The sequence below is a fragment of the Gorilla gorilla genome, chromosome 10 (genome assembly GCF_029281585.2).
Source record: "Gorilla gorilla gorilla isolate KB3781 chromosome 10, NHGRI_mGorGor1-v2.1_pri, whole genome shotgun sequence".
Classification (NCBI taxonomy): domain Eukaryota; kingdom Metazoa; phylum Chordata; class Mammalia; order Primates; family Hominidae; genus Gorilla; species Gorilla gorilla.
In genome coordinates, this window is record NC_073234.2 from 42,561,189 (window position 1) to 42,633,277 (window position 72,089).

Below are 72,089 nucleotides of genomic sequence, written 5' to 3' on the forward strand. Positions count from 1 at the left end.
ATGGTGTTACTATTTATCCGGTTGCCCAAAATGAAAATTCAGAAGTCACTATTTTGTCTACAGAAAACAGTACAGTTCTGTGTGGCCGATTTTCTAGCAACTGAGGGAAACTTTGGTATATAGTGTTTGCTAGCCTCTAAGATGGCCGTCAATGATTCTGCCACCTGATGTTCACCCTTTTGTGAATCCTCTTCCCTTAAGCATAGATTTCACTTAGTGATTCACTTGCAACAAATGGAATGTGACAGAAGTAATGTGATACCACTTCCAGATTAAGTTTTAAAAAGACTGGCCTCCATCTCGGGTGTGTGCACTCTCTCGTACATGCGCGTTCTCTTTCTCTCACCAAGTGTACTGAGAGAAGCAAGCTTCCATATCATGAGGTCATTCAGAAAACCCATAGAGAGGCTCGCATCCCAAGAAACCAAAGGTTTCGGTTGCAGATGGCATGTGAGGAACCACACCCTGCCAACAACCATGTGAGTGAGGTTGAACGTGAATTCTTCAGCCCAGTTATGGTTTGAGATGACTACAGTCCCAGCTGACAGCTTGACAGCTACCTTATTAGAGACTTTGACCCAGCTAAGCTGTTTGCCATTTTAACTTGCTAAGTTTGGGATAATTTATTATGCAGCAAAAGATAACCAACATGCATTTGAAAAAACTTGCTTTTGGCGCTGCCGATCTATAACAACTTTATGATTTTGTAGAGATTGCAAAACAGACATGCATATATAGACTATTGGGTAAATATTGAGCTAATTAATGACACAGTTGATTTGTATGTTTTTCTATTAAAAAACAACTTACAGCAAAAATTTGTTTTCAGTGTGAATTGTCTTTTACTTTTGAAAACTTTAACTGTTGTACAATTATAAAAATATGAAGTTAAATATCCATAATTCAAGACCTCAAGATCTTGGTCAAATAACCTGAAAAAGTTTATTCAACCAACCCATACTGACCCAGCCTCATCTTTACATATTCCGGTGAAAATCTTGGGCAGAGAGAATTCTTTTGAGCTACCAAGGATGTGTGGTAATACCATAAGAATACACTAATATATTCCATGTCCTGCGTAAAATTTTTTATTTTTAAAACAAAGCTACGATTATGAGTTTTTAATTTTTTTTTTAAATGAATGTAAGTAAAACCTAGTTAGACTCTCAATTGCCCTTTCTCTTTTTACCTCCTTAACTAACTTATCTACTGTTTCTTTTCCCCTGCTTTTCTGTCTCCAAATAATGGTCATTTATTTCTCATTAATATTATACCTAATCACAAAGAATGTAGGAATCAAAGGCAAGTGTCATATAGTAAAAAAATAGTAACATGGGCAATAACTAAAGTCAATTATGCAACTTACAGTTCATTTCTTCTCTGAGAAAAATAATGTACTATAATAGTTTTAAACAGAAAACTCTTAAGAAGAACAAATGTAGGCATCCCAGAGCATTGAAATAGAAAAACATGGCTTTCAAAAGAGACAACAGCTGAAACAATCACATGGTTGAATTATGTATAAGAATATAACAATTTTAAAAATCTCCACAAATTAGAAACTCAAAAAACTTACTACCAAAGTTTTAACATGAATATGTAGAAATAACTTAATTAAGAATGGAGCATAATATATAATTTGAGTCTAATAGGAAAAAAGTTTAAAATTTTTTAATAATAAGTTATTCAGAAATCTTTGTGACAGCATTGAAATTTTACTTTAACTGATAAATATTTTAGAAATAAAATTACTGTAAGAATGAGTCCTATTTCTTTAAGTTTTAATGCTGAAATTAAAACTGTGATTATTAAAGTGAAAGAATCTTAACTAAAGTTACTTGATTTTTAAAAAACAGGTAGAAAGGTATAGAAATAAATGAATATATTAATTCTGCACTGCTGGAGACAAATCCGTCAAGCAAAATGAAAAAAATATTTCCCTTATACAACTAGGTGATTCAACAGAAAATTATAGCAGTTATTACTCTTTATCTTTCATTTTTGGCGAGCCCAGGACTCTTTATGACTGTGGCACATAATGGGAAACTGATTGACCACAGTAGATTTTTTTTTTTTTTTAACACCATCAGCACACTTTCACTTTGTAAGTAATCTACCAGTTACCATGCTACTGACACTTTAGATCTCTGGATGCATACAGTCTTCACATTAATGAGAAACATACCTTTTACTTATTACTATTCCCTGACACATGCATACACATAAATATATAGACATATAGAGTCCTACACAAAAATACTACCAAACCTGTAGATATTTTTGCTTTATATCTTTGAGAATTTCCAATTAGCTATTCTACCTTGTTTTATTTACCTTGTAAATCAATTTTGTCTGTTTATGATAGTCAGTAGTTTTCTTATATCTCTTTTATGTAGACAATTATAGAATAATGATGCCAATGATTACATGAAGTATGTTTTCTTATAAAAAGCAAAAGACAGAGCATGGGAAATATGACTACTATGCAAATTATATAAAATAAAGAATTCATTAGCTGTATCTCAAATACACTCTGGCAACATTATGAAAAACCAGCACTAATTCTTTTTTTGTTGAGATATAATTTACACATAAAAAATTTTTCCTTTTAAAGTGAACAATTCAGTGGTTTTCAGTATACTCACAAAATTGTACAACCATTACCATCATCTAATTTCAAAACATTTTTATCATCCACAAAATAACCCCTATGCCTATAAGCTGTCATTTCCCATTTCTCCCTTCCTTCAGCCTTTGGTAGCCACTTGTCTACTTTCTGTCTCTTTTACCTATATGACCATTTCACTTCAATAGAATCATATAATATATAACCTTTGCGTGTCTGTATTCTTTCACTTAGCACAATATTTCAAGGTTACTGCATGTTGTAGCATGTTATAGAAATTTATTCATTTTTATGGCCAAATACTGTTTCATTGTATGGATATATGTTGTTTTATCCATTCGTAATTTGATAAACATTTAGAATGTTTCTACTTTTTGACTATTGTGAATAATGTTACTATGCACATTCATGTACAAGTTTTTGTGGGACATATCCTTTTAATTTTTTTGAATATATATCTAGGGGTAAAATTGCTGGGTCACATGGTAATTCTGTGTTTACATTTTTGAGAAACTACCAAATTGTTTTCCACAGTTTCTGTACCATTTTGCGTTTGTACTAGCAATGTAGGAGGATCCCAATCTCTCCACATCCTTGAAAATCCTTGTTATTTTCTGTTTTTCTTTTAAATTATAATCATCCTAACAGATGTGAAGGAATATCTTATTGTGATTTTATTTTACATTTCCCTAACTATCAATAATGTTTAACATCTTTTTCTGTGCTCATTGGCAATTTGTATATCTTCAAATTTTTTAATTGGATTATTTGGGCTTTCTAAAATTATTAAAATGTAAGAATACTTTATATATTTTGGATAAAAGCCCCTTATCAGATATATTATTTGAAAACATTTATCTCATTGTGTGGGTTATCGTTTCACTTTCCTGATAGTGCCCTTTCAAGCATAAAAGTTTTAAATTTCAATAGAAAGTTTTAATTTTTCTTTTACTGATTATGCTTTTGACGTGATATGTAAGACAAAGATTCGTGCCTATGTTTCCTTTAAGAGCTGTATAATTTAAACTCTCAGTTTTATTTATTTGAGTTAATTTTTGTACATGGTATAAGGTAGGGGTCTAGCTTTATTCCTGCAGATGTGAACATTCAATTTGCCCAACACTATTTATTACAGAGACCTTTCCTCATTGTGTATTCTTGACGCCCTTGTAAAAGATTATTCAGCTATATATGCATGGGTTTTATTTCTGAACTCTCTATTCTGTTCAATTGGTCTAGTGTCTATTTTCATGCTAATACCACACTATTTTTATTATTATAACTTTGTAATATTGTTTAAAATCAGGAAGTATGATACCTTCAGCTTCTTTCTTCTTCCACAAGATGCTTTGGCTATTAGAGATGAATTTAAAGAATTTTTTTTTCGTGTTAGAGATGCCATTGTGATTTTAATAGGGATTGCATTGAATCTATAGATCACTTTGGGTAGTATGAACATTTTAACAATATTAATTATGTCAATCCATGAACACAGGATATCTTTCCATTCTTCGTGTCTTCAATTTTTTTTCATTAATGCAGTATCGTTTTCTAGCATACAGATTTTTTACACTTTTAGATTAACTTCATTCCTAAGTATTTTATTGTTGTTAATGCTATTGTAAATGGAATTGTTTTCTTGATTTCTTTTTCAGATAGTTCATTATTAGTGTAGAGAAACAAAATTGATTTTTGTATGTTGATTTTGTATCCTTCAACTTTAATGAATTTCTTTATTCTAACAGTTTTATGGTAGAGTCTTTAGGGTTTTCTACATGTAACATCATGTTGTCTGCAAACAGGAACAATTCTGCTTCTTTCTTTCTAATTCTGGTGCCTATTATTTATTTTTATGCCTAATTGCCCTGGCCAAGATTTTCAGTACTATGTTTAAGAGAAGCGTTGAGAGTAAACATCCTTGTCTTGTCCTAATCTTAGAAGAAAAGCTTTCAGCTTTTCACCATTTGGTATGGTGTTAGCTTTGGGCTTGTAATATAAGGCCTTTATTATGTTGAGGTACATTTCTTTTATAGTCACATTGTTGAGAGGTTTTATCATGAAATGATGTTGGATTTTGTCAACTTTTTGCATTAATCGAGATGATCATATGATTTTTATCATTCTTTCTGTTGCTGCAGTGTATGACATTTATTGATTTGTGTACATTGAACCATCTTTGCAGCCTAAGGATATATCCTACTGAATCATCATGTATAATACTTTTAATGTGCTGTTGAATTTGGTTTGCTAGCATTTTTTTGAGAATTTTTGTATCTAAGTTCATCAGGGATATTGGCTTGTAATTTTCTTTTCTCAGAGTGTTCTTATCTGGCTTTGGTGTCAGGGTGAAGACGGCTTCACAAAATAAATTTGGAAGCAAGTGTTCTCACTTTTTCAATTTTTTTGAAACACTTGAGAAGGATTGGTGTTAATTCATTAAATAATTGAAGGAAGTCACCAATAAAGGCATCTGCACCTGGGCTTTTCTTTGCTGGGAAGTTTTTGATTACTGATTCAATCTTCTTGCTGAATATTTTTCTGTTCAGATTTTTATTTCTTCATAATTCAGTCTTGGTAGATTGTACTTATATTAGAACAATAGACTTTATATCTAAAATAATCACAAGAGACAATGAAGGTTATTATTTAATGATAAAGGGGTCAATAAATCAAGAAGATAGAACAATTATAAATATTTATATACCACACATGAATATCTAAGCATATAGAGCAAATACTAACAGAACTGAAAGGAGAAATAAACATCAATAATGGTGGAACTTTATCGCTCCACTCTCAATAATGGAGATACAGACAGAAAATCTGTAAGGAAACAGTGGGTTCAAACAAAACTATAGACCATATAGACCTAATAGGCATACACAGAACATACTACCCAGCAGCAGAATACACATTCTTCTCAAGTGCAAATGGAACATTCTCCAGGACAGATCATATGTTAGGCCACAAAAAAAATCTTAACAAATTTGAGAAGACTGAAATCATATCAAGTATTTTTCCAATCATAAAGGTATGAAAGTAGAAATTTATAACAGTAGGAACATTGAGAAATTCACAAGTACATGGAAATTAAATAACACACTTCTGCACAACCAATGATTAAAAGAAGAAATATAAAGAGAAATTTAAAAATTTCTTAGAAACAAACAAAAATAGACACACCACATACCAAACTTATGGGAAATTGTAATCAGTGTCTTTCTGAAGTCGTTTATTCTGGCATCAGATTTGCACAAGCAATGACCTTGGCAAACTTGTCACTGAATTTCTTGGCTGCTTCATGATCAGCAGATGCTTTATCACCATAAAAGCTTAAAAATTTAATGCTGTGACTTTTCTTAATGTTCTGCAACTAGCCTGTCGAATATTTACAATACCCTTCAATTTTCAGTTCATTGTGATAGATCTTAGTTTCCTCATCAACATACTATTGAGTGTCATGTGTTCACTGAAATGCTGATAGATCCACCCCTTCAGTACGTAAACGAAATCTTCATTTTTAGCTTTATGCAGTGTTTTCCTATTTTTCTTCTGTTCATCCCTTTCAGCGTAGAATTTTGACAGTTTATCCTTCTGTTTCTTCAGGTCATATATGGTGGTCATTGTGACACCATACTTCTATAAGGCATTTCACATTTACACCACTGCCCAGTTTCACCAATAGCCTGATTTTCTGTGCTATATACAAAAATGCTTTCTCGCTCTCTTTAAAAAAAAAAAATTTCTGGATGTTACTAGTCAAGTTTATATAAATCAGTCAATAGGGACTTATTATTGTAACATTAAGATCAATACATACACTGATTTGGACTTTTCCTTTTTCGTTATTTTATTTTACTGTAGACTCAAGGAGTACATGTGCAAGTTTATTGGACAGATATATTGCATAATGGTGAGGTTTGGGCTTCTAGTGAAGCCATCACCCAAATAGTAAACATTGTATCTGATAGGTAATTTTTAACCCTCATCTCCCTCGCACCCTCCACACATTTGGAATCTTCAGCAGCTATTTTCATGTTTATGTCCATGTGTATCCATTGTGTAGCTCTTACTTATAAGTGAGAACAAGCAATATTTGATTGTTTTCTGTGAGTAATGTCACTTAGGATACTGCCCTCCAGCTCCATCCATGTGGCTGCAAAGGACATAATCTCGTTCTTTTTTATGGCTGTGTAGTGTTCCATGATAAATGCACACAGCATGAAATACAGGCCATAACAGTTGATTGGATTAAAAATGCGGTAGGTATGTCTACCATGGAATCAACCTAAGTGTCAATCAACATATACCAATATGTATGCACACATATACCATGGAATGAAATCCGTAACAGTTGTTTGTATTAAAAACGTGGTATATTCATATGTACCATGGAATCAACCTAAGTGTCAACTGTTGATTGACACTTAGGTTGATTCCATGACTTTGCTATTGTGAATAATTCTGCCTTAAACATACCAGTGCACCCCGTCTCTACTAAAAATACAAAAAATTAGCCGGGTGTGGTGGTGGGCACCTGTAGTCCCAGCTACTCAGGAGGCTGACTCAGGAGAATGGTGTGAACCCAGGAGGCGGAGCTTGCAGTGAGCCGAGATCACGCCACTGCACTCCAACCTGGGCGACAGAGCGAACATACCAGTGCAGGTGTCTTCTTGATAGAATGATTTCTTTTCCTTTGGGTAGGTACCCAGTAGTGGAATTGCCACGTTGAATGGTAGTTCTATTTTTCGTTCTTTGAGAAATCTTCATACTGTTTTCCACAGGGTTTGAACCAATTTAATATTTCCACCAACAGTGTGGAAGCATTCCCTTTTTTCCCTTGGCAACATCTGTTATTTTTTGACTCTAGTAATAGCCTTTCTGACTGGTGTGAGATGGTATTTAATTGTGGTTTTAATTTGCATTTCTCTGATAATTAGTGATGTTGAACATTTTTTCATGTTTGTTGGCTGCTTCTATGTCTTCTTTTAAGGAGTGTCTGTGTCCTTTGCCCACATTTTAATGAGGTTCTTTGTTTTTTTCTTGTTGATTTGTTTAAGTTCTTTATAGATTCTGGATATTAGACCTTTGTCAGATGCATAGTTTGAAAATACTTTCTCTCTTTCTATAGGTTTGTCTTTTTGCTCTGTTGATTATTTCTTTTGCTATGCAGAAACTCTTTAGTTTAATTAAATGGTGCTGGGAAAACTAGCTAGCCATATGCAGAAGAATGAAACTGGACTCATGTTTCACCATATACAAAAATTAACTCAAAATGGACTACAGACTTAAAATGTAAGACATGAAACTATTAAAGTCCTAGAAGAAAACCTAGGACAAACTTTTGGACATTGGCCTATGCAAATAATTTATGACTAAGACCTCAAAAGAAAATGCAACAAAAACAAACATAGACAAATGGGACTTTCTCTTTTTCTTATTATTGTTACCCATATGGGTATCGACAGGCCTTTTTGACATTTTCAGCATTATCTTTTCACCACAGAGCAGAGAATAAGCAAAACAACAACAACAAAAACACAGTGATTAATGTATGTAGGTTTTAGCTCCACTCGGGCCATTATGAGGAACCTACTGTTGGTACTTCTAACCGACACTCCTGCCATCGTATTACCCTTTGTGGGTGTGCTTGCATGAGGAAATCTGAGCAAGCCTGTAAAAGACATATTACAATGGAAGAGGGCTGGGAGCGTCCCTTGGGGATGCTAAATAAACTGTGTTATGTGCCTGCATTTTGACTGTGATCCATCACAGGAGATGAGGTGTGGATACTTCCACTTGTGGCATCATGTTGCTACTGAAAAAGTTTTGGATTTTAGTACATTTGGATTTTGGATTTTTGCCTTAGAGATGCCCAGTCTGTACTTTTACTTCTTCCTTTCCACTATGGAAGACTTCCTTTCCTTTTTCTTGATTAATTACCCTGGCTAAAACTTCCAGTAAAATACTAAATGGAAGTGGTGAGAGTGGATATCTTTGCCTTGTTTTTAATCCTAGGCGAAAGTATTCAGTATTTCACCATTAACTATGACATTTTGCTATAGGTTTATACAATTTCTTTATCAGGTTGAGAAAATTTCCTTCTATTTCTAGTGTGTTGAGTGTTTTTTATTATAAATTGGAGTTGAATTTTGTCAAATGCTTTTTAAGGTATATATTATGATTATAACAATCTACTAATTGGTATATTACATTGATTGATTTTCATATATTGAACCAAACTTGCATTCCTGGGATAAATCCTACTTAGTCATATTGGATAATCCTTTTCGTGTGTTGGTAGATTCGTTTTCTATTATTTTGTTGAGAGTTTGCGTCTATATTCATAAAGAATGTTGTCTGCAGTTTGCTTTTCTTGTGATGTCTTTGTTTTTGATATCAGTTTAATACGGGCCTTGTGAAAGGAGTTGGAAAGTGTTCTTTCCTCTTACATTTTTTAGAAGATTTTGAGAAATATTGCTGTTAATTCTCCTTTAAACATTAGGTAGAATTCACTGGTGAAGCCTTCTGATTCTGGGCTTTTCTTTGTGGGAATTTTTTTTATTGTGGATTTAATGTCTTATTTGTTATAGGTCTATTCATATTTTTAATTTCTTCTTGAGTCATTTTTAGTAGCTTGTACCATTCCAGGAATTTGTCCATTTCACCTAGGTTATCCAATTCATTGATATACAATTATTGATTGTATTCTCCTATAATCCTTTTTAAAAAATTTAATAATGTCAGTAGTAATGCTCCCTCTTTCATACCTGATTTTAATAAACTGAGTACTCTCCTTTTTTTCTTGGTCAGTCTAGCTAAAGGGTTTTCAGTTTTGATGTGCTTTTTCTTAGGAACTCAGATGAGCTGCGGAGAAGTGAGCTGCTAGAGTAGCCAGTTAAGACATTAAGCAAAATAAATGTAATATTAATAGTTAAGCCTTTAATCACTTACTGCAATAGTATTGATCAAGACACTAAACCAGAGAAAGCACTGATTCCTGACCCCCTTACCCAGCCCCAGTTTATTTCCTCCCACTGAATGGCACTGGTCAGTTGTCAGATGGATCTGCACAGATGTCGAGATGATCTCAATATTGAGAGAACCCGGAACAAAAGCTTCTTTCAGTTTTATGGACCCAGGAGCCAGGTGAAAGCAAGGGAAAAGGACTTGGAGTGGAAAAGTATTGAGTATTCAGTCAGAGTGAAAAAAGGTATCTTTAGTGTTTCCTTCCTCCTTTCCCCAATAAGGAATCTCTGCAGAGGTACCCAAAGAAGGCCTCTGCTATGGCTCCAAATAAAGAGACCTCTGAATGGGGGCCTAGTCCAGGAATGCTGACATATGTAAGAGCATGACAGGTCAGGGAGGTCTTAGTTCTTGACTGTAACTCTCATCAGAGATGGCAATGCACCAACTGTGCACAAAATCTGGGGAGGCAAGGGGGCAGCTTTCTCCCTTTAGGCCTGCCAGTAAAAGCCTTTCCCTATGGTGTCTGCCTTGAAAAATGATACAAGGGTTTTTGGTTATTACCGTGACTTCTCACTTTCAAAGAACTAACTCGTTTTCTCGATCTTCTCTATTATCTTTCTATTCTTTATTTCATTTATTTCTGCTCTTATCTTTTTCTGCTTGCTTTGAGTTTACTTTGCTTTTCTTTTTCCATTTTCTTAAGGTGGAAGGTTATGTTGGTTTTTTTTACATGTGCATGTTTATTACATTGATCTATTGCTTAATGCTGGAATTTGAGTTTCTAGTAAACACATCCCCCAAGTAGTGAACATGGTACTCAACAGGTAGTTCTCCAACCCTTGTCCCCCTTCCTCCCTTCCCGCTGGTGGATAAAGAAATTATATTTATCCACTTGTTGATTGATGGGCATTTGGGCTGTTTCCATACTTTTGCAATTGGGAATTGTGCTGCTATAAACTTGCATGCGCCAGTATCTTTTTTATATAATGATTTCTTTTCCTCTTGGAAAATAGTGGGATTGCTGGATCAGATGCAGTTCTACTTTTAGTTCTTTAAGGAATCTTTACACTTTTCCATAGTGGTTGTACTAGTTTACATTCCCACCAGCGGTGTAAAAGTGTTCCTTTTCACCACATCCCTGACAACATCTATTAATTTTTGATTTTTTTTTATTATGGCCATTCTTGCAGGAGTACAGTGATATTGCATTATAGTTTTGATTTGCATTTCCCTGATCATTAATGATGTTGAGCATTGTTTCATATGTTTGTTGGACATTTGTATTTCTTTTGAGAATTGTCTGTTCATGTTCTTAGCCCACTTTTTGATGGGATTGTTCGTTTTTTTCTTGCTAATTTGTTTGAGTTCCTTGTAGATTCTGGATGTAAGTCGTTTGTCAGATGTATAGATTGTGAAGATTTCCTCCCACTCTGTGGGTTGTCTGTTTACTCTGCTGATTGTTTCTTTTGCTGTGCGAAGCCTTTAAGTTTAATTAAGTCCCATCTATTTATCTTTGTTTTTGTTGCATTTGCTTTTGAGTTCTTGGTCATGAAGTCTTTGCCTAAGCCAATGTCTAGAAGGGTTTTTCTGATGTTATCTTCTAGAATTTTTATGGATTCAGGTCTTAGATTTAAGTCTTCAATCCATCTTGAGTTGATTTTTGTGTAAGGTGAGAGATGAGGATCCAGTTTAATTCTTCTACATGTGGCTTGCCAATTATCCAAGCACCATTTGTTAAATAGAGTGTCCTTTTCCTACTTTATGTTTTTGTTTGCTTTGTTGAAGATCAGTTGGCTGTAAGTATTTGGCTTCATTTCTGGGTTCTCTATTCTGTTCCATTGGTCTATGTGCCTATTTTTATGCCAGTACAATGCTGTTTTGGTGACTATGGCCGTACAGTATAGCTTGAAATCAGACAATGTGATGCCTCCAGATTTGTTCTCTTTGCTTAGTCTTACTTTGGCTATAAGGGCTCTTTTTTGTTCCGTATGAATTTTAGGATTTTTTTTCTAGTTTAGTGAAGAATGATGGTGGTATTTTGATAAGAATGGCGTTGAATTTGTAGATTTCTCTTGGCAGTAAGGCCATTTTCACAATGTTGATTCTACCCATCCATGAGCATGGGATCTGTTTCCATTTGTTTGTGTCATCCATGATTTCTCTCAGCAGTGTTTTGTAGTTTTCCTTGTAGAGGTCTTTCACATCCTTGGTTGAGTATATTCCTAAGTATTTTATTTTTTTTTTTTTTTTGCAGCTATTGTAAAAGGATTTGAGTTCTTGATTTGATTCTCTGCTTGGTCGCTGTTGGTGTATAGCAGAGCTACTGATTTGTGTACATTAATTTTGTATCCTGAAACTTTGCTGAATTCATTTATCAGTTCTAGGAGCTTTTTGGAGGAGTTTTTAGGGTTTTCTAGTTGTACAATTATATCATCAGCAAACAATGATGGTTTGACTTCTTCTTTACCGATTTGAATGTCCTTTATTTCTTTCTCTTGTCACATTGCTATGCCTAGAATTTCCAGTACTGTGTTGAAGACGAGTGGTAAGAGTGGGAAGCCTTGCCTTGTTCCAGTTCTCAAGGAGAATGCTTTCAATTCTTTTCCTTTCTGTATTATGTTGGCTGTTGGTTTGTCATGGATGGCTTTTATTTCATTAAGGTATGTCCCTTCTATATTAATCAGGTTTCTCTGGAAGGACAGAACTAATACGATATATGTATATATGAAAGGGAGTTTATTAAGGAGAATTGACTCACACAATCACTAGGTGAAGTCCCACGATAGGCCATCTGCAAGATGAGGAGCAAGGAAGCTAGTGGTGGATCAGTCCGAGTCCCAAAACGTCAAAAGTAGAGAAGTTGACAGTTCAGCCTTCAGTCTGTGGCCACAGGCCCGAGAGTCCCTGGCCAGCCACTGGTGTAAGTCCATGAGTCCAAAAGCCGAAGAACTTGGAGTCTTATGTTTGAGGGCAGGGAGCATCCAGCATGGGAGAAAGATGAAGACTGGAAGACTCAGCAAGTCTAGTCCTTCCACATCCTTCTGCCTGCCTTATTCTAGCTGTGCTGGCAGCTGATTAGATGGTGCCCACCCAGGATGTGGGTAGACATGTCTCTCCCAGTCCGCTGACTCAAATGTTAATCTCTTTGGCAACACTCTCACAGACACACCCAGGAACAATACTTTGCATCCTTCAATCCCATCAAGTTGACATTCAGTATTAACCATCACACCTTCTATGCCAATTTTGCTGAGCGTTTTAATCGTAAAGGGATCCTGGATTTTGTCAAATGCTTTTTCTGTGTCTATTGAGATGATCATGTGATTTTTTGTTTTTAATTCTGTTTATGTAGTGTATCACGTTTATTGACTTGCATATGTTAATAGATTGTTAGTTTGGGGGTTTATATTTTAAAAATATATGTTTATAGCTATAAATTTCCTTCTTTTTATTATACTTTAAGTTCTTACATCACTGGTCATCGGATAAATGCAAATCAAAACTACAATGAGATACCATCTCACACCAGTTAGAATGGCGATCATTAAAAAGTCAGGAAACAACAGTTGCTGGAGAGGATGTGGAGAAATAGGAACACTTTTACACTGTTGGTGGGACTGTAAACTAGTTCAACCATTGTGGAAGACACTGTGGCAATTCCTCAAGGATCTAGAACTATAAATTTCCTTCTAAACACTGCTTTGTTTGCATTCCATACACTTTAGTATCTTGTGTCTGTACTAGTTTTTAATCTCAGTGTACATTCTAATTTCCCTTGTGGTGTCTTCTCTGATCAATTGGTTGTTTAGGATTACGTTGTTTCACTTTTGCTTATTAATGAATTTGCTTACTTTCCTTCTACTATTAATTTCTAATTTCATTCCATTGTGGTCATAAAACATACTTTGTTTAATTTCAGTTATTTTAAAGTTATTGAGATTGGTTTTGTGGACTAATATGTAGTCTGTCCTGGAGAATGCCTCATGTTGATTTGTAGGACAGGGCTCTGGGTAACCTTGGCTGGCCCAGCTCTTTCCGCCATCTCACTTGTAATTTTCGGAATAGCTATAGAATGTGCCGAGAACACAGCACCCTGAGATAAGGAGAAACTGTTTGGAACAATCTGGGCTCTATTTCTGTTCCTCCTAGAACAGGATGTCCTACAATGTTTTAGCACAGTAATCTAAGTTGTCTCTGTAGTATAAAAACAGAGCAGAGTGTTTTTGTGGTTCCTCAGTTGCAGTGAGATGTGAGGCACTTGCAAAGACTCAGTCCACCACCCTGGGCAGCTTTTCCGAGACGTAGGGACTGGCTTGCCATAATTCATAGCTTCTGCTGTCCCTTGCTACATACCTGTGAGTAACTGAATTGCTTTTCTTAATTTGTATGAGTGTTCTATCTCACTGGACTTCTGCAAGTGATAAAAATTACAGCCCAAGATGTAGTGTACAGAAGTGTTTCAACTTTTAGTTCTGGTGGTTGGCATTGTGATGATCTTTGTTATTCTCCATGTAGTAGGAGTTCTCCTCTGGAATTGGTAAATGGCTCATGGTGAACCTGGTCCAAAGGACTTGTGAAGAATGTATATTCTGCTGTTGTTCTGTGGAGTGTTCTATAAATATAATTTAGGTCCATCTGATTTATAGTGTTGTTCAAGTCTTCTGTTTCATTAATATTATGTCTAGTTGTTCTATTCATTATTGAAAGTGAGGTATTGGAGTCTTCACCTATTATTGTTGAATTGTATATTTCTCCTTCAGTTCTATCAGTTTTGCTTCATGTATTTTGAGGCTCTTGATCATTATGATTGCATACATGTTTATAATAATCATATCTTCTTTATGGATTGACCCTTTTTTCATAAAATATCCTTTTTGTAAATAATTTTTAAATATTAAAGTTAAATTATAATTATTTAATTAATCCTTTTTAAAATAATAGTTTTAAGTCTATTTTATCTGATAGTAGTATAGTTATTCCAGTTCTCTTTTAGTTACTTCTTGTATGATATATCTTTTTCTATCCTTTTACTTTCAATCTAATTCTGTCTTTGAATTTTAAAATACGTCTGTTGTAGTCAGCATGTAGTTGAATCATGTTTTCTATTCATTCTAATGGTCTCTGCTTTTAAGTAGAGGTTTAATCTATTTAAACTTAATGTAATAACTGATAAAGTAGGATATATGGCTGCTATTTTTAAATTTTTTTATATATGTCTTATGTAATTTCTGTTCCTTTATTACTCTATTACTGCTTTCTTTTGTGTTAAATAGGATTTTTCTAATGTACTATTTTAATTCCTGTGTAGTTTCTTTTGCTATCTATTTTTGTAGGATTATTAATACTAAATTTATAATAACCTAGTTTAATGTCTACTTAATCTCAATATTTTATAAAAACTTTGCTTTTATACAGTCCCATTTCCTCTTCTTTTAATCTATTGTTGCTGTGCAAATTGTATCTTTATACACAGTATGCCCATCAGCACGGGTTTATAATTATTGCTTTTTTTATACCATTGTCTTTTAAATCAAACAGGAAAAATATTAGAAACAAAATTCATCTATACTGTCTTTTATATCTACTTATGCAATCTGTTTGGTTCTCTTTATCTCTGCATATGGATATGAGTTACTGTTTAGAATAATTTCATTTTAGCCTTAAGAACTACCTTTAGGTTAGTTCCAAGTCTTTGCTATTGTGAATAGTGCTGCAATAAACATACATGTGCATGTGTCTTTATAGTAGAATTATTTATATTCCTTTGGATATATACCCTGTAATGGGGTTGCTGGGTCAAATGGTATTTCTAATTCTAGATGCTTGAGGAATTGCCACACTGTCTTCCACAATGGTTGAACTAATTTACACTCCCACCAACAGTGTAAAAGCATTGATAGACTGGATAAAGAAAATGTGGCACACATACACCATGGAATACTATGCAGCCACAAAAAAGGATAAGTTCATGTCCTTTGCAGGGACATAGATGAAGCTGGAAACCATCATTCTCAGCAAACTAACACAATAACAGAAAACCAAACACCATATGTTCCCACTCACAAGTGGGAGTTGAACAATGAGAACACATGGACACAGGGAGGGGAACATCACACACTGGGCCTGTGGGAGGCTGGGGGGCTAGGGGAGGGATAGCATTAGGAGAAATTCCTAATGTAGGTGATGGGTTGATGGGTGCAGCAAACCACCATAGCATGTGTATACCTATGTAACAAAACCGCACATTCTGCACATGTACCTCAGAACTTAAAGTATATAAAAACAAAAAAAAAGAACTACCTTTAGTATCTCTTATAGGGTAGGTCTTCTAATGACAAAGTCTCTCAGTGTTTGATTATATGGGAATGTCTTAATTCTTCCCTCTTTTTTTGAAGGACAGTATTACCATATGGAGAATACTTGGTTGACAGTTTTTTCTTTATTCACTTTGAGAATGTCATTTCAATACCTTTAGGCCTCCATGATTTTTTTTATCAGAAATTAACTTAGTTTCTCATTTAATTATCTTGTCTTAGTCTGCTAATGCTGCTCTAACAAGATATCTGATATTGGATAATTTGTAAAAAACAGAAATGTATTTCTCACAGCTCTGGAGGCTAAGTCCAAGATCAATGTACTGGCATTTGATGTCTGCTGAGGGCCTTGTTGCCACATCCTCACATGGTGAAAAAAATGAAAGGGCAAAAAAGGACAAGCTAGTTCCCTCCAGTTTTTACATAAGGCACTAATTCCATAATGAGGACAAAGCCTTAATGGCCAATATCACCTCCTAAAAGACTCCACCTTTTACTTCACCTTTTAATACTGTTGCACTGGAGATTAAGTTTGAGCATGAATTTTGGAGGGAATGCAAATATTCAAATCATAGCAATACTACTGAGGATTCTTTGTATGTGTTGAGCTTCTTCTCTCTTGATGCTTTCATGGTTATTGCTTTGGCTTTGGCTTTTGGCAGTTTGCTTCTGAGATTTTTAAGCATAGATCTCTTGGAGTTTATTCTACTTTGATTTACGTGTGCTTCTTGGATGTGTAGACTAATGTTTGCCATCAGATTTGGAAGATTTGGCTTAATTTTTCAAATTTTATTTATGTCTTTTCTCTATCACCTCTCTGTTTTGACTCTCATTGTACATATATTGATATATTTGATAGTGTCCCATAGGACTCTGAAGCTCTATTAATTTTTCTTCACTCTTCTTTCTTCCTGTTCTTCAGGCTGGATAATCTTGATTAATCTACCTTCAAGTTTACTGATCCTTCTGCCAGTTGAACCTTCTACTGAGTCCCCCTACTAAAGTTTTCATTTCAGTTATTGTACTTTCCAACTCAGAACCTTCTGTTTCTTTTTTTAAAATCCTATCTCTGTATTGATAATTTCTATTTGATGAGACATTGTTTATGTCAGGTAGCATTCTGAAAATATTTAAAATAGCTATTTATAGACAACGTCTTTTCTAGTATATCCAACATCTGATATTCTTCACATAGAGTTTCTATCCTATCATTTCACTCTTGTATATAGCCTATATTTTCTTGCTTCTTAGCATGTCCTGTAATAATTATTGAGAACTGGACATTTGAGTTGGTACAATGTGGAATCTCTGGAAATCAGATTTCTCCTATCCCTAGGGTTCGTTTCTGTTGCTGTTGTTCTATGTTTCATTTGTTTAATTCATTTCTAAACTAATTCTGTAATATCTGTATTCTTTGTCATGTGTGGCCACTAAAATCTTTACTCATTAGTGATCAGCTAATAATTAGATGGAGATTTACTTAAATACCTGAAACCAATAAGTCTCCTAGTCTTTGCTAAGGGAGTCAGTGTGTGTGGTGGGGCTTGCCTTCAATGTCAGGCAGGCAGTTTACAACTCTCTTAGTTCCAACTTCCTGATTACACAAGGCCTCAAACTCACCCAGAAGTGAGAACATAGGGCCTTCTTAGGTCTTTCCTGGGCATGTACATAAACCAATTTATAAGTGGCTCTCTGGATTCTGGGAAATATTTCAGAACTTTTTAAAACCTCCCATGGACATTTCATTCCCCAAGTTGTCTTTTTGGATGTTTTGTTCCACTTGTTTTGCACCATGTGTTATCAAAACTTCAAGCAGTTATAATGTTAAACTACTGCTACTGATTGTTTTTGACAAATGCCATAGGAAAAAGGCTGTTCACACTGGTAGAGTTCTGAGTTGGGTCAAATAAAGATAAGACTTTTGAATATTTCCATGCTCGTGCATTAATTATATAAAAGGACAAAAAAAGACAAGATTTTGAGTGGGATTATTCAGGGAACTACCAATAGATGACAGTTTTCTGGGAAGAAGAACAGCTTCCAGCCCTTTTTTTTTTTTTTTTTTTTTTTTTTTTTTTTTTTTTTACTGTCCCATGTCTACGAGGCTGCGGGCTTTCACCATGACTGCGTGGGGCTTGGTTTTTAAGGCTCTCAAAGGACTGGGGAACTGGGATGGGACTAGGACAAAATAAATACCACAGAGTTCACTGTTCTTACTGAGATTTAGCTGTTTTACTTGAGTAAATGATCTTGAGATTGTTGGAAGCCTTTGGTTAATTTCTAGAGTTCTGAAAGAGTAAAATTCAACTGTTTTTGTCAGAGTTCTTGTTGCTTTTATGAAGGAGATGTTTTTGTATGTCCTTACTCTGCCATTCTCAATGACATATAGCAGCATTTCTTGAGATGGCATTCTTCTTGTTTTCCAGGGGGTTTTGACAGAAACAAGTTATAGTCAGTAGTATATATTAACATAACAAATATTTTTATAATAAAATTGTATTTTTATTTGTTTATTTTTTTCTAAGACAAATATTTGTTGAAATTAAAAACTTCCTAAAAACAAAGCTTTTGACATGTTAATAGAATCCAAATGAGTTTTAAAACTTTTAGATATAACATCTTGATCTATACAAGTCTCCAAATGATGAATTGGCCTTGAAACCATTAGATTGAGAAGAGAATGACTGTCCAAGGCACAGTCACTGTTATTATTCTTATGTTGATTATTATTGATTATAACAACTATGTATTGAGTTTTGCTATGTGAAATGTTCAATGCTATTTTCTGGGAGAAATACAAAGCAGAAGAAATCTATATTTGCAATTTAATACAAAAAATTCCATTACATTATTAATCACTATAGTTATCAGTCACTAATATTTAAACATATAAAATTTATTATTACAGATAAGTGAATAAATGAGATTCCCTTTTTACTTAAAGAAGAAACATATATGACATATTACTAATTGATAAAAAAGATTTCCTGCATTATAGCTTTTATTTTATAATATACTGTACATAATTTTTAATAACAATGACAAAAGAAATGTAACCTTCCTTCTAATGTTTATTTACTGCTTTTATTTCTTTCCATACTATCTCTTTATGATGCAAATAACACAAATTCTTTTGATTGATATGTTCATAATTTTAGAATGTGGGATAAGAAAAACAGTCTTTAAAGAAAACGTGAACAAGAAAGCATTTGCTGATTCCCAGCTGTCAGATGCCAATGAGTCTGGTGATTCTTTCCATTGCAGTTCTGTGTGTGGGCAGTAATGTAGTCTAAGTTTTCTTTCCTTTTTCTGTTTCTTATCATGTTGGTTTTAGACTACTGCTGTTGCGTGCAGCTGAAACCCACCTCACATTGAGTAGGCCTGAAGACAATTTCTCCCTATATCCTTTTTAATCTAATTCCCCTATTGATGGTAAGCATCTTTATTTCCACCCAAGTAAGAATCAATTTGCAAGTCTTTTGTTGCAAGATGAGAATGTGTTCCCCCCAAAATTAAAATGATAAATACTTTTACATCTACAAAAATGTTATGTTTCAGTGAGAGATCTGGTGAGTAGACTTACTTTCAGAAAATGTTTCTTGCAGTATTAAATTTGAATGATCCTTGTGTGTTCTCTTCCAAACCATAAAGAGGTGATCCTCAAAGGAGTAAAGTGGAATATTAAATGTAAATGCTGATCCAAACTATTTACTTAGGTTTTGGGGGTCTTAAAGACTGAATTGAACAAAATATTTAAAATGATTTTTTCCTTGATGCTTCTGGAAAATTACCTTCTTTTTGCATATGAACAAGAAGATTTTGAGGGGAACAGTGTCATAATCACTGTGTCACTACCACTATAAGACTGTTTACAGAAGGAAAAAAATACAAATAAGCCTCCAATCTTAATTTAGCCAATAAAAATTCCTCATGTTTACTTACTAGATCTAGAAAATAGAGGTATAATGGACTAGTGAATTTGATGTTTACTTCCTTTTATTTCCCTGTTCTTACAGTATAAATGCTGATAAGAGGAGCCATATTTAAAAAAAAAAAAGACAAACTGAGTTCTAGAAACTGTACCTTAGTGAGTTCCAAGCTTGTCTTCCTACTCTGTTAGATTCTGTGATGCTGATCTATGATTGAATCTTCCTTTAAACAAGGATAATGATATCTATTTCCCAAATTTTATATAGATTTTAGAAAATGTGAAGGTTAAAGTGCTGTACACATGAAGCATTATTGCAGATAATATATTGTAGATAATACTCGTTTGTGCTACAAAGGAAAGAAATGCATTAAAAGCTGAGAAGGAGAAATAAGATTTCTAGCAACTATGCTAAAAACTTAGAGAACAAGATTCCAGACAGATGAGAATGTATTATAAGCCAAATAAATTAATTTGTTTAATACACTTTTCTCAATAGTTTGTCAGTGAATCTGAAGTGTGGGTATCATTTTCTTTGTATTCCAACCTGATAGACTTTCTTGGCACCGGTCATTTTCACAATCATTATTTCTACCACCATCCCAACAATGTAAACAAATAATATGTAAGAAAGTCCCATCTTTGTATGGTGCCATTTGTGGCAAACAGTGCTAAGCATTTAACAAACTAGTTTTCATTTTTCTTGGGCACATAGCAGAAACCACAGTTTTCAGCTTGCCTGGCAATTAGGAGATCCACGTGGCCGAATTCTGAACAATAGAATGTGTGTGAAAGTGATGTAATGCAATTCAGATCCGAACTTAAAAATACTCCCCTTTATAACTCTTGAGCTTTTTTCCTATCTTTAGCTTAAGAGAGAGGGCTCCATGGATGCAGAAAAAGGGAGGGCCCAAGAGGAAAGGAGCCCAGGTCCCCCAATAACTGAATGGAGTGACACGTGACTCGCCTTTCTCCAACAATCCACTCATTGAAATGTGACTGAGTGAAATATTTTCACTGTGCTAAGTCACTGAGATTTTGGGATTGTTTTTATATCAGTTAGCCTATCTTTACTATTCTTACATTGTAGTATTCTATTGTCAGTTTAATATAATATTCTGGCTATCTATATTATGAAAAGAACTTGTCTATGTAGTCAATTTAGAGTTCAATTAGTTGGATAAATAACATTTGTAATGATTATCTGTCTGACAGGGTATGAACCAAATAACTGACTAGTTGATCAAATCTTCAAAAATCAACTTGGTGTTTGAGTATTACATTTGTAAATATAACCATAGTGCTTGCTTTCTGGGAGTTTAAGGTAAAACCTTCAGTTTCCATACTGACATATGAATGAGATGTTAAAAGTTGCTGTCTGGGTTTCTATTTTTGTGAGAGACTACTAAGCCTTGCAGTGGGAAAATAACCAGACACACAGCTGCCAGTTGGCTTTATGTCTTTCAAGTATGGGGAATAATTGAAGGACAAAATGAAGAACTGCTGACATATTTGGCCAAGAAAAATGAGTTGAACAGAATTCCTGCCAATTTGAGCAAATGTTGCCTTCAACAACAAAGTTAAACAAACAGCAAAAAGATAAGTTTGGGTTTAACTGTTGGAATCATGTTGGTTGCAATTTTCTTGAAGTTAAAAGGCAGACACCACTGCTACAGTTTGTAATGAAGCATATCTTATCCAACTCCAAAAATAAGCCTAAAGAAGGATGATGACTACAAACAAGTTTGGAAGAGCCAGGATATTAAGCTTTCTAATAGGAAGTCAAAGCTTTCACATGCAGAAAAATTAATAAGCTCTTTTGTCATCAGTCAAATGCACCTTTTCATCATAAAAGAAAAGATTACTAACAATATAATTGTAATGGTGAACTTGGGACGTTTGAATTTCTGAATATTATAGCTGGAAAACTGCTATGCAAACAAATATACTTAGAAACTGAATACTAGGTCATCACTCAGTATTCCAGTAAATACAAAGAACCATTGACACATGCCTCAGGAACATAAAAATATGCTGTTAAAACAGTTCATCAGAGGGACCAGTCTAAATTATATAATTATGGTACAAAAATGAAATTTCATAATATGGTGTGTTAAGAAGGGCAACTGTGTGTAGCTTCTCATTCTGAAAACAGACAGAGCTCCATCTATAAGGTGACATCTTTATAACCCTTGTATATACCAGCTTTCATGTTATTTTCCATAAAATCAGTGATGATTCTGAAGAACCAGAGGTTGATACACTTGAATCATTTGAAAGAGTCAACTTGAGTAAGGAATTGAAGGTTCTTGTTTTAGTCTGTTTTCTGCTGCTATAACAGAATACCACAGACTGAGTAACTTAATAAAAGAGATTTATCTCCTGGAGTTCTGGAGGCTGGGAAGATCGAAAAGGTTGTATCTGGTAAGGGCCTTTTTGCTGTGTTATAACATGGCAGAAGGCATCACATGGCAAGAGAGCACACAAGACGAGGAAAGAAAATTGAGTGAAACTCATTCTTTCTCTCAGGAGTCCACTCCCATGATAACTAATTCACTTTGCATTAATTCATTCACAAAGGCAAAGCCTTCATGGCATAATACCTCTTAATGGTGCCAGCTCTTAATACTATTACAATGGCAATTAAATTTCAACATGAGTTTTAAAGGGGACATTCATATCATAGCATTTGTGTACCTTAGTGATTTTATCCTGTCACTAAAGAGAGGTAAGCTTTAGCCTGAAAATGCCGGATCTTTTTCTCTTTGGTTATTCTCTTACCCAGAAGTGTTAGCTTCCTGGAAATGGTAAGGGATGGAAACATTAAAGCCATTTCAAAACTATGATTTTTGCTGAGACAACTGCCAGTTAAGATTCATAGATATAGATATAGATATTATGCCTATGAGAAAATACCTAGTTAGTTGACCTAAATAACTAAGATTCACTAATTAAGTATAAAAACAATAAACAAAATCAAACAATTAGTAGCTTTAATAAATGTGTACATACTGAAGTAACTAAAGTACCAAACCTTTATTTTGTAGATTAAGATAAAAATTAGAGGCAACTGATAAGGTAATTCAGGAGAAAACATGTACATGGTGAATTAGTTTAAAAAGTGCATTATGACAGCTTTGGAAGAAATACAAAGACAAAAATAATGACATTAATTTTATTTTTTGTTTTGTTAATAACAAAATGACCTTTATATAAAGATTTTCCTAGCAAATAGTCTAATGATCTTATATTAATACTTTAAAAATAGTTTCTAAAAAAGTTATTTTTACCATTTATATCTCTTTTGAAAAGAAAGCACTTTTGTTAGACTTTCAGTGAGATGAAAAAATTGTTTTTATTCTTTCAAAGTCTCAGCTTTGTTTCCAGATTTTATTCAGATGTTTTTCTGAAAATAATGGTGCATCAGAGAGGATAAAGGTAGGAAGAAAAATCAGATGAAGCTTGTTAAACTAGTATGGCACTGGTAAATAGCCGTGTTTGCATGCTCTTTCTTTAAAAAAAAAAAAAACCTGAAGTACAGGAGTACATGTGCAGGTTTGTTACATAGGTAAACTTATGTCATGAGAGTTTGTTGTGCAGATTATTTCATCACCCAAGTGTTAAGCCTCATACCCATTAGCTATTTTTCCTGATCCTCTCCTTCCTCCCACCCTCAACCCTCCAAAAGGCCCCAGTGTGTGTTGTTCCTTTCTATGTGTCCATGTGTTCTCATCATTTAGCTTCCACTTGTAAGTGAGAACACGTGGTATTTGGTTTGCTGTTTCTGCTTTAGTTTGGTAAAGATAATGGCCTCTAGCTCCATTCATGTCCCTGCAAAGGACATTATCTCGTTCTTTTTTATAGCTGCATAGTATTCCATGGTGTGTGTGTGTGTCTGTATGCATAGAACATTTCCTTTATATAGATAGATGATAGATGATAGCTAGATAGATAGATAGATGATATCACATTTTCTTTATCCAGTCTATCACTGATGGGCATTTGGATTGATGATTATATGTCTTTGCTATTGTGAATAGTGCTGCAATAAACATACATGTTCATGTGTCTTTATAATAGACCAATTTATATTCCTTTGGGTATATACCCTGTAATGGGATTGCTGGGTTGAATGGTAATTCTGTCTTTTGGTCTTTGAGCAATTGCCACACCATCTTCCACAATGGCTGAACTAATTTACACCCCCACCAACAGTGTGTAAGTGTTCATTTTTCTCTGCAACCTCACCAGCATCATTTTTTGACTTTTTAATTTTAATAATAGTCATTTTGACTGGTGTGAGATGGTAACCCATTGTTGTTTTGATTTGCGTTTCTCTAACAATCAATGATTTTGAATTTTTTTTCATATGATTGTTGCCCACATGTATGCCTTCTTTTGAAAAGTGTCTGTTCATGTCCTTTGTCCACTTTTTAATGGAGTTGTTTTGTCAGGTCTCTTGAAAACCAGATAGTCGTAGGTGTGTGGTCTTATTTCTGGGCTCTCTATTCTGTTCCGTTGGTCTATGTGTCTGTTTTTGTGCCAGTACCATGCTATTTTGGTTACTGTACCCCGTGGCATAGTTTGAAGTCTGGTGAGATGATGCCTCCAGCTTTGTTCTTTTTGCTGAGGACTGTCTTGGCTTTTTTTTGGTTCTATATGAATTTTAAAATAGTTTTTTCTAATTCTGTGAAGAATGCCAATGGTCAGAAATAGTATTGAATTTATTCAATGTTTGTTTCATGGGGGTTTGTTGTACAGATTATTTCAACAAATTGCTTTGAGCAGTATGGCCATTTTAATATTGATTCTCCCTATCCATGAGCATGGAATGTTTTTCCATTTGTTTGTGTCATCTCTATTTCTTTGAGCAGTGGTTTGTAGTTCTCTTTGTAGAGATCTTTCACCTCCCTAGTATTCCTAGTTATTTTTGTTATTGTTGCAATTGCAAATGGGAGTTTGCTTCTGATTTGGCCCTCTGCTTAACTGTTTTTGGTGTATAGAAATGTTCATGATTTTTCCCATTAATTTTGTATCCTGAGACTGCTGAGGATTACCAGTTTAAGAAGCTATTGGGCTGAGGCTGTAAGGTTTTCTAGATATAGGATCATGTCATCCGCAAACAGGGATAGTTTGACTTCCTCTCTTCCTATTTGGATGCCCTTTTTTCTTTTTCTTGCATGACTGCCCTAAGACTTCAAATACTGTATTGAATAGAAGTGCTGAGAGAGGGCATCCTTGTCTTGTGTCAGTCTTCAAGGGGAATGCTTCCAGCTTTCTCTCATTCAGTATGATGTTGGCTGTGGGTTTGTCATAAACAGCTCTTATATTTTGAGGTATGTTCCTTCAATACCTAGTTTATTGAGAGTTTTTAACATAAATAGATGTTGAATTTTATCGAAAGCCTTTTGGTTTTGTCTTTAGTTCTGTTTATGTGATGAATCACATGTATTGATTTACATATGTCAAACCAACCTTACATCCCAGAGATAAAGTCTACTTGACATAGTGGATAAGCTTTTTGATATGTTGCTGGATTCAGTTTGTCAGTATTTTGTTGAAGATTTTTGCATTAATGTTCATCAAGGATATTGGCCTAAAGTTTTCTTTTTTGTTATATCTCTGCCTGGTTTTTGTATCGGGATTATGCTGGCTTGATAGGATCAGTTAGGGAGGAATTCCTCCTCCTCAATTTTTTGGAACAGTTTCAGTAGGAATGGTACCAGCTCTTCTTTGTACATCTCATAGAATTCAGCTGTGAATCTGTCTGGTCCTGGGGTTTTTTGGGTTGGTAGGCTATTACTGCCTCAATTTCAGAGCTCATTATCGGTCTGTTCAGGAATTCAGTTTCTTCCGTGTTCGGTCTTGAGAGGTTTTATGTGTCCAGGAATTTATCCATTTCTTCTAGATTTTCTATTTATCTGCATAGAGGTGTTCATAATATTCTTTAATAGTGTTTGTATTTCTATGGGGTCAGTGGTTTGTCATTTCCACTTGGGTTTACTTGAATCTTCTCTCTTTTCTTCTTTATTAGTCTAGCTAGTGGTCTATTTTATTAATTAAAAAAAAAACCAGCTCCTGGTTTTGTTGATCTTTTGAATTTGTGTGTGTGTGTGTTTGTGTGTGTGTGTGAATTTCCTTCAATTCAGCTCCAATTTTGGTTATTTTTTTGTCTTCTGATAGCTTTGGGATTTCTTTGCTCTTGGTTCTCTAGTTCTTTTAGTTATGATGTTAGATTGCTAACTTGAGATCTTTCTAACTTTTTTATGTGAGCATTTAGTGCTATGAATTTCCCTCTTAACACTGCCTTAGCTGTGATCCAGAGATTCTGGTATGTTATATCTTTGTTCTCATTAGTTTCAAAGAACGTCTTGATTTCTGCCTCAATTTCATTATTTACCCAAAAGACATTCAGGAGCAGATTATTTCATTTTTATGTAATTGTAGGGTTTGAGTAAATTTTTTAGTCTTGATTTTGAATTTGATTGTGCTGTGGTTCGAGAGACTCTTTGTTATGATTTCAGGTTTTTTGCATTTGTTGAGGAGTGTTTTACTTCTGATTTTATGATTGATCTTAGAATATGTGCTGTGTAGCGATAAGAATGTACATTCTGTTTTTTTGGGTGGAGAGTTCTGTAGATATCTGTCAGGTCCATTTGCTCCAGTGCTGAATTCAGGTCCTGAATATCTTTGTTAATTTTCTGACTTGATGATCTTTCTAATATTGTCAGTGGAGTGTTAAAGTCTCCCACTATTCTTGTGTGGGAGTCTAAGTTTCTTTCAACCTCTGTAAGAACTTGCTCTATGAATCTGGGTACAACAGTGTTGGGTACATATATATTTAGAAAAGTTCTCTCCGCTTGTTGAATTGAACCCTTTACCATTATGTAATGTCCTTTTTTGCCTTTTTGGGTCTTTGTTGATTTGAAGCCTGTTTGGTCACAAACTAGGATTGCAGCATCTGCTTATAGGCTCAAAATAAAGGGATGGAGAAAAATCGACCAAGCAAATGGAAAACAGAAAAGAGCAACTTGCTTCCTGAAAATTCACGGTAAGTTAACCAAAGCCTACTGCCCCTTCTTCAGAGGTCATTAATCTTATTTGTTTTATATGCAATTACTTTGTATGTTGCCATCCCGCAGCTTCCCCTTCCTCACTCAGTTTTCTTAGTCAGGGTTAAGCATCCACATTCAAATGTACTGGGAAGCACATGCAAGAATATGCTGTGTTCAGGGACAGCTTCCTATGAGGAGGAGGATGTTTATCTTCATAGCAGATGATAGTTGGGGCTTCCACCCTGTTTATCTATATTTGTACTAATGTCTGAAGACACCTTAAATTATTTTTCTTCATGTGCTTCTTTAAACAATTGTTTAATCATTTAAATTTTAAAAAAATTTTAAAAATATGTAATTAAAAGCAATAGAAAGAATGAAAATCATGTGTTATTTTTATATAGTTAAACATAAATACATTTTTCTCTAGTTAACTTAGAAAACAAATTGCCTGGATTCAAGTTTTGGCTCCACAACTTACTAGCTGTGTGGCCAAATTATTTAACCACTTTAAACTTTAATTTTATTTGTTTATAAAATAAGGATAATAATCCTATCATTTAAGATTATTGTGAGGATTAAATGAGAAACTGCTTGGAATGTGTGTTGTATATTGAATGACACATAAGGAACATTCAGTAAATATTAGTCCCAACTACAAATTCTTTAGCAGGTCTTTTTGATATTAACTAACAATCCCTCCACAAAAGCAGGATGAGCTCTGAGCCAGATGCAACTAAAGGAATTCATTCCACGTCACCTTTTACAAGAACCTGCCTGCATGATGCATGGGCTCCACGCTCCTCTAAGTTCATGGTAGTCTTTCTCAACCAGTTGTTTCTGAAACTGCTCAGAGTTTAGGCCTGAGAGTCCTCACCATGTATATTTCTAAGGAACATTGGCTTTTCTTCAATATGCTAAATTAAATATTGAAGCCAATTTCTTGTTACATAGAAAAGAGGTTCTTCATCTGCCAGCATTTCTTCCCCAGTTATCCTTAATGGCTGCTTTCTTGCACCTGCTTCAGATTTTCCTTAAATTAATCTCAGGGAGCCCTTTCCAAACCTGGCCATTTAAAATTGTAACATCTGCCCTTTTCTTCCAACTCTCCAATTCCAATCTTTTCTTTTCTGATTAATTTACATATAACATTTATCATGTTCTGACAGTTTGTTTTGTTCATATGTCTTTTTACTTATTTTTACTATCTTCTACTAGAATGTAAAATCAAAGTGGGCAGGGAAATTTTGTCTGTCTCACCCACTGCTCTATTCTAAGGGCCTAGAACAGCACTTGGCACATAGTAAGCACCCAAATACTTGACATGAATGAATGAATGAATGGAGTTGTCTTGTTCCTTCTTTCTTTTCCTCTCCTCTCTCCCCTCCCTTCTCTAATCTAAGAATTATTTTATTAATTAGATGTTCTTATTTTTTGCCTCTGCTCTACTGTAATATGGAGAGTATGGTTTTATCATGCAATGTTTTCAGAGGGGTAAGTCATTTCAAATTGGTTCCTAAGGACAAAAAAAGCCACCTTAATTTGGAGACCATGAGTGCCTTTCTCTCACCAGTATAATGCCATTAGACATTTCCTCTGGGTCTATCAGTTTAGGGCTTTAACTATTGCATCCTTCATTATGTCACCCACCTAAACTTTGAGTACAACCTCAGTGGAACAATAGCAACTGTGTTTAAATATAGGCATGATCTAAGTTTTATGATGTTTCTTGGAAAACTAGCATCACTATTCTCTGTGCATGTGCTATGAAGGGCATACCAAGGAAGTAAAAGTTTCCAAGGTGTGTATCAATTTTTGTTTAACTGCCAAGCTACTGTATTTCATTAAAAGAAATCTTTACCTTTTAATGAATTTCCCAAGCTGCTTCTTCCAATGGTATATACCGTTGCTCAACTAAATAAAGCAGCTTTGGAATTTTCAAAACCTCTTTTTGGCTGCTCAAGATACTTGTATTCCCTGGGATGTGTACTCCAAATGGATTAAACAGACTTTAACATTACTCTCCTTGTTATGGATTGAATTCCTGCCTGAGGGAGCAGATGATTTGAACAGTGCTGACTGAATCTGCATGACATGGACCCTCCAGACCATCTGAAAAGACTCCACACTCTGTGTTATATTTCCTACCTGCATGTTTTCTCTCATCCTCCCCACCTGCCCATCGTCTCTTTCCCTGCCTCTGCCACCTCCTCTTTCTTCTTCTTCCTCTTCTGAACATTTCTAAGAAGATATGTTCTTCCTTACATATTGTTCTTTTTCTATAGAATCCTAAAAATTTAGAGCTAAAATGGCCCTTAAAGACTACCTAGTCAGTAGTGTGAATGCAGATCCATGAACATTCCTTTATTTACTCAGTGGGTATTTATTGACTGCTCAATGTGTCCTAGACATAGTTGCCAGGCTACAGGGGTTAGTTGCTAAAGTCAATAGACAAAGATTGCAAGCTTTCCAGCTGGAATGGAAACTCTACTCTCACTCAAAATGGATTTCAAACTGCAAACAAATGCTCATTTCAAAGGTCAACAAAGATATCTTTTCGAAATGAAATGTGAGAACTTATTTATAGACACAAGGTTTCATCTCAGCAGAACACAGAAAATTCCTAAGAGTTTTAAAGACTTGAAAGATGTAAAAATGTGGGAAAAAAATACAACTTTATGAAGATAATTTCCAGATTGATGTGAGTCTTATCTGGCTTCCAGTCATGACCTAAACAAGTACTTCTTCTACAAATAATGAATTGTCTAAGGTTTCCCAATACAATCCTATGTGGCTAGTCCCATGGTTTTGAGAAACCTGGGAATATTATGGACTTTCTTGGGGCAGATATTAAATATAAACTCAGAGATTAGACGTTGATGTTTGAGTAAATGAATTACAAAAGCAATGAACAATTCACGAATTGGCATATATGAAGTCTCTCGTACAATTAGGAATCAAGTCAAATTAGTGATAGAGAAAGGCTTTCCTGCAATAATAATTAATGCCAACTCATATCTGTAGGAGATGCAATAATATAATATTTTGGTTTTCAAAATATATTAAAATCCAAAAGTTAGTGGAACTTGACTTATTAGGAACTGTTGAAATTACTTTCTTGAAAATTACCTTAAATATTTGCAGTTCTTTAAATATATTGTGCTGCCTTGCATGCCAATGTTTTACATGTCCCTCTCCTTTTATTTATAGGCTGCACCTCCTCTTCAATCTACTCTCCAGTGTGATTCCTACTAGCTTGTTAAGATTTAGTAGAGAGGCCACTCCTTCTTGCAGTGTGTTCCCTTCTTAAATGGTTCCCTAGCAACCAGTTCTTTGCCTTTATCACTGTAGGTGTCATAACCATCTAATATTGCTTGTCTATTTATCTATATCCCTTCTAGAATAGGAACTCCTTAAATATAACAACCGTGCTTACTCATCACTAAAATTCTCAAGGCCTCACCAATTTCCTGGCACATCAATGGAGCCTAATAAATATTTCTTAAATGTTGATTGTTACTGAATGAAGATAAAAGAAGCCAGGATTAACATGAATTTAGTGTTTACTTTATATTCTTACTTCAAATTCTGCAGCCTAATCTTTGTTTTATTATTTAAGAGATTGCAATAATAATGCCTCTAGTGTTTCGTGGTTAATTATGATATTTACTTCAACTTTTCATTCTCTGCTTATAAGATCATTTATTTTAGAAGAAAGAAAAGACATTGTTGTCATCAATTATTCACACGTCTTTCATGTAAAAGTGCTAAAAAGTCTGTCTTTGTGTGTGTGTGTGACAGGGTCTCTCTCTGTTACCCAAGCTGGAGTGCAGCGGTGTGATCATGGTTCACTGCAGCTTCAACTTCCTGGGCTCAAGGGACTCTTCCACCTCAGCCTCCTGAGTACCTGAGACTACAGTTCTGTGCCATGCCTGGCTAATCTTTTTTTTCTTTTGTATAGACAGGATCTTGCTACACTGACCAGGCTGGTCTTGACCTCCTGGCCTCAGGCTATCCTCCCACCTTTGCCTCCCAAAGAAAAATCAGTCTTTTGTTATGTCTTCATTTTATTCACATGCATGCTTGATTCATGTTCTATTGCTTCTATTGATTATTAAATCTGGTTTCAGAGTACTAGACAGACTGTCTTGCTGTGTTGCATTCTACTGTTTTGACCACGAAAGGACAGGTTAAATATTGTGTTCTGTTATAAAATGAAATGGAAAACTAGGATCATTCACAAAATATTTGATGTACTATGGCTCATTCTTTTCATGGTTGTCTTTATATTTCAGAAATGCTTCTTTACTGTTTGAATGACCATATATGGAAAATAGACACAGTACAAACTCTTCCTCCTAGTTTCAATTTTCTTTTTAACAAAATGCTTCATTCTTTTGTTGGACACAGTATAAGTAATATGCATGCAACAGACATCCCTGAATTTCAACTCATCCTAACCTTCCTGCCAATTATGGGAGACTTACAACTGATGTTTTATTCATTTCTACATTATTTGACTGTTTTATAGGAATGTATTAATAATCAGAAAAATGAGATACTAATTTATAGTAAGAAAAATAGATTAAGCTGCCTAGGTGAATAGACTAAAATAAGCTGGCAATTGTCCTTTGGTTGTTATCCTGGGATAATGATTAAGCAGAGACAGGAATAAAGGGGGTAAAGCCGTACATAAAAGCTACCTTTGTAAGAGACAAATTGTAGTCTTCCAAAATTATCCACATGTGCCTTTTTGCACAACCCAATTCAAACTATCTGCTGTTCATAGACCACTTTTGAGTAAGCCTAACATTATTATTAGTTAATAACAACAATTGACTTCTCATAATTAATCTATATTGCTTATAAATTACAACATCAATTATTCCTTCACTTATGAGGTCTGATAACTGGCAATAATGGGAACAAGCAATGCTGTGTGTAGATTGTGTGAGGGCAAAGCATAGTTGAATTCCTTTTTATCCACCTAAGCTGACCATCACTCAGTGATGTAAATTCATAAGATTGCAGATGGCAGTGTCTACTCTTGCCTGATAATGTTGTCTATATTTTACCTGATATGTTAAATACGCTTATTTTTCCTAAATACAGACATAATAATGGCCAATTCACAGAGGGTTGTTGATGAAATATGCCTCAAAATATTACCTCTCCCCCTACAAGTAATGGAAAATACATTTAATTTTTAGAGTTTTTACAAACTGAGTTTGTGGAAATAAAGCAGGATCACTTGCTCACTTGTTAACAGTCCAGGGTGTCACATTCTTGAATCAGGTTGGGAAGGTGCTCATGAAGTTTATACAAGACCTGTGATATGGGGAACCTCTCAGATGCGTGGGCAACTCCCTATTTTGTCTCACAGGATGTGAGATGTGTACCTTTTTATTCTCTTGAACTAATCTAAATACGTTCTAACAATAATGAGTAGAAACCAGCAAATTATGTAACAAAACAGATTTCTTATGGTATGTTGGAAATATTGGTCTAATCCCTTCATTTTACAAATAAAGAACTTGAAACCTGTAATGATTAAGTGGCCAAGTGGTTACATGGTCAACTAGTGGCCTAGCTGGACTCAAACATAGGTCTCCTGGAAAAGGGCTCTTTTCATAACACTGCATCATAGCTGCTGGAAGAGACCCCAGGCACCAAAAGATTCTTCCAGTAAGATCCAAAGTCCTATGGCTTATTTTTCAAAATGTTCTAAGGTAAAGAGTATGAAAAAGTCAAGATCTTAGAGGATTTTTTTAAAAATTCCTTTTATCACAGTCTCTTTTTAATGATTGTAGCTGTCACATTTTAGAAGTAAGGTAAGTTTGACTATGGTTCTGTTTCATATATTTTAGCTTGTCTTTGTCAGCAGTGTCACCCCCCTAACAACCTGAAATCATCTCTTGGCTTCTTTCTTAAAAACATGTATCCAGGTAGGCCAAATGATCTGTGGTCTCTGGAGTCAACTGCAGAAGAACAGATTTCTATTACAATGGCCCTTTGATGAACACAATGTATTAATTTCACAAAATACCCTGCCGGCATAAATGACCTAGTCTCAAGAGTTCTTTTAAATGTCAGTCTGTTGGTACTATACTGCTTAGAGCATGAGGCTGGGAACAGAGAGAAAACTGCTGTGCAAAGATAACTGAATGTGCTCTTATGGCTAAAATCACCCACAGTGGATTTTCTTATTTCTCTGAAAAGAAAAGAACACTAAGTGATTCAGTTTCAGTGCATGTGATAACTATCTTTGAAGTATTGAAGCAAATGTATATTTAAATTGCTCTTACATATTATAACACCTTACTACAGTAACAAGACAACGACTAAATCTAAGTCTCAATGAATCTCAAATAATACTGTACTGAGGCTCTAATTAATCATGTAGAAATTCCCTAGATGCCTCACATAAATGCTACCATCAGTAGAAAATATTAAAATTTATGTATATGTCAATACATTATATGAAAATTGGTATGACAGATCTGTACAACTTCCACAAATTTAAATACCAATTGCTATGTTACAAAGCCATTTGACCAAATTATTTCAATGCAGCAAGTCGAGGTAGAGAAGATGGAAAAGTCTAGGAAATAAAAATAAAGTGTTCAGAAATGGGGGAGAATCAGAACTGTGGGAATGTTAAAGGAAATAGTATTATTTAGGACAGGGAAGACAAGTCTGAAGGGTAATTTAATAACTATATTCCTATAGTATGTCTCCTCCTGATAGGTACAGTAACAGTGCACATGTAAAGTATGAAAATCACTTCCAAGCTTTTGAACATATTCAAATATGTTTCTGATTTAACTCAGCTTAAGCCTTGCACCGTGAAAGTGCAGGCACAGATCTATTTTGCTTTGGCAGTATGACACACTCCTTATGCAGTTCTTTCAAATTAAATTTCTCTATTGTTTCTAATCCAGGTCTTAGTGACTCTCTTACTTTAGGGCAAGGTCTACCAATGCATTGAATGTGGGCAGTGTTCTTTAAGCCAGTGTGTAATAAAATGTCTATGGAAGCAGCTTGTCTTTCAGGCTGCTTTCTTGCATTATGAGTAGTCTTTGACTTGCTCCAATTTACTATTGAATGTCAGAAGATAAAGGACTTTGGTATCCTAGTAACAGGTGGGTTTTCCTTTTCATGCATCAGTTCTTGGAGTTTTCCTTTGGAATGCTTCCCATAATGTTGAGCCAAGCTCACTTTGGCTGGTACAGAAAAGCAGCATGACGAATGGTGAGGAGAACATCTTTACATGTGTGTGCACACAGGCATGTGTACACATGAACATGTGCATGTCACAGAGGACACAGCATCAATATCTTTGTCTTTATTTAAAATGTTATGATTTTCCAGATAGATGCTGTACTCAGACTTTGAGATATATTTTGTGAGACAAAGTTTCAGAACGTCTGTCACAGCTGCCACTCATTCTTGTGTTTATTTCTAATTGTTGTATAGGTGCCTCTTCAAATACTGTGCTGAAAGTTTGACAAATTTCTCTATTTTCTGAGTACCGAGTTCACAAAAGGATAGTGTAAAAATCTCAATTGTCCTTGGCTTTTTTCATAATGTTCACTGTCTTGCCTGCAGATTCAACTGTCTTTAAAGGTTAAAAAAAGCATTTTCTATACTTAAAGTTCTAGAACTTTGGAAACTCCTACGAAACTTCTATAAGGGAGAAATTTCACTCATATATATAACTGGATATAGTTGAAGACTTTGCTCTATGAAAATTGCTTTGTAGTATATTTTTCCACTTGTTTTCCTTCACATAGTTTACCTTCTCCAATGTTACCATTTCAGAAATACGTGATCTCTGATTATTTTTCATATTAAGAGGGCATATGAAAATATTTGACAATTTATTTTGCAATTGCTGGTACAAAAGAATCCGTATGGATTGTTAATGTGACAGCATAATCATACCCATCTAAAAGCATGGAGCAGTTCCAATGTAAAGCTATACTTCTAAGTATTTGAGGCCTAGCAATGAGACATCTATATGTCATCAAAATGGATGACCTATGAAATTTGTTTGATATTTTTCATAAGCTGAAACAAAGGAAAAAGTTAGAGCTAACATTTTATCAACTTGGAACAAAAATATTTCTTCTTTCAAAAAGTGAGAGATAGAAAATATTCTATAAAGTTGAAACTGTAAAAAATTATGTGCTAAATAAACAAAACTTCTACAAGTTTAACATACCATCCCTAATTCCAAAAACGGAGGTAGAGAAAATGCCAGGATTCACTGAGATGATTTGTTATGAGACTAAGAAACTGACCTTTTAGAAACATAAAGAGAAACTGAAGTTGATCTGATGCCCAGTGTGCGTCTTTGAGCCTTTGGAATGCTTTACCAAGTTAACATAGACCATCTCATTTTTCAAAGAAGAAAACAGTGTAGAAACAATAAACGATAAAATAAAAGGCAAACATTTTGTAATTTTGGACCTGTCAAGTGAATTATACCTTTTGATGTACTCTAATTCTTTCTTCAAATAACTGATTTTAGACTGTTAGAGTAACAGTTTTACAAAAACAAAAATTGACAATTGGGACCTAATTAAGCTAAAGAGCTTCTGCACAGCAAAAGAAACTATCAACAGAGTAAACAGACAACCTACAGAATGGGAGCAAATATTTGCAAACTATGCATCTGACAAAGGTCTAACATCCAGAATCTATAAGGAGTTTAAACAAATTTACAAGCAAAAGCAAACAACCCCATTAAAAAGTGGGCAAAGGACATGAACAGACACTTCTCAAAAGAAGACATACACATGGTCAACAAGCATATGCAAAAAAGCTCAACATCACTGATCATTAGAGAAATGCAAATAAAAACCACAATGAGATACCAACTCCCACCAGTCAGAATGGCTATTATTAAAAAGTCAAAATATACAGATGCTAGCAAGGTGGCAGAGAAAAGGGAATGCTTATACACTGTTGGTGGGAATATAAATTAGTTCAAACCACATGGAAAACAGTATGGAGATTTCTCAAAGAACTAAAAATAGAACTACGCTTCACCCCAGCAGCCTCACTACTGGGTATTTACCCTCACTAAAAATAGAGATTATTCTATCAAAAAGACTTCTGCACTAGTATGTTTAGGGCGGCGTTATTCATAATAACAAAGTCATAGAACCAACCTAGTGGCCATCAACAATTGGTTGGATAAAGAAAATAAAGTCACCTTATTATGGCTGCTTAGTATTCTGTGGTGTGTGTGTGTGTGTGTGTGTGTGAGTGTGTGTGTGTGTATGTTTATCTTGGCTTTAGTCTTCAATAGAGACACCTCAAGACCAATTAGAATATATGTGTGTGTGTATATATATATATATATACACACACACATATATATTCCATGGTGTGTGTGTGTGCGTGTGTCTGTCCACAGAATACTAGCAGCCAGCCATAAAAAAAATAAAATTATATTCTTTGTAGCACCATGGATGGAGCTGAGGGCCACTATCCTAAGAGAGATTATGCAGAAAAAGAATATCAAATATTGCTTGTTCTCTCTTGTAAGTGGGAGCTACACAATGGGTACACACGGACATAAAGAAGGGAAAAACAGACACTGGGGCCTACTTGAGGGTGGCAGTTGTGGGGAGGAGGAGGATGGAAAAACTGCCTATCAGATATTATGCTTATTACCTGGGTGACAAAATAATCTGTACACTAAACATGACATGCAATTTACCCATGACCTGAAATTTACCTATATAGCAAACCTCCACATGTACCCTTGAACTTAAAAATATTTTGAAAAAGTAATAAAACTGTTCAGTTTTATATCAAAATCAACATGTCCAAAACCGTCATGAGACTTTGAAGTGAGTTCCTTCCAGCTTGCTTTGCCTGTAACAGTGCTGCTATTTCCTTAGCTGCTGCCAACAGACACAGCCCTGAAAGCCTCCAGAACTCTCATTACATGTTCATACAGGCAATCTCATGCATGCGTTTACTGGGTTGTCCAAATGTACTCCCTTTACTTGAATGTCTTTTTAAATCTATTACTGCCTTCTTACTGAGGATTGAAAGTAAAATCCTCTAGTGTCTAAATTTTAAAGTTGGGAAGAAATAAAATATACATGAAGAGCCTGAGAAAATACTTCCTAGTTAGCCTTTTTGTGTCTTTCTATCATGTGTAAATTTGTAACAATAAAAAGTTTTAGTCTAACCTTTGTGTTCTATTCTAGAGCTGGCTGTGCCTATCTGCTAGTCTTGCCTCTACAAATGTCCCATAACCTCCTTTTCCATGCCCACTCCCCTCATTCCCTTCACTACCCTACTGTCATCATGAACTGCCTGGCGCTGTGCTTACCTTGCAACTTGACTTTATGTCAACCTGCCTTTGTTGCCTCTACCGTCTTCACTTTGATTTGGGCGACATTTCACTATGATCCCCACCCCAAACCTCAATCATCTTTTAAAATTCAGCATAAAACATCCCTACAAATTGAAGCATTTTGTTTTTGTTTTACTTTGCCAGGGAAAGTCAATTGCTCCCTCTTCTATGCCCTGTATCACCTTCGGTAAACATCTGCTAGAGCTCATGTCATATTTTGTTGTAGATTTTAAATTCATTATATCCACATGCTTTAATAGACTCTCACTCCTTGTGGACTTGCAACCATATCTAATTTATCAGTGCATCCTGCCACCCTCATACCTGGCACACAGTAAGCGTTCAATAAATGTTTATTGAATTCATTTTTATTTGAAAGCCATTTCTATCAAAAGTTACAATAGTGGACAAAGAAAAATAATCAAGGACATATGAGTAAGGCAAACTAAAGTATATGCTAAAGATAAATTCAAAAACAGACATTGCAGAGAGGGTTTATTCTATTAACCACTAAGTGATGTGTCATAGATTTGGTGTTTCCTATTCTTGCTGCCTCAGTATCTATTTTTAGGGCTGACCCAAGTTGTTTGAACCCAGTTGTGCCCTGTCGCCTTTGGCTTAGTTAAAATTTCTTCCTTCCTGTGCAGCTGATTGTGATATAGCCCATTGTTCCTCATCTCAGTAATCCAAAACCGAAAACATTTCACAGCTCCCGACCGCGAGAAAACCTAATGGTCAACTCTAGAGTCATGTCAATAAGTTCTCCCTGGCCGCACGCAGTGGCTCACGTCTGTAATCCTAACACTTTGGGAAGCTGAGGCAGGCAGATCATCTGAGGTCAGGACTTCATGACCAGCCTGGCCAACATGGTGAAACCCTGACTCTACTAAAAATACAAAAATTAGCGGGGTGTGGTGGCGTGCGCTTGTAATCCCAGCTACTCGGGAGGTTGAGGTAGGAGAATCGCTTGAACCCGGGAGACGGAGGTTTCAGTGAACCGAGGTCGCGCCACTGCACTCCAGCCTGGGCGACAGAGCGAGATGCTATCTCTAAAATAAATAAATAAATATTTTCCTTAAACTAGCCAATCTGCAATTCCCATGGGAAAGCCTAAGGGATAACACCCTGGACCTTAATAAAGGCATAGTTTCCAGGTCTCTCTATCTCTCTCAACATGTCTTCCTCTACTTCCACAGCTCCAGCTCCCTGCCACCTCCACATCTCCCAGTCAGCCTCTTGTTGGCACACTGAATCACTCTGGGGCCAGTGAGTAATAAATTTGATCTGTTTCATGCATTTTGGTTTTACTTCTTCATTGTGTGTCACCTGAAACACACACTTGAACTTAACTTTCCCCTGTCAGGGCTCTCCTAGCAAATGTTTATCTTGGCTTTAGGCCTCTCTAGGCCTCAAGACCAATTAGAAAGAAACCATAACAATAGAAATTATCATAGCATAATGTATATGTAATGGTAATTCAGCATTTTAAATGAGCTTTTTCTTAATAGTTCTTTTTGGGGTGATAATTTCATATTGTATATATACGATGATATTGATTTAATGGATACTAGCAAGTTAAAAACTTCATTTTTATTTTGTAATATTTTATTTATGTAAATATTAAATCCAGTTGTCAACAATAGTAATTTCTCCATGAAAAGATTTCAGGTGATTTTAATTTTATTTTTACTTTAATATTATATACAGTAAAAATGTATTGTTTGAATATCAAAATAACCATTTATTTTAAAACATTTGGTCTCATGGCATTTTAAGCCAGACTTATAAAATATAAATTTTTCATATATAATCAATGAACTTTCATATACTTATCAACAAATTTAATAATTAATTTGCTTCATCTAGTCTCCTTTTCTTCTCTACTGAAGTATTTAAAAGCGAAATTCTATACATCATGTTCTTTTATCCCTACATCCTCCATTATACAAGTAAAAAAAATTGCATTTTTATACAATGACAATGCAATGATCATTTATAGGAAAGTAAAATAGGAAAGTAAAAATAATTATTTGAGATAACATAATGTCCGTAAGTAAATTTTCTCAATTACAAAAAGTGCCTTTTTAACAGTTAGTTTGCTTGAAACAGTATCCAAATAAGATCACATATTACATTTGACGCAGCCCTTACACCAGCTTAAATTTAGCCCACTTTCCATTCATCTCTTTTTTCCTCTTTTGTACAATTTACTTGTTACAGAAACAAAATAGTTGCCCTGTAGAATGTTCCACACTCTGAATTTGTCTGCTTGATTCCTCATGGAGTTAACATGTGCCTCCACCTCCCATATTTTCTCTAAATGGAAATTACTTCCAGAGTTTTTATTAGATTTAGGCTCAACATTTTTGCCAAGAATGTTTAGAGGTGGTGTTGTATGCTTCAACTGGTATCACATCAAAGGCCTGAAATATTTGGTTGTTCCCAATTTAGTGATGCTGAGATTGATCAGTGATTTCAGGTGGTGACAATCTGGTCCCTCTATTTTAATATTTTATATCAATCTTTGATATGATGTCTACAGTCCTTTATGATAGTTTCCTGATTTAATTTCTTCATTGGGGGTAATTTTCTAATTCTATTATGCTTCTTAAATTTTTTTAGATGGAATTACTTTATAAAGAATATCATTCTTTCATCAACTATGACTATTTTTCTTGAAATATAGTTTATATTCAAGGCAAAATAACTATTCAGTTCTTTATGTTAAATTATCCATTCTGTAACTAATACTTGGTACTCTAGTTATTTCCAATGATGTTTACTGAGTTTTAAATTTTGACCTTTCTCCCTCTCCATCTCTCTCTTCCTCTCTCCGTCATTATGAACATAGAAAATTTGCTTTATTTAATTGCTTTCAATTACTTCCATTAATTTTTATTCAATTTTTCTCATCGTTGATCAATGGAGATCCTTTATGTTTGCTTCCATGACCAATTGATACAACTCCATCAGTCCTTGAAACTTTTCTCTTCTGAGGCACATCCTAGACTCATGTTGTATGTTTTCTGCCCCAGAACTAGAATTAGCCATTTTCTCAAGGAATTCTGGTTCCATTTAGTAGGGATTACAATAGCTCTACTTGTCTTTAGTGTGTAGTTATATCACAAATTTGATCCACAGATGTATTCATTTCAGTTTGTTTTCAATTTTAATGAGTTTTTAAATTGAATTTCATTTTTAAACACATAAAAATTATATTTTATTTTTGAATCTTTTTTCTTTTATTGGCATATAATAATTTACATATTTATGGAATGCATGTGAGTGTCTGATAGTCAATCACACATTCTTTGCATGTAATTGGGTAATTGTGGTGTCCATCAACTTGAGTATTTATCATTTTTATGTGTTGGCAGCATTTCAAAGTGCTCTTTTTTAGTTGCTTTGAGAAATATACATAATATTGTTGCTAACTATAGGTGCCCTAGTCTGATATCAAACATTAGAACTTATTTCTTCTATTTAACTGTATGTTTGTACCCATGACCAGCAGCTTTTCAGTTCCCACTCCCACCCATCCATGCTTCTCAGTCTTTGTTATCTATTGTTCTTTCTTTATGTCCCTGAGATCAAGTTTTTTCGCTCCCACTTATGAGAACATGAGGTATTTGTCTTTCTGTGGCTGGCTTATTTCACTTAACATAATGGCTTCCAGTTTCATCCACATTGCTGCAAATAACATGATTTTATTCTTTTTTATGACCAAATAGTATTCCATTTTGTATATGTACCACATTTTCTTTATCTATTAGTCTGTTGCTGGGCACTTAATTCCATATCTTTGCTATTGTGAATAATGCTGCAACAAACATGTGAATGCAGGTATTCCTTTGATATATTGATTTCTTTTTCTTTGAATAGATACCCAGTAGTGGGATTGCTGCATCCTATGGTAGCTCTATTTTTAGTTCTTTGAAAGCTTTTCATACCATTTTCCATAGAGGTCATACTGATTTATATTCCCACCAACAATGTACAAGCATTTTCTTTTCCCCTTATCCTTGCAAACATCTGTTTTGTTTTGGGGGTTTTTATTTCAGATCTTTTAAGAGTAAATTGTTTCTACTTAAAAATAAATCCTAAATGTCATAGGAAAATAATGATGGAGTATTAAATGAAAAAAAAACAAGCACAATATTGTTTACAGCTATCAGCAATTTGAAAATATACTTGCATGAACATAGTGTAGGCAGTTTAATAATATTTTCTGCAGATTTCATTGTGCTCGTGGCTGCGGTTTCTTTTTAATTTCTTTTTAACTTATTTGTGGTTATAATTTCATATCTCATTCTACATAAATATTCACTTAGTCCTAGTCGTGCATTTAGTAGAGTCTCCAACGTTGTATAAGCTTTAGGCCCCACAAAACCTGGATCTCACTTTGCTCCTAACATAAGGCTAAATGACTGTAATTAAAGATTGAGGGAGAAGAGAATCAAGAAAACATATAGAAACTTTGGAAAGAGAATGGGAACTTGGTAGTGATTAATAAAATATACATAAGTTCCCTGAAAAATTAGAAAAAGTTGAATGTATATCTTTTAAAATTATGAATATTCTGTTTTTTGAATTATTTTCTCATTTATTTATAGTCCACCAATCTTTTTTAGTAGTTGAATCTGGGGGCAATAAAAGCATATAAAACAAAATGCTAAAATATAAAAGTTTAAAAGTCAAAATCCAGAATAATAAAAATTAGGTTAAGAATCCAAGACCAAAACTTAAAAAGGACACTACTTTGCATACCATAAGAAGCAGTATAAGAGGTACCTGAACTGTAAATTCAACTCTAAACTTTTTGGTACAGAATGAACAGGGAAACATTTTCATGCACGTAGTTTTTTGGTCAAAATCAAAATTAGATCACTTTCTCAGGGGAATAAAAACTTCTCTGAGCATTTCATTGTAAACAAAATCTTGTAAGGGTCACTTTAGGGAAAAGTGAGTGATGTCATGGATAAAGTCCTCAAAATAATCTTCAGGCAAACACAGTAATCGGTTTGACTTGCCTATTTCTATGAAAGCTGCACAATATATTTATTATATATTGTGAAAGCTGTACTGGATTCATTGTTTCAGTTGCCCAAAATGTATTCCATTTTAGGGAGTGGTTCTTGGTTTCTAATTCTTTTGAAGAAATGATTGTCTCCTGTTAAGAACAGTCAGCAAATCTGGTGTCTTTATCCTCCTTATGTGGGGTATAGTAGTGAAGGTAACCAGATATAACAAAGAAACTTCAAAGTAAATGAGGTAGGAGTTCATTTCTCTCTCTCATAATACTTGCCATTTCAAGTTGGCAGATCAGCTTTGCTACAGAAAGTCATTCTAGGATCCTGATCCTTCCATATTGTTGCTCCGCCATCCCCAGGCTACTGTTTTCACTTACTGTAACAACACTGGACACCGCTAACCTGTTCCACATGTTCATGTTTCTGTATGTGGGACAGGGAAAAACAAGGCCTGGGAAGGTGACTTTATCTTTATGAGAACCCGATAGTTGTGAACATTTTTTTGTTCACATCCTATTGACTAGAACCAAGTCACATGCTCACACCTGGTTGCAAAGGAAATATAGTCTCTAGGTGCAGAGCCTGTATACAGCTAAATCTCTGGAGTTCTGTTTTAGAAAGGAAGAAAGACAAAATACAAGTTTGGGGAAAGTTTTTACCCTCTGCCTCATCAAGGGGGTGAACGCAAGTTAACCTAAGATAAACCAATTAGACTCTCCCTCTCTGAAGCATGCATGGTGATAACACAACCAAAAAATGGTTAGAGCTAATTCACTGCAGTGTCTGAGAGTGTTAATCAGTTTATCAATTGCTGCTATCAAGGCTTTTTGGAACTTCTCCAAATCTGATTCTTTAGTCTTTTTAATCTGGGTGAGTCTTCCATAATGTCAAATACATGCCTTTTTGGTAGAGTCAGCTTCCAGTAACAAGACTGTCTTGAAGCATCAAAATACCTGTCTGTGAAGGCAATTCTGTTGGGGATAAACATTAAATAGGGTGCCAGTATGCATTTTTTCTTTCGTTCTTTAAAAAAAGTTAACTATTTTTTATTCTAAAAGTACACTTTTATTTGATTAGAAAGGTAATATAGTTTTTGATTCTGCAATATGGAAGTATCCTAATACCCCTGCTCCATTACACACAAAACACCAGAGGGACAAAGTTTTTAAAAAGTCATTGATTTGCATCAGCCAAGTCTGAGCTCTTGCATTAAATAGGTTGGTAAATGGTAAATTAATGGGAAGAAGGTAACATAAAACAATCAAACAGTTGTCTATATCTCCTGTGATAAATGTAAACTAAAACAGAAATGATTTTGGAAGTTTACTCCAGAGTAGAGATGTTTACTACATTAGTTGAGAGAACTATCCTAGCCTTCTCCACGATATGACAACAAGAAAAGGGCCAAAAATCTGGATGTGTGAATATATTGCTTATGCTAACAATAAAGATTAGTTCACAAAGTTGTATTATGTGGCATTTTTCCCCCAAGATGTAACACTCTCAATCAACAACTGGAAGGCAAAATTGAAAATGTTTTCACAGTCATGAAAGGATCATGGCGAGGTAAATGAAACAAGTGAGTCAGCTGAAAAGACTTGATTGTGGAAGCTATAAGTTATTTGAAATTCTCAATTCATTTACTTGTGACGAAAATTACAGTGCTAGAGATAAAATGAAGGACAAAAATATCAGACATCTTTCTTCACTAAAGTAGTTATTTAAAGAATATTTCCCTGATATAGCAAAAGATGGATCAGTGGACCAGATATTCTTTCAATTCTTGATTTGGACAAGACATGTGACCTTCTAGCAAACAGACACAATTTTCAAAAGTTCCACAGAGTAGTCCTATGTATTGTATCTTACCACTTATTTGTGAAACCCTAGGATAACAAGAAGAAAAATTGTTTTAGAAACCAGAAAGCATGTTGCTACTTATATCTATATGTATTTAAAAATATTGTGACATCATGGTAAAGAGAATATTTGCATGGACATTGAACCTGATAAGCTGCATGAGCTGTCTTCAATTCTTTAGTTGTCGTTGTTGTTGTTTTTCCCCTCCAAACCTTTAGTACAGTAAATTACCCACTAGACAATGACATGAGCATGATTTCACTTTAGGGACTATTTATTTGGTTTTGGTAATAATTTAAATTTTTTAAAAATAAAATATGCAGAGAGAACCAAATTCACATAAATGTTTATGGTAAAATGGAGGTCTCGATCTTTTCTGGCCATGGCTACTTTAAGCTATATTTTAGAGCTGGGCAAGATCTGTTTTATAGGCTGAAGTGACACAAATCCCATGATCACATGTGACCACTGAAGTATGATAATTTGAGCATGATGTGTTTCTGAATTCTTTTCAGATTGTTGTATTTTCTTCTCTGGTAAGCTCTGTTTGATACTCAAAAACAGCAAATGTGAAAGAGTGCTGATGAATTTAATTACATTTGTGATTTCTAAATGCATGAGTCATGATTTCAGTATCATGTCTCTCCTAGGAAATCTTAGCTCCGCAGAGCACAGATGTCTGCGAGCTCCATCGTGTCTTTATTTATAATGTGAGCTTCTTGGGGGACATGACTAATATTTTGATGTCTCCATGATGACTAAACTCTACGTAGTGATGCCAAATTACATCTGGGGAGTAAATGAATGACTTGATGCCAACTTTAGTACAAAGAAGCAATTGCAAGAAGTCTATTATGCTGTCCACAGCTGATTTCTCACTGGTGCTACTAAACATTGCAAAAATAAATGATATACCCCATGGGACTAAAGGTTTATCTTATTCTTTAGACCCTCACAAACAAATCCCATGCTTTGTGATTTAGGTTTAGATCACTTGATTCATGACACCTTGTTGAATGCATAGGGAGCATGTGGTAGAGTAATTCAGAACTATGGCTTGGCAGTGAGATAGACCAATCTCTGCCATTTCCATCTCTGTCATCTTAAACAATTTCTTTATCTCTCTAAGACTCAGTTTTCTCAACTGCCAAACAAGGATAATAATAGCATAAGTCTCACTAGGTATTTGTAAAAATTAAATGGGTTAATATGTGGAAAGTGCTAAGCACTGTATCTGGCAAAAACTAAATGCTTAATAAATGATAGATGATAGTTACTACCCAGTACTATGGTGGCATACCATAGTGAGTACAAAGAAGAACCCACCTTGGCTTCTGCTCTAAGACTTTGCCATCTATTTGAATAGGCCGATATACACATAAGAAAGTAAAATCCAAAAACACGTTGAGGAAGTGTTATTGCACACCATAGGAAATGGCTACTTATAATTTCAGAGAAGAGAAAGAGCAAAGAAAATAGATGTCAGAAAAGGAATTACAAAGAGGGATGAAAATGAAGTGAGCCATAAAGAATGAACAGAATTTCAATAAAATGAGAATGAAATTTGGGTTGAAGGAAAGACACTGAGTGGACAAGAGTTTGAAAGCAGCGGTGAGTGTGGCCTGCATGTGAGGCAGTGAGGTGGAAGACTGGTTGAAGTAGGGCCTCTTTTTGAAAGCAAATGAAGATCCATTCAGCTATGAAGTGATTCTAAATAGAAAGGAAGATAGACAGGAAGAAAGTTTTATTTCTTTTACGAAAAATGAACACTTATTTTAGCACATTGAGGCAGAATATCAAAAAATATTTTTAAGGAAAATTAATATGTATTTTATGCATTAGTATGACAAATAGCAAATTATGATGTTATGAACAGTGGAAGAAGTTGAGTTGTGATGCCATCTTCTCTGAGGACTCAGCCAATCCTACAGAGTTTGGAAGCTGGATGACCCTTGAGAATTGTTCCTAGTTGGGTGATGGGCCTGGGACTTTATACCCCACATTGAAAATCACTGGATGTAGGCCATTGTGACCATGATGTGTGACTGTGTGAGGTGGCTCCCTGAGCCAAGCCAGTCCCTAGAAGGAGCTGAGAGCTGAGGGCCACCTTCTGACAGCAATCCAGGCACCTAGGGGAATAAAAGCTCCATTTCCAGAGGAGGATTTGGACAACGCAGCACAGCATCCACTGCAGTTGTCAATACAATACTTTTAAAGGAGACAAATGTAGAATATGACAATGGTGACTTAAGGTCTAGTCTAATTATTTCACTCCCATTCTTTCTATCCTTAATTTAAGACTCTTCCTTGTACAGCGTTATTATAGGAAAAAGAAATTTATACAAAAAGAGCTTCTGCAGAGCAAAAGAAACTATCAGCAGAGTAAACAGGCAACCTATGGAATGGGAGAAAATTTTTGCAATCTACCCATCTGACAAAGGGCTAATATCCAGAATCTACAAAGAACTTAAACAAATTTACAAGAAAAAAACAAACAACCCCATCAAAAAGTGGGCAAAGGATATGAACAGACACTTCTTAAAAGAAGACATTTATGCAGCCAACAGGCATATGAAAAAATGCTCATCATCACTGGTCATTAGAGAAATGCAAATCAAAACTACAATGAGATACCATCTCACACCAGTTAGAATGGCGATCATTAAAAAGTCAGGAAACATGCTGGAGAGGATATGGAGAAATAGGAACGCTTTTACACTGTTGGTGGGAGTGTAAATTAGTTCAACCATTGTGGAAGACAGTGTGGCGATTCCTCAAGAATCTAGAACTAGAAATACCATTTGACCCAGCAATCCCATTACTGTGTATATACCCAGAGGATTATAAATCATGCTACTATAAAGACACATGCACATGTATGTTTATTGTGGCACTATTCACAACAGCAAAGACTTGGAACCAACCCAAATGTCCACCAATAATAGACTGGATAAAGAAAATATGGCACATATACACCATGGAATACTCTGAGCCATAAAAAAGGATGAGTTCATGTCCTTTGCAGGGACATGGATGAAGCTGGAAACCATCATTCTCAGCAAACATACACAGGAACAGAAAGCCAAACACTGCATGTTCTCACTCATAAGTGGGAGTTGAACAATGAGAACACATGGACACAGGGAGGGGCCTGTCAGGGGGTGGGGGCTGGGGGAGGGATAGCATTAGGATAAATACTTAATGTAAACGACGAGTTGATGGGTGCAGCAAACCAACATGGCACAAGTATGCCTATGTAACAAACCTGCATGTTGTGCACATGAACCCCAGAACTTAAAGTATAATAAAAAAATCACTCCAAAAAAAGTTGTGAAATTAAAATTGAAAAAAAAACCCACATGGAATCTCTACCATGGTTTCTTGAAAACACCAAATGTGATTTCAATTCATATACAGCAGAATCTCTTAAAATCCCTTTTCCCCATGTTTTTCTTTAATATCTCCTATGAATGTGGACTGCTTCTAATTTCCTCTCCTGACTCCCATCAGTGATTCAAACCCAGCCCTGCTGCTGTGGTCTCACCTTCCCTCTTTGCAGATCTATTCCAGGCTTCTCCACTGGGTACTCTATTTGCTGTCAGCACACATTCTTCCCACTAGTTTGTGTTCCTCTCTAATTCTATTCCATCATTACCCTGGTAATTTACAGCCAAGGTCCAAGAGCATACATGGCAGACACAAATCGTATGCCGAAGGTTGTTTCCTCTCTTATCCGTGTTGTGTCCCTAACACATTTCTTATCATTGGAATGATCTACTTGTGTTTAGTTTCCCCATAGTTTCTTTGTAGTGTCACTCTCAATAGATACTAAATGAATGTATTGCACATCTGTCAGCTCACCATTTACTCTGGCCATTTCTGTGGCAGCCATTTTTGCACAGGTATAACCTGGCAGCAACTTGCTTCTGTTATATCATGTGTCTCTTGATATCAGCCTCTGGGCTTCTATAATACTGTGATGCAGGACTCTGTCTTCTATTCACTTATGAACAATACGAAAGCACAGGACAGTCAGTACTCAAAAGGACAGCCCTGGACCAATGAGAGACGGAGCCGGTAAATAAGTGATCCCTTTCTCCAGTGGACAATTCTGGGGTGCACTCTATGTGGCTCATCAGAAGGACCCTGTGGGATTGAGTCCAGTTTCCCACAGTGGTGAAACGTCTGAGAAGACACTCTCGTATTGGCTTTGCCTCCTTCCTGGTCTTCCTGTTCTGTTTCCTGAACTGACTTTCCAAACAACATTTCTGCACATAAATTCTTATCTTGGTCTCTGCTTTCTGGAAGAACTGAGAGAAAAGACCAAGGCAATGAATGAGTGAATGAATGAATGAGTCACTATCGAACAGAACCCTAAGGCAGGGACAGTGTTCTCAAGTAATCAAGGAAACTGCAAGAATTAATTCTTTGATAACTTCAGAGATGTAGAAAGAGCAGTATTTTTCCATTTTTCTAACACTTAAAACACTTTAGATACAAATGCAGACCTCTAATTTAGACTCTGTGTGTGTGTGTGTGTGTGTGTGTGTGTGTGTGTGTGTGTGTGTGTGTGTTCTAGTTAGTTGGAATGCTTTAGACCTTAGAATTGAATTTCTAGATAGAGTTTCCAGACTGCTTCTGCCAAAAGAATTTGGCAGAACCTGGGGATATGTGTGTGGGGTGGAAGCAAGGAGAAAAGGGGTTAGATCTGTATCTTACAAGGCTTTTGCCAACACTGGTGACTTAAAAGCAAAACTTAAATCACTATCCTTTCCTTTAGATAAAGAAATGATAAAGCAGATTATCTTGGACAATATAAATTAACTCCTGCAATTTTGATAAACTACCACCTGCCTTTGAGAATTTACATAGGAGAATCAAACTTTCATATGATAAAAAAAGTTCATCAAAAATTTTTGCCATTTCCTTTCAAAGTGATTTTTTCAGACTGCTCATTTAAAGAGGCTTAATTTTTCTAAGCTATTGAAATTGGTGATGGGTGAACATGAACATGACACTGACAGCTAGAATTAGACTTCTTCTTGCAATGAGATCCAACAGTATTTTCCAGGTGCACCCACCTTCCCCTCCTCTCACTTCATACTCACGAATTTATCTCCCATATTTTCCAACATTGCTTGCTGGGTATGCATTTTAGTATCCTGAATCAAAAAAGATTAAAATTGTCTGAAAACCACACTATAAAATCAGCTATGAGTACAATACTCTATTGAAATGTGTATTTAGTAAACATGAGAAGTGCAAATGGAACTGCAATTCTTATGAATGCTGATTTGGAGGAGAGCTGCTCTACCTGCCTGCTGGCTAATCCACAAATATTTGACAATTGCTATGTGGGAACCATTGTGTTAGAGCCATAGCAATCACAAAGACCTAGAGTAATCCTTCCCCCATGATGAATTCTCCCCGTACAAAAGTTAAGCACACTGAGATTTAGTGAGTCACTCCTGCTGTTTTTCACTAGGTTTGATGGAGCTTATGCTGTTTCTCTGCTTTAGCTAGAAAGTGAAGAGACGAATCTCACTCTTTCTTCTCCTTCTTTCTTTCTTTCATCTCCCTCCCTTTCCATTTCTCTTTTTTTCTCTCTCACTTTGCTTTTGAAGAATAAAGTATTGGAAGCAGACATGGTGGTTTCAGCAATGATTAGTGTCACATGAGATCTCCTCCAAATCAGAAGCTGTGAACTCCAGGTACTCTAAATGATTAGGGTTAAAAGAAGCCCTGGGTTGGCAAAGGGCTGAAGCAGCCACATCTGGCAGAGGAGGGATGGGAGGTGGAGAGCAGCCCTTTGTTGGGGCAGTTGCAGGGACAAGTAGCAAAGAAGACTTGCCCACAGGAGCGTTTGTCACAGGTGACATAGCCCAGCAGGGAAGTAGAACCAGAACTGTCCCCACGTACCTGTGCTTAACGCAGCTGTTCCCAGAATGCACCCCAGCATTCTAGGGCTACCACCCCAGATGCAAACTCAGTCCCAACTTGCATCAAAGAAAACACAGAATAGCTGCAAAATTACTTGCATGTTAACAGGAATAAAAGTGAATAGAAGAAATGAAATAATTCACCCTTGATATGTCTCATTAAAACTTTGGAATGACTTTTCATTCCACCTGATTTTTCAGATTTTATCCTCACAGATGAAAATAAGTTTCTAATGTCACAAAATGTTTGATTGAAGACATAAATGACATTGAGTAACTGACATTTCAGACACTAGGTTTTATCTTTTGGACACAAGGCAAGTTAATCTCAAGGACTCAATTGCATCTTCCAACAAAGCAGAAAAGTAACAAAATATTTGCAAACATGAAACGAATATTTTTTGTTTCAAGCAACAGTGTTCTTGGTCTAACCTTTGAAACTTAAGGATGTCACAGTAAATACTGATCTCGCTCCATGAATAAAATTTTATTGTTGAATTTATGCAACAAATATTTATTGAGTACCTACCCTGTGCTAGGTACAAGGCTGTTATTGCTAGATGATTTGCTACAATATTAGGAAGACATGCAGTCAGACTTTGACCAAAATCATTTATATTTTTGTTTTGTTTTTCTTTAACAAAAAGGGTAGAGAAAATAATTCCAATGCAACTCAAAGCACTGTGAAAAGACATTCGAATGAGCTTTGTAGGCAATAAGCCTAATAGAACACGCACATGAAAGGGACCAAGACTTCTCTCTATGACAATCCATGGGCCTTTGGCATTTTTTTCTCTTCTCATCTTTATGACCACCACAGTAATTAAGGCAACAGTAGTGTCTTAGGGTTAAAAGCAATTGGAAATTAATTTCATAATATCTATTATTATTCACGTCAAGATGTTTAAAATGCTATTGCGACTCGTTTAATGCACTATTTTTAAGCGAAATAAAATTTAAGAGTTAAAATGTTTTATTGTAAACTTGCTCTTATGAACTTCTTTTTCTTAAACCACTTTAGGCATGATTAACATTCAGAAACGTGTACATAGTTAATGTACACAACTTGATGAGCTTGCAGATACATATACACCCATGACATTATCCCAACAATATATGCCATAAACATATCCCTAACCTCCAAAATTTTCCTCCCACCCTTTTTGTTAATTTTTACTATTATTCATGTGTGTGCACACTTAAGATCTACCCTCTTAGCAAATTTTTATGTGTACAATACAGCATTGTTAACTATAGGCACTATGCTGGGCAGGAGATCTCTAGGACTTGCATAACTGAAATCTTGCACACTTTGACTAATCCCCCCATTTCATCTTCTCTCAAGCCTTGGTAATCACCATCCTGCTCTCTGCTTCTATGAGTTTGTCTATTTTTGATTCTTGATATAAGTGGCATCATGTGGTATTTGTCCTTCTGTATCTGGCTTATTTTAGTTAGTATAATTCTTCCAGGTGCACCATGTTGTAGCAAATGGCAGGATTTCCCTTTTCTCAAGACTGAATAATATTTCATTGTATGTATACACCATGTTTTCTTTTATCATTTCATCCACTGATGAATATTTACATTGCTACTATGCTTTAATTATTATGAATAATGCTGCATGAAGGTGCAGATGCATGAAGATGATGCATGAAGGTGAACATGGAAGTGCAGATATCTCTTTGAGATTCTGATTTTGATGTCTTCGGATATGCACCTAAAAATGGGATGCCTGGATCATATTGCAGTTTGACTTTTAATTTTTTGAGGAGGTTCCATACTGCCCTCCATAAGGGCTGCACAAACTTACACACCCACCAACAATATACAAGGTTTGATTATATATGAATGGATTTATTCCTGGGCTCTTTATTCTGTTTCATTGGTCTATATGTCTGTTTTTATGCCAGTACCATACTGTATTAATCCATTCTCATGCTGCTATGAAGAAATACCCAAGACAGGGTAATTTGTAAAGGACAGAAGTTTAATTAACTCATAGTTCTGTGGGACTGAGGAGGCCTCAGAAAACTTACATTCATGGCAGAAGGGGAAGCAAACACATCCTTCTTCACATGGCAGCAGAAAGAAGAAGGGCAGAGTGAAGGGGGAGAAAAGCCCCTTATAAAATGATTAGATCTCATGATAACTTACTCACTATCATGAGAACAGCATGAGGGCAACCACACCCATGATTAAACCGTCTCCCAGCAGGTCTCTCCCACAACATGTGGGGATTATGGCAACTATAATTCAAGATGAGATTTGGGTGGGGTCACAGCAAAACCATATCCTTCTGACCCAGCCCCTCCCAAATCTTGTTGTCCTTACATTTCAAAACACAATTATGCCCTTCCAACAGTCCTCCAAAGTCTTAACTCATTTCAGTATTAACTCAAAAGTCCAAGTCCAAAGTCTCATCCAATACAAAGCAAGTCCCTTCTGCCTATGAGCCTGTAAAATCAAAAGCAAGTTAGTTACTTCCTGGATACAATGAGGGTACAGGCATTGGGTAAACACACTTGTTCTGAATGACAGAAATTGGCCAAAACAATGGGACTACAGGGCCTATGCACGTCTAAAATTTAATAGGGCAGTCATTAAATTTTAAAGTTCCAAAATGATCTCCTTTGACTCTGTGTCTCATATGCAGGGCACACTGATGCAAGAGGCAGGCTCCCCTGGCCTTGGGCAGCTCTGTCCCTGTGGCTTTGCAGGGTACAGCCCTGCTCCTGGCTTCTTTCACAGGCTAGTGTTGAATGTCAGCAACTTTTCCAGGCACATGGTGCAAGCTGTCAGTGGATCTACCTTTCTGGGGTCTGGAGGACAGTGGCCCTCTTCTCACAGGTCTACTAGGCAGTCCCCCAGTGGGGTCTTTGTGTGGGGGCTCTGACCCCACATTTCCCTTCCATGCTACCCTAGCAGAGGTTCTCCATCAGGACTCTGCCCCCTGCAGCAACTTCTGCCCCAACGTCCAGGCATTTCCATACATCCTCTGAAATCTAGGGAGAGGTTCCCAAACCTCAGTTCTTGACTTCTGTGCACCCGCAAGCTCAACACCACATGTAAGCCACCAAGGCTTGTGGCTTGCACCCTCTGAAGCAACAGCCTGAGCTGTACATTGACCCCTTTTAGCCACAGCAGGGACACAGGGCACCATGTCCCAAGGTTGCACAGAGCAGGGAGACCTGAGCCCAGCCCATGAAACCATTTTTCTCTCCTAGGCCTCTGGGTCTGTGATGGGAGGGGCTGCCATGAAGGTCTCTGACATACCCTGGGGACATTTTTCCCATTGTCTTAATGATTAGCATTTGGCTCCTTGTTACTTATGCAAATTTTTGTAGCTGGCTTGAATTTCTTCCCAGAAAACCAGGTTTTCTTTTCCATCACATCATCAGTCTGCAAATTTTCCAAACTTTCATGTTTTCTCCCTCTTGAATGCTTTGCCGCTTAGAAATTTCTTCCACCAGATATGCTAAATCGTCTCTCTCAAGTTCAAAATTCCACAGATCTCTAGGGTGGGGACAAAATGCTGCCCCTCTTTGCTAAAACATAGCAAGAATCACCTTTATTCCAGTTTCCAACAAGTTCCTCATCTCCATCTGATATCACCTCAGCCTAGACTTTATTGTCCATATCACTATCAGCATTTTGCCCAAAGCAATTCAACGGGTATCTAGGATGTTCCAAACTTTCCCACATTTTCCTGTATTCTTCTGAGCTCTCCAAACTGTTCCAGCCTCTGCCTGTTACCCAGTTCCAAAGTCCCTTCCATATTTTTGGGTAGCTTTATGGCAGTGCCCCACTCTCTGTGGTAGCAATTCACTGTATTAGTCTGTTCTCATGCTGCTGTGAAGAAATACCCAAGACTGCATAATTTATAAAGGAAAGATGTTTAATTGACTCACAGTTCTGCAGGGCTGGAAGGCCACAGCAAACTTAAAATCATAGCAGAAGGGGATGCAAATATGTCCTTATTCACATGGTGGCAGCAAAGAGAAGTGCAGAAGAAGCGGGGGCAATGCCCCTTGTAAAACCATCAGATCTCATGATAACTCACTCACTATCATGAGAACAGCCTAAGGGTAACTGCATCCATGATTAAGTTACCTCCTACCAGGTCTCTCCCATGATGTGTGGGGATTATGGGAACAATTCAAGATGAGATTTGGGTCGGGACACAACCAAACAGTATCACATACTATTTTGATTAGTCTAGCTTTGTAACGTATTTTTATATAAGCAAACATACTGTCTCCAGATTTTTTTTCTTTTAGAAACAGAGTCCTGCTCTGTCACCCAGTCTGGAGTAGAGTGGCATGATCTTAGCTCACTGCAGCCTCCACCCCTGGGCTCAAGTTATCCTCCCACCTCAGCTGGGACTATAGGTGTGTACCACCACACCCAGCATGTTTTTTATGTTTTATTTTTGTAGAGACAGGACCTCATTATTTTGCTCAGGCTGGTTGTGAACTCCTGGACTCAAGCAATTGTACCATCTCAGCCTCAAAAATTGCTGGGATTATAGGCCTGAGACATGGAGCCTGGCCTCCAGATTTCTTCTTGCTCAAAATTGCTTTGGTGATTCAGGGTCTTTTGTGGTTCCACATAAATTTTAGATTCCCATATAATAAATGGTGCTGGGAGAACTGGCTAGCCATATGCAGAAAATTGAAACTGGACCCCTTCCTTACACCTTGTACAAAAATTAACTCAAGACAGATTAAAGATTTAAAGGTGAAACTCAAAGCTATAAAAACCCTGGAAGAAAATCTAGGTGATACCATTCAGGACATAGGCACAGACAAAGATTTCATGATGAAATTGCCAAAAGCAATTGCAACAAAAATAAAAATTGACAAATGGGATCTAATTAAACTGAGGAGCTTCTGCACAGCAAAAGAAACTATCATCAGAATGAACAGGCAACCTACAGAACAGAAGAAAATTTTTGCAATCTACCTATCTGACAAAGGTCTAATATCCAGAATCTACAAGGAACTTAAACAAATTTACAAGATAAAAACATGCAACCTCATTAAAAGGTGGGCAAAAGATAAGAACAGACGCTTCTCAAAAGATGTTCATGTGGCCAACAAACATGAAAAGAAGCTCAACATCACTGAACATTAGAGAAATGCAAATCAAAACCACAATGAGATACCATCTCATGTCAGTCAGAATGGCGATTATTAAAAAGTCAAGAAACAGCAGATGCTGGTGAGGTTGAGTAGAAATAGGAACGCTTTTACACTGTTGGTGGGTGGGAATGTAAATTAGTTCAACCATTGTGGAAGACAGTGTGGCAGTTCCTCAAAGATCTAGAACCAGAAGTACCATTTGACCCAGCAATCACATTATTATATACCTTAGGGTATATACCTCATCATTATATACCTTAGAGTATATACCCTAAGGAATATAAATAATTCTACTACAAAGATTCATGCACACATCTGTTCATTGCAGCACACTATTCACAATAGCAAAGAAATGGAATCAACCCAAATGCTCATCAATGATAGACCGAAAAAAGAAAATGTACATATACACCATGGAATACTATGCAGCCATAAAAAGGAATGAGATCATGTCCTTTGCAGGCACATGGACAGAGCTGGAAGCAATTATCCTCAGCAAGCTAATGCAGGAACAGAAAACCAAACACCACGTGTTCTCACTTACAAGTGGGAGTTGAACAATGAGAACACGTAGATGGCACAGGGAGGGGAACAACATACACTGGGACCTCTTGGAGAGTGGGGTTAGGGGAGGGAGAGCATTGGGAAAAATAGCTAATGTATGCTGGGCTCAATACCTAGGTGATAGGTTGATAGGTGGAGCAAACCACCACGGCACATGTTTACCTATGTAACAAACCTGCACATCCTGCACATATACTCTGGAACTTCAAATTAAAATTAATAAAAAATATAAATTTTTAAAAATGCCATTCAACTTTTAATAGGGATTGCACTGAATCTGTAAATCACATTGGGTAATATAAACATTTTAACAACATTAATTCTTCTAATCTATGAACATTGATTTATTTCCATTTATTTGTATCTGCTTTAATTTCTTTCATCAGTACTGTATAGCTTTCAATGTACAAGTTTTCAGTGCACCTCACTGAGTAAGCTTATTCCTAAGATTTTTATTCTTTTTGATGCTATTGTAAAAGGTAAAGTTTCTTAATTTCCTTTTTGGATAGTGTGCTGTGTCTAGAAATGTAACTGATTTTTGTATGTTGATTTTGTGTCCTGCAACTTTACTGAATTTGTTTATTATTTCTAACCTTTTTTTGTAAAATATTTAGGGTTTTCTATATATGAGATCATGTCATCTGCAAACAGAGATAATTTTATTCTTCCGTTTTTATTTAGATGACATTGATTTATTTCTTCTTTCTTAATTGCTCTAGCTAGGACTTCCAGTACAATATTTGACAGAAGTGTCAAGAGTGAACATCCTTACCTTGTTCCAGATCTTAGAGGAAAAGATTTTAGATTTTCACTAAATTAACACAATTAACACAATTAACGTGTTAATTGTGGGCTTTTTAAATACAGCCTTTATTGTGTTGAAATAAGTTCCTTCTATATGTAACTTGTCTGTATTGAAAGGGTGTTGAGTTTTGCCAAATGCATTTTTTGCATCTTTTGAGATAATTGTTTGATTTTTATCCTTTATTCCATTAAGACATAATTGAAACTCCCATTGAACAGCTACTTCCCATTTCCCACTTTCCCTGCCCCTGGCCAACACCATTTTACTCTCTAAGTTTAGCTATTTTAAATATGCAGTCTGTTTTCTATGGAGGATATAGCATCAGGCCCAAATAAGCTTTAAATGTGAATTGGAGAAGGCTTTCTCAAACTTAAGAGTTTTTAAAGTTAGTATATTTTTAATATATCTATAAGAAGTAAAATAAATATGAAATCATTTTTGTAAATTTTCAAATTATACAAACCAAAATAGTAAACATAAAATCACAAAATTTTCACATAATGAAAATTTTAGTCACAATAATTAGGAACTCAGAATTACAAGATATATGATAAAATAGTTATAACTCTTACTTTCATATTCTTTCATAAAGAATAAACAAAATTCTTTACGACTGCTTCAATGCTGACTTGTGCTCTTTATGTACAGTAAAAAATATTTCATTTAAAGGTCTTCTTTCATGGCATTCTTCTTGCAAAACATACAAAGAGATTTGGGGTTCAATAATTGGCCTTCATCAAGCTCCACTAAAACCAACCAATTCTGAACTCACATGTAGAGATTTCATTTAACCAACCAATCATTTTTCCTTGTGAAAATTTCTGGGTTTTTCTCTTGTGAGTTCTACCCTTGTCTTTGTGTTTTCTTCTGCATAAATAAACCCTCAATGTTTTAAAGTAATTTCTAAGTTTGGAGTTATTCTTTAACAGTTAATCCAAACACATCTTCCTGCAGACCTGCCCTCTCTGAGTTAAATCAGATTTTCTCTGTCCTCTTAGACAGAAACCACAGCAAAGCACTTGTTCAGTCTCCAAGTCATTATGTTTTACTGGTGGAGTTTAATCATAATTCTTAAATTAAATGTCATCAAGGATATTAAAAAGGCCACACATTTTTTATGATCATACACCTGTTTATTTAAGATGATATTGTTGTGTACAAAAAAATTATTTTAAAATTTAGTTTTAAATTGTAAATAATGGGGTTTGATGTCAAAATGTCTTCCCTTTTCTAATATTTTCTATGTTGGAGAAATTCACATCATTGTAAAAATACAAGATTTTTGGCATCAACGATATAGACTTCATAAATATTAATCATGTCTATCTTTTTAATATTCTGAATTATTTTGCTGCTTTCAAGGACATTATCTGTAGAGAATTTTGATTAACACATCATTTCACTTAAAACATTGAGGCACATTAGAATTTAGAAAATACATTTCAATAAATACAGCTTTGAAATACTTTTGGCTTGTATTCTGTAATTTTCATCTTTATTAATATCACAAACAGTTTCTATATGAGCACACACTGCATCTAATTGAGTTTTAATGGCATAATGGCAATGACTGGACTTTCTCATTGTGTATTCTGTAATGGTTCAAATTTGTATTTAGTAAATATGTTTTCAAAACATTTCAATATTTCATTGAAGCCAATGAGTAGTAATTATATAGCCGTTCAATAATTTCAGAAAAGAAAAACTGATAGTAAAAGAGATTTATGCTTCATTTTTTGGTACCAAGTTTAAAGAATATATAGAACAAGAAATTTAGAATGCCTTCAAATATTTTTCAAGAATCTTTTGTAGCAATCATTATGTTTTCGATGTTTTCAAATTCAGATTCCTTGGGATTCCAGGCTTCAAAACTTTTTTTGGTCTAGATTTATTATTTATATATAGTTTTATAAACCAACCAATATATACATAATCCTTCCTCAGGATTTGGCTTTGCATTTCATTCCCTAAATAATGTGCAGTATTGCAATATTACTTATTTTCAATGTTTGTATTTTTCATACAAGTTCTGCCACAATGCTCTCAAATTTGGCTTTGGTTTTCTTCTAAATGTCCATTATCACACACATAAAGCTTCCTGGATGACTTTCTGTATGGTAGACTTCAACTTGCCAAAAGCTGAATCATGTATTATAAGTTCAAAAACAGTATGTCAATATTTTTATCACTATTGTATAATGTTTTAACATTTCTAATTACATCTATAAAATTTTTTAGTTTATAAACAATACTACTGTTAATGAGTATTTCACTTTGTTCTTTTTGCTAAAATGCTATAAATGCTTCCATTTGTACACTCACTTTCCATCTTCAGTTGATTTTTAATCCCTCAAGAGTTTGCAAAATAAAAAAGTACAAAAGCACTGGAGAAAATAAACTGACCAGTATATAATGAGTTAATAATTATTCATTATTTTGAATAATTTATGTTAAATAAATTTCTGAAAATTTTATATTAGTATTGTCATTTGAAAAACTAAATTTTTTTACTTATCCAGGCTATGTACTTAAATCAGCAGACAATATGCTTGATATAAGTCCTTTGTGATTTTCTTGTTTCTTTTTTTTTAATTCTATAATAGTGGTTTTCATGTAGATTTACAGTTAATTTACCCATGCTTCATCTGAACTGTAACTGTGATTACATTCTACCTGTGCTTGGACGTCCAAAGTACTTCTAATTTTTTCTAACTTTGTATCTATTGTCTCTGAAACTTTATTCAGCAATTACAAGAGCTGTATTTTCTTTTAAAATTGTTTTCTGACAGCAACCAATTGAAAAAAACCTTTTTTGATATCTTAAACTTGCTTAGCATTTTATCATTTAAAACAAATTTAAATATATTCATGTAATATCTTGCTAAATTTTATTAGAAATTAATTTTTGTATTAACAATTGGCAATTTTTTTGTAACAACAAATAAACAATAGTTATTTAATTTGTGGATTATTACATGATAATCTATGCAGTACTTTGGAGATTAGCAATGACTTATAGATATTGGTTTTTGCATAGTGATTCATATCATAATAAAATATTTGTACACTTAAATTAATAATTCAGAAATACTATTCAGTACAGTAAACAAATGGCAGATGAAATGAACTAAAATATAGAATGTCTAATTTACCCATGTACTAATATTAATATGAAATTAAAACCATAAATATTTACTAATCACTAAGTATATCAGCCATAAAAACAGCATCTTATTTGGAGGGAAAGTGTATTTTAGATATGATCAGATCAACAAGGTTTCTCAATTATCAAACTTGCTCCTCTTTCATAAGTTAATGTGGTATGGAATTTTATGCATGTGTGTGCACGTGTGTGTATATAAATGTGTATATATATATATAATATGTGTCTTAGATAATATACTTTACCACTATTAGTCAGAAAATTCCCATAATATGTTCATTTTTCTAGAATAAGACTCCCTCACTATCAGAAAATTGTCAACATAAATTGTAAATAGTTCACCTTTGAAGTCAACAGGTATAGTAAAAATACTGACATGTTACAGTATGAAGAAGATATCTGTGATGTGAACAGTGATCTGATGTGACTTTCTGCTGTAGTGCGCAACCTATACGATTGAACATAACGGCTCTATGAATTGGAATCTGCCCCTTAATTAAAAGTTGCAAACGACAGGGAAAAATTTTATATAATGTGTTCTTGCCCGCTTGAACAAAATTGATTGGAACTCAGATGGGCAACTGACCTGAGGCAGGCTAATCACAGCCCCTCACATAGAAATGTAACATTAGGACCAAGACAGAATTTTCTTTTGGGGTAGGTGAACCAGAAACATTAAAAACCAGATGTCAGTTACCATGTTTCACAGAATGAATAAAAAGAGGAAACAAAAAAGCCTGCACAGCAGAGTGTGGGGAAAATGTGAAGAGTCTGATGTCATCCTAGTGCCTAGTTCCAGGCCATACCGGGGGCCTGGCTGCATCTCTGACTCTGGGTCTCATAGGCCAACCTTCCATTCATTGGTAGAGGGGTACCTGGAGAAACAGATAGACATACACACATGTGCACATGTGTGCAAACACATACACTTTTTTGTTTTTAAATAAGAAAAACTGCCAGCCACCACTCCTTTGTCTAGTAGACACAGAAAGTCACTCAGGAGCAGTTTTTTTCTGATTTTTTTCAAAACACTTGAGTACTGCTTCTAAATTATGAAAATATAAAATTGTCAAGACACCCAAGGCCCTAGAGAAGGGTACAGAGCATCCTGTGGTCCAATTAATGCTGTCCCTCCTGGAGGCTGTCTCCTAATATCCTAATATGCAGAGTTAAGTGCTATCTAGAAGCAGGCTGAGGGGCAAGGCACCTCATGAGAGAGAGGTTGATTACAATCTCTTCCCTTTTCAGGTTTAAGATAACTAGGACCTTTATGATAGATGGTGGTGGATTTGGAAACAGGTCTGATCCCTTCGGATGGAGGAAGCCCAATTCATGAAGTAGAGAACTCTTTCAAGGAGAGATTGGATTTCCTATTAACATGAAAATCAGGTGGACTGAAAGCTTAATTAGAAAATAAAACAGACATATCCATATTTGTACGGCATGTAGAGTTCAGATAAGTGCTGATTCTAATCAATTTTTCTTTGAATTAAATGACGTAGAGTTATCTTCATTATAGGCAACCAAAGGAGGCCTCGCTAATACGGAAGAGTAATATTCTGGGGACACAAACTGATCTAAACTCATGTCAAGGTTGCCTGTTCTATTAGTGAATTCTACCTCCAACTATTAATGTTTTATAACAGTCTGTAAACTATGAAACAGTATATTACATTCAGTAATGATAATAATACAATATAAAAAGGTAATATAGTTAAGTCTTTTTGTGACCAGCCTTCCCCACAGGAAAAGCGAAATGAATTGGAATCTCTCCTGTCAAAGGCCAGAGATGATTTGTCACCCCAAAAGCATCTCCAAACACTTAGTTTACATGGATGTTGGTAAATTAACTCAGAGCAACATGTTAGTGTGTGGAAGGAGGTTGCTTAAAATCTACTCCTCAATTTATTCAATAATTTTACAATAAATCAACTGCCTTTTCCAAGCAGTAAAATATTTCTGTTAAACAAACAAAAACAAATCGAAGAAACAGTTCGATTGGCTAACCATTACTATTTTGTTGTCCCCTGCAAAATGTTATAGTGAGTAAATTTATATTTTTATGGTTGCATTGCTTAAAGAACACTAGTGCAGTATTGATTTACTAACCTAATTTATACCCATATGAACTGCCACTCTCAGTTGCATTTATCTTCTTTAGTTATCCCAGTCATTTCTAAATACCAGTGTTGTAACTCTCTGTAATACCATTATTTTTCTTTAATACTGATAAAACACAGATAACTTCACAAAAAAGTTATTATCTATTTTTGGCGAGAATTTTAATATATGAGCAAAGTTGGTCATACAGTAACTTTAGGCTTTTTAGAGTGCTCTATTCTTTTTTATAGTTGAGTAGAAGATCTCTTCAATCTCAATTGCTTCACCCTAGATCATATTCAAATAGCTTTTTTTTTTAATTTTTAATTCTAAATGTTAGGTCATTCTTTTCCAGCTCCCTGTTGAGAATGACATTGTTTAGAAAAGGATTGTGAATAAGTTAGTTATTAGTAGAAGGAGCTGATAAAACAATATTTACCGCATCCTTTTTTATTCTTGTTGCAAAATATGTTAATGCATACCAGACTGATAAGAAAAACAGTAGCAGCAACAGTCATATATTAGATAATGTCTTGGCAGTTTCCATTAAAATGTGGAAATTCAAAGACTCAGCATACTGTTTCCTGGGTCAAGTTGTATTTGTTTTTTTCTAGAACACAAATGCCACCTATTTGTGGGAGGTTTCTTTGCAAAGTGTATATTTAAAAAAGCAAAAACAAATAAACAAAATCACGGAGCACTTTAGGATTGAGTGAGACATAGTCACCAAATATAGAACTGATTCATTTATCTGCACTACAGATCTAGCAAGTGGATTCTGGTTGGTTTTAAGAAAATAAATATGACAAGAGAACACTGCTATATTTGATATTTTCTCCACTGGCATTGCTTTTATTTCCAAACTTTTATAATTTGGTTCCTTAACATATTCACATTTCTTGGGATTACCTAAAAGTTTTAACCTTAGAATTATCTTTTATTTGTGCCATTGAAATGGAGTACATTATAAGGGAGCTTCTGAGGAAGAAGTAATTCAAAAAAGTGAGTTTGGAAAGAGAACACGAAAATATTTTTTAGGTATAAAACTTGGTGAAAATAAAGAACATGTCATAGTTATGAAATAAAAAAAAATGGTGTAAGAAGTTTGAACAGAATAATCAAAATAAAAGCCAAACATTAAATTTTGGAGAAGAAAATAATCACAAATTAAAGAAAAGAAAATAATCCCAGTAAAATAACATATATTCAAGTGAGAAACAAATGAGAGAAAGATAATGGGAGTGGGGGTGCTTAGTTTAGAAACTTCTGTTTCTACTTTGTTCATTCACCTGATATTTTCTCTTGAGTCAAGGCCTCAGTTCCACCCCATATGATTTAGATTTCCCTCCTCTAATTTCCGAAAACAGTCTATGCATTTTTCTAGCACAGGACTTTTTACGTACACTGTAACTGTTGATTTTCATTTTTCCTCATTGACTGGGGACCGGGGATCAAGTCTTATTTTTTCTGTATCCCCAGTGCCGAGCACAGTGCCTGGCCAAAATAACTACTTATAATTGTTTGTTGGAGGAATGAATAAATTCCAAGTTTACAATTCCTACAAACACCCAATGAGTGAATGAAAATCACAGAGTTTTACTTGGCATTCAGGACACCACAGTCTCTCGGGGTTTTTCCTACCTCATTGGCTGTCCCTTCTCTTTCGCCTTTGCTCATTCCACCTCATCATCCAGATTTCTTGTTTCAAATGTCCCAAGACTCAGTCCTTACTTAGATCTCTTCTCTCCTATTAATACTCAAGTCTTTGAGGATCTCAATCAGTGTCTCGTGGCTTTACATGCTACTAAAGACTCACAAATGTGTAATTTCAGCCCAGACCTCTCCCCAAAACCCCAGTTATTTATATCCAACCGCCTACTGTTCATTTTCACTTAGATGTCTAACGAGCATCTTCAACCTATGATGTCCAGAACAAAACCCCCGATTTCTAACCAACCAAACCTATTCAGTAAATGGCAACTCCATCCCTATTCTTACAGACCAAAAATCTGGAGTTATTATTTTCTCATATTTCATATTCAATAGGTCAGCAAATACTCTGATCTCTGCTTCAAAAATATAACCAGGACTTAACACCTTCTTACTACCTCTTCTGCTGTCACTCTGACAAGCCTCCTTATTGCTGCTGTTCTTACTTCCACCTTTTCTAGCCCTTTGTGTTTATTCCCAGTGCAGCAATCAGAATAATCCTGTTACACATAAGTGTAAGATTCATGCTCAGACCCCCCCCCCCCCCCCGCCCCATGGCATCCTAGCTCACTCAGTAAAAGTCAGTGTAATGGCTTAAGGGCCCCATGATCTGGTCTCTCTCCAACTTCATCTCTTGCTATGATTCACTCAGCTTTAGCCACTCTGGCTTCCTTGAAGTTCTTCTGATGAACCTTTCTTGACCTTCTTAAAATTGCAAACCCTCCCCATAAAACTTCCTTAACTTATAACCAGCTAATATCCTTTAAGATTAACTTTTATTGTCTATTTCTCTTTACTAGATGTAAACCCTGTGAAGTCAGGAATTTTTGTTTGTTTTGTTCAATACCTCTAGTGTCTAGAAGGGTGTTTGGCACATACTAGGTGTTCAATAAATATTTAATAAATAAATAAGTGAAAAATTAATTCATTCATTTGCATATTCAACAAATATTTATTGAGGACCCACTATGTTTCAGGTACTGTTCTAGGCTGCTTAATCCTGTCCCACTACAATAACCTGCCCCTGAGTTTTTGGCCAATAATGCTTAACTTTCGCCAGTGTTGTGCATAACTTAATGAATCATCTCATTTTCCATTCCCTCTGGATCGTTATGTATGCATTTCTTCATCTACTCTCCCAATCGGTTTTTTATCTATCATGATTTATTACTTCCCACCTTCATTTGTCTTTCTCTCTCTCCAGAAGTGAGATAAAAGTAACTTAACCAATTTAAGTAGTAAAGAAGAGAGAGACATATGTTTTAAACTGAACTTGGATATGATGAAAAACCAGCTTCCTTGGCCTTTCATGCTTGTAAGCATCTAAGTCTTATTCAAATCATTAAAATACTGTCATCTGCCTTTTGATTCCTTTAACTCACTTCTAATTTTTAAAAAATTTTTATATATTTAGGGAATATATGTGTAGATTTCTTACATACATATATCATGTGGCAGTGAAATCTGGGCTTTTAGTGTACCCATCACCCAAATAGTGAACATTGCCCCCAGTAGGAAATTTTTCAACCCTCACTTGTCTCCCACCCTCCCAACTTTTGTACTCTCAAATGTCTGTTATTCCACTCTGTATGCCCATGTGTACCCATTATTTAGCTCCCACTTATAAGTGAGGATATGTGATCTTTGACTTTCTATTGCTGAGTTATTTAACTTACAATAATGGCCTCCAGTTCCATCCATGTTGCTGCAAAAGACATGATTTTATTTTTCATGGCTGAGTAGTATTTCATGGTGTGCATGGATGTGTGCATCTATATCTTTCATCTGTATAATATATATAATATATAGATACATTTATATATAGGTGTGTATATATATAGGTGTATGTTTATATATAGGTATGTGTGTATATATATATATATGTGTGTGTGTGTGTGTGTGTGTATTTTCTGTATTTCATCCTCTGTTGATGGACACTTAAGTTGGTTCTATATCTTTCTTATTGTGAATAATGCTGCCTTAAATATACAAGTGCAGGTGTCATTTTCCTTTGGTTATATACCCAGTAGTGGGATTGCTGGATTGAATGGTAGTTCTATTTTTAGTTCCTTCAGAAATCTCCATACTGTTTTCTATAAATGTTGTATTACTTTACATTCCCACCAACACTGTATAAGTGTTCCCATTTCTCCACATCCTTGCCAATATCTGATATTTTTTGACTTTTTAATAAATAGCCATTCTGACAGGGATGAGATGGTAGCTCTTTTTTGTTGTTGTTTGAGACAAGGTCTCACTCTGTTGGAGGGCAGTGCTATGAACATGGCTCACTGCAGCCTTGATTTCCTGGGCTCAAGTGATCCTCTCTCCATAGCCTCCCAAGTAGGTAAGACTACAGGCACATGCCACCACACCTGGCTAGTTATTTCATTTTTTGTAGAGATGTAGTCTCACTATATTGCTCAGGCTGGTCTCAAACCCCTGGGTCAAGCAATCCTCCCACCTCATCCTCCCAAAGCACTGGGATTACAGGTGTGAGCCACCACTCCCAGCCCAGCCTGATGGTAACTCTCTTTACCTACTTTGTGAATGTCTTCATCTAATATATGCATATATGAAAAATACATTTTCTTATTAAATTTTCTTACCATTTCCAATTTAATAGATTATATTGTAATAGAATCATCTTTTATTATTTTACATTGTGTATGTACATGTTTGTGTAGGCATGCATCTGGGAATATCACTTGTGGGAAAATGAATTCTGATTATCATCTAAAGATAAACTTTCATAATATACTTAATGACTTGTTTATCACTTGCAGACCAACTACATGTTTAAGAATGGTCTTAATTAAAATTTACTTTTCTAGGCATTCTTCAGCTAAGTGGCAAGCAACACTTGAAAACTACATAAAGACAATCATTTTTCACCTGTTCGTTTTTCACTGAAAAATTCCCTCCATCTAGAGCAGTGCTAGAAACATAGTAGGCACTCAGTAAATATTTGTTCAATGCAAGAATAAATGATATGAGATGAAAATGAATAGTGAATATATATAGGTAAGGGTTAAGATGGCATTGGTGAATACAGGCAGTTAATTAAAAGATATATAGATTAGTAGTATGAGAAGGTGCTAATTTTTTTATTTATTTAATTTTTTTAAAAAACTACAAGTTTATGGGAGTCATAATTTCTCCTTAACTTCTTGGAATATAGGAAAATATGAACAGAACTTTGAAAATCCCAGCCAGGTGAATTTTGAAGGGGTTGGTATACTGCTAAGATTTTTTTCTTCATCCCTTAATGTTGCACTCAAAGAATCATGACTATGAGGGATAGTCAGGAGTCTATAGAGAGACAGCAGCATATTTGGAGTGAGTCATAGAGCTTTCTAATCATAGAACAAATCCATGGAATCTCAAATGTGCCAGTCTCAAGTCTCAGAGGGCAGGACGAAAGTAAATATCAAATGAGTATCAAATTAGATAGCATATTCTCAGCAAGATTCAATAAATTATAGCCATAGGTATTTTTAATGAAAATCAGGCAATTTCTCCAATCTGCATTCCGCTTATGGTATTACATGCATGCACCACTCACACAATCATCTGGTAAACAGATAGACACTTACCATGGCTGATAAGAATTAAATTATGACCAGAACTAATGATGCCAAATACAAGAGAGTCACCTTTTAAAACTGAACTTACAAAAGCCTTTTTCCACATTACATTGACAATTCCTTCTTCAAAATCTACCTCATAGCTCACACTATAAATATGGCCATCCAAGATCATTTGAGACTGAAAAACTAAGTTTACTTATTCCAAAGCAATAAGAAAATGTATATATTCTTTTTCAGTCAAGAGTTTGGGCTTTTGTGATAACTGAAATATATTAGGTAGCAGAATGTAGTCACCAAAATATATTTTGATCTTCTGAATAAATGACTTTGTTCCTAGGAAAATTATCAGTGGAAGCCCAAAGCTACAAGAGGCAAGATATTTGACTCTTGGATTGTTTTTCTAGGGCTTGTTGAAATGCAGCCAGTGTAGTAAAAAACGACTGTGAAAATGTACACTCCTCTGCTGACATGCCACGAAGAGAAGACAAGAATGAGTTGCTATTCATTTTCGGAAGGTGCCCACAGGACAGTGTGCCACACTGGTCTTTTCCTTCATCACTCGTTACAGCTCATGACAAGTCTCTTCAATTGAATCTGGACCTCTTTTCCCATACACTTTCAACCAGGAATTACGTAATAATTAGAGGATGTTGCATGTTAGATACCATTACTCTGCCCACACATCCAACTAGTAATTTGCTCACCACGAACGTGTTTGGCCTATACATTTTATCTCTAAACGCTTTGCTCTGACATTCTTTAAAGTTGTGATTCTAATGTAAACCTGGATATAATGTAAATATAATGTAAGTCTTTCAATGAAGATTCTCTACCCTCAAACCATTAAACAAATAGGAAAATAGGCCACTCGTAGTGTGCAAAAGAAGTCCCATTGATGAGAGTGGACCTCAATTGCAATTGCCTGGTTTTTGCAATTCTTCCTCTGAACATCAAATATTGTGCTTTAATTGCACTTGTGGAAATCTAGTGACTACAGGAAATTTAGGCATCTTTAAAATGGGTATTTCATATTGCTTAGAGGAAATAAAATATGAATAGAATAATATAAATGTGAGCATCTAAATATTATTTCAAGTTTTAAAATGCTATAGTTATTTAATATTTCACTTGGCCAGAATATTAAGCTAATGGTTGCTCTCTGAATATATTCATTGGCTTTGTCCTTTAGATAAGAGTATTAAGCTTAAAATAAAATTGATAGGAACTCTACATTAACCTTTGGGATTACTAATTACTAATTAAATTGGCAAATGAGCTTCTGCCAGAAAAATCTCATTCTAACTCCATAAAACCCAAAGAACTTTAAAAGCACTTCATCAAGTCAAGAGATTGGGGAAAAAAATGTTATCGGCTAGAAATTATTATTTCTGAATTCACTTTTTTCTCTATCTAGTCTTTTAGCTTGCCTCTATGACTACATTGGAATATATCACATACTTTTTAATCATTTAGCTGTGCCCCTCTTTGGTGTGTTTGTTCTCATTCATTCACTCGTTTGTTATCTGTGTCAGTTAGCTTTCTTTGTTTGCAATCCACAGGAATGGACAGTGACTAAGCAGAAATAAAAACATAAATACATGAATTATTAAATAGCATGGGGTATCTCACAAAATCAAAGGAAAAATGATGACCCAGTCTGTTTTTTTTTTTAAGTCAAAATGAAAGGCTCCTCAGTGATCTAGGAAAGAAAAAAGATAGATGTTCTACTTAAGGTACCATTGTATTGGACGAATGTGCTCTAAAAAGTAAGCGTGTGCGTGTGTGTGTGAGAGAGAGAGAGACAGTTCACTTCCTCTAAAGTAGGTACTGAGCACCTCAGTTCATGCTGTATTCTAAAAATGTACACGTATTTTAATTGCAATCCCTACTTTCTAGTAGCTCATATGCAGACAGAGAAACACATTGTATTTCTCTTGTAAGGACATTTAGATTATGTCTATGCTTTTTCATTTTTCCCTTGCTACTATAAGCAATGTTATAATAAACATCCCGGTAATATATGTTTGCATACTCATTATTTGTACTTGTGGTAATTTTATATATGTGGTATTGAGTCAAATAATATACAAATTTTACATGTCATATACATGTGCATAGGGCCATAGAAAATATCTAGATGGATATATACTAAATTGCCATCAATGGTTACTACTATGATATATTTATGTCCATTAAGAGGTCTATCATTAAAATAGAATTGAAAAAATTTTATGAGAGGAAAGAAAACTTTCTAGACCACTTCCTTTGCCTTGATGATGATGACTCTTTTTTTTTCTTTTCTTTTCTTTTGAGATGGAGTTTTGCTCTTGTTCCTCAGGCTAGAGTGCAATGGCACAATTTTGGCTCACTGCAACCTCTGCCTGCCGGGTTCAAGCGATTCTCCTGCCTCAGCATCTCGAGTAGCTAGGATTACAGGTGCCCACCACCATGCTCGGCTAATTTTTGTATTTTTTTTTTAATAGATACAGGGTTTCACCTCTTTATTAGAAATCTGACATTTTTGTCCTCAAGAAGAAAGTTTTAAATGGCCTATTTTTCCATTTCTTAAGACAAACAAACCTCCCAACAAGGGAAAAAAAACGCTTTGTATACATAATTCCCTTTAGAAAATTTGCAAAAACAGTTCAAAGAACTGCATATTGTCTCTATTCAGATTTCCCAGTAGTTAACATTTTACATTTCCTCTATCTTTTCAACCCCCTTTCCCCCCATATAGATGTATTTTTTTTCTAATCTGTTTGAGACTATGTTGCTGATGTAACACTCCTTTAACCCTGAAATAAGGAGTCTGACTCCATTTTCTGAAGTTTGACAGCTGACAGCTTTTCAACTTCTCCCATCCCTCTTTTCCTCTGCCCCACATCCGAACAAGCTAATAAGAAAGCCCAAAGTTCTTTCCTTTGGTGCCACTGGGAAATTCAAACCATGCACAACTCTGCCTGTATGAAGGGCGCTAGTCTGGCCCCAACCCCTAACCATACCATAGTGAATACCTCAAGCCCCTCTTCTATCCTTCCTCTCTTGGACCTCCTCGGTAAGCCTGACCTGCTCTCCCAAGATGCATCAATTATGTAAGCAATAAATATTTTCATACCCTCTTCAGGTGTGTGTGGCATCATAAATCTCAACATGGGAACCAAATTCTAGGTGAGGGTACATTTTGCACCTGCAGAGTGGTCACAGCAAACCATAAATAGAACCTCCTACATAAACACAGTATAATTATCAAAATCAGAAAACGAACATTGGTACGCTATTTATTGTTTAATCTACAAACCAGATGTCCCTATTTGTCCCAGTCATGTTCTTTAACACCTAAGAAAATCTTGCATGGCACTATGAGTTAGATGGCATGTATCTTTAGCCTCTTTTATTTTAAACAGTTCCAGAATCTTTGCTGACATGGACATTTTTGAAGGGTACTGCTCAGTTATTTTGTAGAATGTTTCTCAATATGGGTTTGATGTTTCCTCATAATTAAATTCAGGTTGTGTTGCATTGGAAGTTCCCTTAGTTTCTGTTCGTTGGCTTCGTGTGCTTTTTGCCCTAACAAAAGAGGTTTTGAGGTTTCTATTATAATTTCTTACATCTTTCAAGTAGAAACAAATTCCAATACAAATCCATACTTAAGTTTTGAATATCCAAAGGGTGAGACCAGACTGCTGGACAATGTTTTCTATTGCCCCACTTATTAATTTTAGGGTGATAGAAGGAAACAGTTATGGAGAAGTGGCATGCAAAGCTTTGTAAAGTTCTCCTCTCTTGAGTCAGGCTGCGTGAGATCTGATATAACAGATGCCATGTTAAAGTCTTCTCTTGAACAAATTTGTTTCTGCCTCCTTATTAAGCTACCCTAGCTATCTCAAAGAGCTACTAGAAACGAAAACTAAGAGGACAGATGTGGTTTATAGTCCTTGTAACATTTTTTACTAGGTGTTGATCCGTGGCTTTCACATTTTAATGTAGGCATTTTGGGATTACTTAAAATAAACATTTTCTTTTATAATCAGTAAATAAATAGGATAAAGTTATTTTTATTAAAAATATTCAAACCTACCCTTGACCATATCTCTGTTTCTTCCTAATTATTATTCTCTCTTTTTGAAGCTAAGCTCTTGAAAGAGTGGTGACCACTTTATGTCCCTACTTCCTCATCTCCCATTTACTTTCCCAGTGACCTTCTCTGTCCTGCCTATGACACCTGATCAGTTTTGATCACTTCCTCCTTTGGTGTTTGATTCAACATCTTCTTTATTTGCATGGCCTGCTCCTCTCAGCCCATAAATGTTGTCCTTCCTCAGGTCTCACACATGTCCCAGTTCTTCTCACTGCTCAATAATTCATACATTTTTATAGCTTCAGATACCTCTTTTCAACATTGATCCACTATCCAGAACAATACCCTGGTCCTCTCTCCTAAGTTCCAGGACTTTAGGTCTATCTGCCTAGAGTACTACTCCTCTGAAAAGCCTCACAGGCCAAGTAGCTCGTTTGACTTGCTTGCATACCCAGTACCCAACTAAAACAATGAGTCTAAGATTCATTTGGGCATCCGAATCAGAAGTAGGAGTTGTCAGAGATCCTTTCTTCATTTTCCACATCTAAGTTCGGTTGAGTCCGGCTCGCCTATATTTCTCAGATCCATTCCCTCCCTTCTTTTATATATACCCTCTACTACCTGGCTATTTCAGTGGTCTACTAATTGGGCAACCTGCCTCTAATATCGACTTCCTTCACCACATCATGACCAGAGTGAGCTCCCTAAAATGCAAATTTGATATCAACTGATTTTATAAGCTTACAGTATATACACTCTCATGCACAATAATATTCTGAACAAATCCCAAACTTTTCACCATGGCATAAAATCTCATGATTATCTATTTTAGCTGG

The 72,089-nt window shown here is 35.3% G+C and overlaps 1 long non-coding RNA gene across 1 annotated transcript; it reads left to right on the forward strand.

Annotated features, from left to right (window-relative positions):
• Window positions 1-13,822: 13,822 nt before the first annotated feature.
• Window positions 13,823-38,536, forward strand: LOC129526053 (uncharacterized). The gene is made up of 3 exons (XR_008670645.2): window positions 13,823-13,950; window positions 26,768-26,888; window positions 38,467-38,536. It is a non-coding gene; the product is annotated as an uncharacterized lncRNA (long non-coding RNA).
• The last annotated feature ends 33,553 nt before the right edge of the window (window positions 38,537-72,089 follow it).